We start from the raw sequence: 72,089 nt of genomic DNA, 5'->3' as shown, positions 1-72,089 counted from the left end.
AAAGGAACAAGAAATGTCAAAAAAAGAGGATATACACCAAGAGCCAAACACAGAGAAAGAAGAAATGAATCTGGCCATATCTTGTAATGCATTGACATGAATTACCACTCCTCAAACTCTCAATATAGAAGGGCATATCAAGAATAAAAAGGTAATAGTGTTGATTGATTCAAGTAGTACCCATAATTTTATTCAGTGTATGATAGCCAAGGAATTGAATTGCTTCCTATATCCATCACCAGAGTGTCAAGTAATGGTTGCAAATAGAGGAACCATAAATTTGTCTGGAAAGTGTGAAAATATCAAGATGTCCATGGGAGAATATATAATGAATAGTTAAATTATTTCCATTCCAATGGGTGGCGCTGATGTTGTAGTAGGATTCCAATGGCTACATTATTTGTGTATGATAGCTTTTCATTTCCAAAAATTTTCTTGAATTTATTTTGGGAAGGAAAGGAAGTTCAATTAAGGGGTATCATAGGGAAACCGGGAAATATAATAAGCTCTAACAACATGACAAAGCTTTTAAAGAAAGAAAAATGGGGCATAATTCCACAATTATGTTCACTAGAGGTTCCCATATCGAAATCATCTATTTATCCATATCTCCAAAAAGTTTTGGAGAATCATTCCAAGGTATTTGAGACTCCCAAAGACCTCCCACCTATTCATGATCATTATCATGCTATTCATTTGATTCCAGGAGGTGTTCCCCCAAAACATTAGTCCTTACAGATATCCATATGCCCAAAAGAGTGAAATTGAACATATGGTTGTAGAAATGCTAGAGGCTGGTATAATTCAATCTAGTTAAAGTTCTTCCTCTGCTCCAGTGGTATTGGTACACAAGAAGGATGGATCATGGCACATGTGTCCAAATTATAAGGAGCTCAACAAACTTACTATTAAAGATAAATTTCCCATTCCCGTCATTGATGAATTATTGAGTGAATTACATGGAGCAATTTACTTCACCAAGTTGGATCTTCGTTCAACATATCATCAAATCAGAATCAAGACTAAAGAAATTCCAAAAAAAACATTTGGAACTCATGAGGGTCATTATGAATTTCTGGTCCATGCCCTTTGGCCTTACCAATGCACCTTCTACATTTCAAGGTTCGATGAATTCCATTTTCAAACCCTTCCTTATAAAAATTTTACTAGTATTTTTTTATAATATACTAATCTACAAGAAGTCTTGGAAGGATGATTTTCAACATGTTGACAGGGTGCTCAAACTATTGGAGGAGGTTTCAATGGATTTTATGACAACTTTACCCAAGTCTGAAGGAAAGAGTGTCATCATGGTGGTAGTTGATAGACTTATCAAGTATGCACAATTTTGTGCATTATCTCATCCATTTAAAGCTAGTACAATTACTACTGCATTTATGGAAACAATTGAAAAGCTACATGGAAACCCAAATATTATTGTAAGAAACAAAGATCTCTTTTTCACTAGAAATTTTTGAATAGAATTATTTTCTTGTATGGGTACTCAGTTAGCTCATAGCTGATCTTATCATCCTCAACCTGATGGGAAAACATAGATAGTGAAAAAATATTTGGAAGGATATATTCCTTTCTTTGTATTTGATAAACAAACATAATGGGTCAACTAGTTGTCTCTGGCTAAATGGAGGTATAACACTTCCTTCCATATTGCAACAAAAATGAGCCCATTTATGGCACTTTATGGATATCATCCACCATCCATCACATCATATTTAAAATAAAATTCTAACGTTCAAGTAGTGGAAGATCACATCTAGCATCAACAACAAGTTCTCAAACTCTTAAAGGATAACCTCACTTTAGCGCAGAATAGAATGAAACAACACGAAGATCAACATCGCAGTGAAAGAAGTTTTGATGTAAGTGACTAGCTATGTTTATGACTACAACCATACAAACGAATGTCCCTCAAGAAAGCTAAGAATGATAATAAATCATCACCACAGTATTATGGTCCATACAAGGTGCTACAAAATATTGGTACTATAGCATACAAATTGGAGCTTTCTGCATCTTCCCAAGTGCACCCAGTTTTCCATGTTTCATGCTTAAATAATTTTTTACGTGAGAAGATCCTAGTTCAAACAATATTTCCAGAACTTACCGAGGAAGGAAAAAACATATTGGAACCTGAAGAAGTCATAGAAACAATAAATTGACAACTATGAAATTGATCAATTTTAGAGTATCTCATCAAGCGAAAGAACTTACCCTCTAAAGATTCCACATGGCAGGATGAGAATTTTATACAGAATCATCTATAACTACTCAAGCATTTAGGACAACACTTTTTGAAGGAGAGTGGCATGTTAGGTCCTATTACTACTAGTGTAACCCCTTATTGTTATTAGTTCAACCCCCTTATTGTATTATTGTGCCCATATAGTCTCCGTGTTGTTATTGTTGTGCCCCATAGAAGCCCACTGTTGTTATTGTTGTGCCCCTACAATATTATTTTTATGTAGGCTCTTATTGTATTGGGACCCCTTAGACTCCTATATATAAAAAGGAGGTCTTCTCATTTGTATCATCCAAGAATTGTTCATTTTTGTAATGTAATGGAGGTTTCCCCCTCAAAGAGGATGATTTTGAATTCGTTGATCTATATTTTCTATCCTTTTGTGAGTTGGTTTCATAACATCTTGTAACATCAAATATGAAATTAGGAAAGTATGAACAGCTAAAAGAAAGGTATAGTAAAAAAAAAAGGAGGGTCCAACTAGAGCTCAAACCCAAAATCTTCATCTTTGTCTTTGTGAAGCCAAATGAATGGTATTGCATGGAAAGGCAAGGTTGGAGAAATTCTTAGTGAATTTGAAAAAGTAAAAAGAAAATATGTGGAGTATGAAACTAGAGCTAGTAGTGAACATATGGATGGTGGATTTGGAGATGATGAAGACATAGTAGATAATCCTGCTGGCAGGAAACATTATCACAAGCACACTCAATAGATTAAATAATTGGAAGGAATTTTGAAGGAATGCCCAAATAAGGATAGGAAGTAGGGTTATACATCAACAAATTCTTGAACCTTGAAACTTTACAGGTGTAACTTCATGATTACTCCAATTACACCAAACTGTCATCTTCTACTATCGTTTTTTGAGATTTATCCTACACAAAATTCTCTCTTAGACCATGTGAATACTGCAATATTGGATTCTCTATATGGAACCCACCAAAGAGCATCATCTCCCTTTGAAGGAGAGAGAAGTAGTCCTCAAATGTTGTTATTTTGATGTGTAGGTGATACTTCAAGGCAAACGAAAAATCTAGTTCTACTTGTTCATTTTAGAGGCATGACACCACCCACATTGCAATAGGAGGCATTATTTTAGTATGCATCATCCAGAAAGCACGGAACTGGTGATGAAAAGGCATTATACATTGATTGATCAAATGAGAATATTGAAGTGTTTTTTTATATATATATATATATATATATATATATATATATATATATATATATATATATATATATATATATATATATATATATATATATATATATATATATAGATATATAAGCACATGAAATGAAAAATAAGGAAGGACCATCTATGTTATAAGCAGTGTTTGATGCCATTTTCTAGTGTTCATAAAAGGAAAAGGCATGCTTGCATTAATATTTAATTGGTTCTCATTCTTATATCTAACATCAAGAAGAAATGATATTATCTTACATAGGGAGGAAAAATAAACTAAAAAATTAGTAGAAAAATAGAACAAATGGAGCAGCATACCGTTACCATCACATTCTAGGAAAAAAATAGGATATTGAGTAGCGATGAAGGAGATGATTCTATGTTGTAAAAATAAACTCATGATGCTATAGATTAGAGAAAAAATATGAATATGTTCTAAACAACTTATACCCATCACAAAAATATCAAAGACCATGAAATCAAACTACAATTAATAAAAAGAAACAGAAATCATTAAACATAAAAGTCGACCATTATTGATGAATATTATATTAAAAAATGAGATGGAAAAGGAAATGTAACCCTGGTATTTTATTAAGATCAAATAACCTTTAGAATTTTAGATAACAAAATTATAATTAATGAGCACATGGCTTTTGTGCTTATGAACCCTATCGATCTCATATGAAAAAGGAAATAAAGGCTTCTTGATGAGATGGAAAACCCTCAAAATTCTTCCTGAACCATGCCTTGGTGGATAAAATTTGACACAACAATTAAAAATTAAAGTGGAGACACCAAAAACTCAAGAATACTTACATGTGTAGTGGAGTACCCATAGTACCCATGGAATCTCCCCATCCTTCGTGTTGTTGATCGTATGGTTTAACGAGCAGGGCGAGGATGGCTACTGAAGATGTTGAAATGAATGACTCAACTATCACACCCTCCAACTCCTATACATCATAACCTCCTATGGTGTTCATGCAACTAAATACTGTAGTGTTGTCGATAATGAAGCAGTTGATTACAAAGGAGGTGAGTTTAATGATCTGCACTATCCATCACATTATTACTTTGATGAGGAAGATTAAGGCACCCCAAGCATTGGCCTTTCTCAAGAAAATTCTTCATCCTTCTTAGATCTTACCATATTTTCCCAAGCCAGAAAAGAACTATATGGAAGATTAAAATCCTTCATCGATAGCTAATTCAATCGAAGAGAACCATCCTTCTTGATGTGTGATAATAGACCGAACCCCTTCCAAAATGATGAAAATCTTGGCTTTATTTGAGCATGGGACCTCCCTTTTACTGCAAGGTCTACAACGATAAAAAAGGAGTGTGAGAAAGGAATTGAACTAGTGCAATGAGTGTGAATAGGGTTTGGACTGAGAATTCAATATGGGGTGAGTGGGGATGGCACATAGGCCTCATGAAAGGGCCTAACATTCATAAAACCAGGTGTGTGATTTTTATATATATATTTATATTATTATATATATATATATATATATATATATATATATATGTACTAACTTTTTTAATGCTAATAAACATTAAACGATATTTGTAAAATAGAAAAGGAAGCTAGAAAGGAATCTAAGATTGATTTTAAGGTGGATTCTTCTTTCTTACTTATCGATGGTACAAGGTTTAGTATATCGATGATGAACTTGTAAGTAAGGGTAATTCTAATTTATGAGCATAGTAAAAATAAAACTTGCACCTACCATTTTGTATACATCTCTAAGTCATGTAAGATTTGTGATGTCCTATGCCAAACTAATGAGTGTGATTTCTTGTGAATATATTCAATCAATTCACAATTATGAGGAGGCAAGAGCATTAGCTCCAAGGAGCTTCATCACAATGACAACCTCCATTGGAATCACCACTTCCCTCACTAGAGATGGGTCCTATCTACCATTTCCTAGAGGAAATTAATGAAAGTTGAAGGGGTGATCTAGGAGGATCTTGTCAATCCAGCATGAGTGGAGTCTTCAGTGGTTCAAAGTTGAAATGGTCTTAAAATGATCATGGTCGATGAGGTCTTGGACTTTATCAACTTTGTCACCTGCATTCAGTTTCCGGTGTCTTCAGCTTCGACAGTGATGTTTAAGGTATAGGTTGTCTAGTGTTGATTTTCAGTTCCATCGGTGATGTTAATGGTTTATATGGTTTTCATGGTGTTCAAAGGATATGGTTTTTTACCTGGTTATCGACATGTGTGTGTCGTTAGTTCTGTCGAGGTTTGGTTGTCAAATGTGGTCCATGGGTATCATCTTATGGGTTTGTATGCCACATTGTGACAAGTGGTTGTAAAAGGGTTTTTAGAACAAAATGATGTAAATAGTAAAACCTAAACCTAAGTCCTAGCCCTAAAAAGCTAAGGAAAAAACCTAATTTAGACCTAAACCCTAATGCATAACCTACACCATGCATTAAATTGCTTTAATCCTAAGTCTAAAGGCCTCTTAGACCATAAAACGTTACAAAAACTATGTAACATTATAAACCATATTAAAACAAAACAATACATAAACCACAGTCCCTAACTGCAGGAGTTAACCACAACGGGACCACAACAACGAGGCATGTGAGCAGACAAGGTATAATCATCGAGGTCTTTGGAACCGAAAAGTTAACAAAGTTAACTGTAACCACATTGGGAGATAAACTCATCATGTCAACACAGTTCCGACAACCCGATAGTCAGGGGTATATCCGCGTCATTTGGTGGCAGTTGTAGTCAGGCAGGAAACCACGACATGTGAGCGTCAGGTTAGCCAACCATCAACTGCCATGGCCAACAGTTAGTGGAACCACCGACATTCAAACTGTGAGATCAGTCACCTCCTCACATGAGCTTTCAGCACCTCCATGCAGTTAACCTAACTGCCAGTGGATTAATTTATCCAAAGTCTAAAAGTGGGTATTCATTGTAGTTTTGGTGGTATTTTAATGCAACCACCTTGTAACCATTACCTAAGGTGTCTCTAGGTCATAATACCGAACCAAATCAAATAAATTCATGCAAATCTTGGCTTGTGAGGTTCGAATGTACCTGCAACCTTATAAATTCACCTTTTGGTCATAAAGAAATGCATGGGAGTGGTTTTTGAGTTCTTGCATGTAGTTTCTTGAGGATATAGGTAGTTTTTGTTTTTAGGGTAACACGAGCGTCTGAAGTTGAAATTGGGAACCATGACAGGCATTGGAAAGCTATTTCAGAGAGCTTTCTTGTGAAAGTTACTAGAATTTCCTGCATGCACAATCAGTCTGGTTAATTTTCTCTGTAATCAACCTCCTCAGATTCAATCCTAATAAAGCAGACGCCCATCTTGGAAGTAGACCCGGAGACGTAGTCTAATAGGGACGAACTCCGTAATTAATCTTGCTTTCTGGTATCATTGTGTTTTTGTTTCTTATTACTTCTATTTTCATCTTACTTATGTTTCAATTTTGTTGTCAATTCATTCCTTTTTTATTAGTTCTCATGGTTAAAGCACTTTAAGTTAACATTCGGTTCACTGATGGCATTAATCAATTCTACTTCAATTTAACATATGATCATTTAAGATCATATAATTTGGTATCAGAACAGGTTGCGTTTGTAAAATTTTGTCAGTGAATGTTAACCAGGTCTAAGTTGCAATGTGGAGACGGAATCCTCGAGGAGATTGATCCAAAGATTGGAAAGCAAAGAGTCGCTCATAAGTTTACCATGACAGGATCTAATGCAGGTGAAACTCCAGAAACTAAGATGAATGAGGAACAATTTCAGCAAGCATTCTTAAGTATGCAGTAGATGTTTGGATAACTTTACAAAGATAAGAAGGCAAGAGATGCAACTTCTTCTTCAAAGACATCGAAGAAGGACAGAGGTAAAGGCAAGGCTGATAAACGTCCTTCACCTCCATCATGTCCATCATCATCATCATCTTCTTCTTCTTCTAGTTTAGAATCGGAAACAAAAAAGAAAGCTAAGAAAACATCTCTTTTGAAACTTGATGTAAAATTTGAGTTACCTGTTTATGATGGCCTGAAAAGTTAGATAACTAGATTACGCAGTTAGAAGTGTATTGTCATATTCAGAACATTTCTGATGATAAAATGAAAATTCAGTTAGCTACACTTAGAATTGGGGGAACAACTTTAATATGGTGGAAAGTAAAACTAAAATAGATGTAAAGCATAAAGTTAAAGTCATCTCTTCATGGTCTAGGTTTTTAAAAGCTCTTAGGAAACAATTCTATGCTTTAGGATACATGTATAAAGTTGTTATTGATTGGCAGCACTTGAGGCAAGGTAAAGGGAAAAGTGTTTAGGAGTTTACTGAGGAGTTAAGAAAGAAAGAATTGGCACTTGGTATTTCACTAGATACACATGAAACTTTATTAAAGTACATCGGTAGTTTGCATTCATATTTGCAACATACATTATTGATGTTTAATCTTGATCGCTTTGATGAAGTGTGTGTTCAAGCCATTCATATAGAATCAGGTGGTAGACCATACAAATTTTCACTGAAATCATCCAAAGAGTTTAAAATCAAGGATTCCAATGACAGTATGGGGAAGAACAAATCGAAGAGAAATAAATTAGTGACAGCTCAGAAGGAAAGACCTACTTGTTCTCATTACCAGAGAATCGATCATGACGAATATAGTTGTTGAAAACTTGATCCAAAACTTAAGCCCAAAGTGTTCCTTAAGGAGAAGGATGAAAAGAAAGCAAATGAAACAATCCAACAAGATCTAGGCTCTGATCCAGGTGATGAAAGGAGGATAACTACCATAGTTTTGATAGGTAAAACTTATGACACTATTTCAAGTTCGAATACTATTGCATCTTCATCAAACATAAATCGTTCAAATGAGGATAAAAGAGTTGAATTATTTAACATAAGGATAACTTCTAAGCACACAAGGATAGATACAATGTTTGATAGTGGATCACAGGAAAATTTCATATCTGAATATTTAGTTAAGAAATTGGGTTTGGAGACACAAAATCCTCCAAGACCTTACCCATTAGATTCGTTGAATAAATAAACTTAGATAAAAGTCACAAAGCACTATAGATCAAAATTTTCCATTACAACTAATTACATTGATGAAGTGGAATTAGATGTGGTTCCATTATACATATGTGGAGTTCTCTTAGGAAGTCCTTATCTTTATGATCGTGATGCAGTGTTTTATAAGAGAGGGCATAAATATCACCTTAAGAAAGATGGGGTTGAATTTATTGTCAGGGAACATAAAAGTAAAACTCACTTGAATTTAATTTTTGCTAATCAGATGAAGCGATTAATAAGTTCAAATAAAAGATTTGTACTCATGTGTATAGAAGAACAACATAAGGATCTAAGGGATACTTGTTCAAGTTGTGCATCCTAGTTTAAAGATAGTTTGGTCAAGAAGGTAGAAACTTTTCCAGTTCTATGTAAAGAACCCAAACATCTTACTCATAAGCAGGGAATATAGCATGAGTTACAGTTGATGTCCAAAGCTCCTCTTCCTAATGTCAGAATGTATCGTTTCAGTCCAAGTTTGGGAGTAATAAATTACATGGATGCAGGTTAGTATTGGGGAAAGTCAATGTTACATTTTTCTTATATTGTATCACCATTTCATGCTTCAAACAATTTTGAAGCCTCTTTTCAAGTGGAGAGGAAGCTTATTTTTTTTCATATCAAAGCCTTTTCTAAAGCAGTGCCAAAGTATCCAGTACATAAAAGGGAAACTTATGCATTAGGGGAAAGTGTTAATCAATGGAGAGATCATTTAATGAATGAGGAAACATTGATTCAAACAAATCAACAACCGCTTTAGTACTTTCAGAGTCAAACTAAGTTGCAGCAGTTTTCACATTACAGTTTGATGGGTTTATTACAACAAGTTCACTTATTAATCAGGAATCAGGAAAGTATATCAAGTCAAGTAGATGGTATGATGTCAAGAATGTCTTTGAATGTTTCTATCATTTCGCAAAATAGGTTGTTAGTACATGTCAAAAGTATTGCACAATATTCTGCAGAGACTATTTTCAAATATGTTTATGAATCACTAATTCATGGTACTTCGTGGAAAGAAGTCAATTGCCATGTTCATAACAAGTTGTTTAACCATGTTGCAGATGGATGGAATAGTTCATAGATCCAAAATGTGCCATGATCAGCATCTTCATGGTCATCACCTTCAGGTGCTTGATCAAATGTATTGGTACATCATCAGGGCAAGGTGGAGAGTGAGGGAGCTCTACCCTCATCTGCTATCTGTCTAGTCAAACGTTTGTGGTCCAAAAGCTTTCAAGTGGACAGGATTGATCCAGGAGGATCTTGTCAGTCCAGCATGAGTGGAGTTTTTAGTGGTTCAAAGTTGAAATGGTCTTCTAATGATTATGGTATATGAGGTCTTGAACTTTATCAACTTCACTAGTATTCATCATCAACATTCAGTGTCTGGTGTCATCAGCTTCGAGAGTGATGTTTAAGGTTCAGGTTGTCTAGTGTTGATTTTCAGTTCTGTCGGTGATGTCAATGGTTTATATGGTTTTCAGGGTGTTCAAAGGATATAGTTTTGTACCTAGTTGTCAACATGTGGGTGTCATCGGTTCCGTTGGGGTTCAGTTGTCAAATGTGGTCCATGGTTATCATATTATGGGTTTGTATGCCACATTGTGACAAGTGGTGGTAAAAGGGTTTTTAGAAAAAAATGATGTAAAGACTAAAACCTAAACCTAAGTCCTAGCCGTAAAAAGCTAAGGAACAAACCTAATTCAGACCTAAACCCTAATACATAACCTACAACATGCATTAAAGTGCATTAATCCTAAGTCTAAAGACCTCTCAGACCATAAAACATTACAAAACCTATGTAACATTATAAACCATATTAAAAAAAAACAATACATAAATAGATGTCCCTAGCCATAGGAGTTAACCGCAGTGGGACTACAGCAACGAGGCATGTGAGTAGACAAGGTATAACCATCGGGGTCTTGGGAACCGTAGAGTTAATGCAGTTAACCGTAACTGCATCTGGAGATAAACTCCACATGTGAACACAGCTCCAATGACCGGACAGTCAGGGGCATACACACGTCATTTGGTGGAAATTGTGGTTAGGTAGGAAACCACAACATGTGAGCATCAGGTTATCCAATCGTCAATTGCCATGGCCAATAGTTAGCGGAACCACCGGCATTCAAACCATGAGCTCAGTCACCTTCTCACATGAGTTGTCAGCACCTCTACCCATTTAACCTAACCACTAGATTAATTTATCGAAAGTCTAAAAGTGGGTTTTCATTGTAGTTTTGGTGCTATTTTAATGCAACCACCTTGTAACCATTACCTAAGGTGTATCTAAGTCATAAGACCAAACCAAATCAAATACATTCATGCCATCTTGGATTTTGAGGCTTTGAATGTACCTCCAACCTTATAAATTCACCTTTTGGTCATAAAGAAAGGCATGGGAGTGGTTTTTGAGCTCTTGCATGTAGTTTCTAGAGGATATAGGCAGGTTTTGTTTTCAGGGTAACAGGAGCATCCAGAGTCGGAATTGGGGACCATGATAAGCATTGGAAAGCTAATTCAGAGAGATTTCTTGTGTCAATGACGACAAGTGCTTGTGTGCACAATCATTGTAGTTGATGTGCTGTGTAATAGACCTCCTTAGATTCAATCCTAATAAAGAAGGCGCCCATCTTGAAAGAGGACCCAGAGACGTAGTCCATCGGGGACGAAATCCATAATCAATGTTGTTGTCTGGTATCACTATGTTTTTGCTACTTATTACTTCTATTTGCATCTTACTTATGTTTCAATTCTTTCTTCAATTCATTCCTTTTTGATCAGTTCTCACGGTTAAATCACTTTAAGTTAACATTTGATTCACTGATGACATTAATCAATTCTAGTTTAGTTTAAAATATGATCATTTCAGATCAAGGGGGTGCTAAATAAATGAGTTGGAAGTAAACCACCCTCCATCTAGAGTGGAAAACCATGGTGGCTTAAGGGACTCTCATCAACAACCTCCAACAAATTTTATTAGATGTAAACTTGAGAAGGTTAAGATGCCATAGTTTGCAGGAGGTTGTTTCATTCAACAGTAAAAATATTGGATGGAAGGAATGATAATATGTTTTGCATTGAGAGAATATAATTGACACTCTAAGGCTAAAATAACATATTTTAGCTTAGAGATATCACCTTGAGCTGTTGAGGTAACCTGGAGTGACAATTGAACCTCACTCTTGACACTATCACCTGGGACTTATTTAAGGAAGATTTGGGAAGAAATACCTACCAACATAGAAGAATAGCGAGTAGGAGCCTTCCATGATTTGGTGTTGGGAAATTATATAATATAAGAATATGAGGTGATATTTATGAAATTAATTATCTCTTCCACATGGACATTGATTAGCGCTACAAAGATCATTTTTCTATTGATTAAACCTAATATAAGGGCATTGGATCAAATTTGGAAACCATCCTTTGTTTCAAAAGTTCTTGAAAATGATCCCTATGGAGTACAACACTTGGACTCGAAAGGGGGAAATAGAGCCATTTTTCCACAATAGCCAAGGTTTGTGGGGAAGGCTTCTTAGGCCTTCTCTAGGGGAGGAAATTCAAATCAAATATAAGGTATTTTTATTGTCTTGTTAAAAACAATGCATCCAATTCAACATAAATTATAAACCAAGGTAAGCTTTTTTATTTAAAGGATTTCATGCACAACATGTGTAAGAAAAAAATCATTAACTAACACTCACTACTTAATAATAGACTTCTTCTATTATGCTTCCTCAACAAGAGAACAACCCTTCATCAAATCCTAGTACTTAGTGTAAATTATTCCATACCTACAGGAATTGAAATAACTCTTCAATCAATTATGGAATTAAAGCCTCATTTTTCAAAACCACACTTGCATGAAAAGAAAAGCACTCTCCACACAGTTATGGAAACATAAATCACTCATTGAATGAAGGAAGAAATGCTCAATCACTCTTGTAGGAAGAAAATAACACTCATCACAACCATATCCCCACTTGCATAAATGAAATCACTAAGAACCACATCCAATCATAAATCAATCACCAATATATGCATCACCCAACTAGAAATTATTCAAAAAACATAAGCATTTAGGAAAGGATATGTAACTACTGTAATTACATTAATAATGTTGTGTTGGAAAAAATAAAGGATAGAATTAGTAAACTATAACAAATATATGTAACAACATTGCATAATATTAAGATCTACAAATAAATAATAACATGAATCAAGTAACAAAAAGCAATAATCATCAATATGTAGCAACAATCCAATCAACACTTTATAATAGTAGTGAATCACAAAGACATGTAACAAAAATAAATAACATTAGTAACAATATAATTTGATAAACATCTATAGTGGCCATGGCTGAGTAAAGTAACGTGCATTCATGACTCCATACAAACTTTCATGAGTAACAATAATAATAGTGTACTAGTCACACAAGAAATATGTAACAACAACCAAGTTGAATTCTAGAAGTACAATTCACAACACATAAGATAATTAAATGAAACTATGCTACCTAAGGAGTACAACAATCCCTGCTAAAGAGGATGACTCTTTCTCCTTACCAAGGAGCTAGAGAAAATATCACAGCCTACGGGTTACACAATAATTCATTAAATGAGCCAGAAACATGTAAATTATTCCATTAATTGTAAAATAAATATACAAATTCACAATCCAAGAAGAATAATTCCATCCCCCTTCACAAGGTAGGGATATCCACTTTCCATAGGTTATCCCCTTACATCTATTCTTCATAATAAATCAAACTATGAATAGTCCTCTTAATCTTTTGATTCTCATGTTATTGAAATAAGGTTAACTAAGCATTCTTAAATATCAGTTACAACATATTGTATAAATATACGTTTTCTTTTTACAATAGGCTAGTTCAACTAGTAAGTAGCTAAAAATATAGACCTCATAAACATCGTGGTCAAATTGGTCATGTTGTTTAGGATGATTTGACTCCTTTCTTTCACAGTGAACCAAGTTGACCATGTTTAGTAACATCGCACATAACAAGAGTATGAAACAACATTGTGACTTTGACAATAATGGCATATCATAGTAACAACATCTGGGTGCATCAAAGTGACAACATAATGGAATCCCGAAGCAACAACATCCTGAAAAGTCTATAGTAACATCATCCTGGTTCAGTCAAGTCATCATGTAGACATTTTCCTTAGCATTATATAAGTAAAACACCTAAAACAACTATTCTCCTTTTAAATGAAATAAAAACTTAGTGTATTAGAGTGACATAAATATTTGGCATTACCTAAATCAAAAGATGGTATATTAGGTAGAAAGCATGTGACTATTAAGGAAAAAATAGACAAAACGATAAGGAAAAAGGTGATAAAAATAAGCCAATTCATGAACCCAACATCTCCCCCAAGCTGAAGCAACTACATGTCCCCATGTAGTCCATTGATCAATTAGAATCTTCCTTAGAATGGGTATGTTGTAAATGAAGTTCTGTGAAATCATAACCATTTGCAATATCATCAGTAGCAGCTATATAAGAATTAGAAATAATTAACTCCAACCACCAAAATTTTTCATCTCCTAGCTTAAGTTGGTAGTAATGTCGATACCTCACCATCGGGAGCCATCTTAAAGGAAAGCATAGTTTAAATCAAAGCCAACTCGGCCCACATCTCCTGACATAATTAATGTACCTTGGTAATCTTAAGAGGTATTATATAGATCTAGGATAATAGTAGATATCCCTTTTCTTCATCTCATTGTCATGGGTATCCCATCTATGTTTGCTACATTCTAGAGCATCATTTTCTTTCATGTCAGTAGATTAAGATAAAAGATATAGAACATTCTTCCAAACATTGTTCATAGTATAAACCCACTTTGTTGATCCAAGAAAACCATAATAAGTCCTAGCCACTACAACTCTAATCTGTCACTCCTTTTGTTCCTAGTTTTTTATTATCATATTATGATTTGATTTTCATTTCATGTAGTTATTACCAAACGGCGTAAAGGCCCTTAATTGAATATATTAAACAGATCGTGAGAGTTTTAACTTCCTGTCCTCGTATCAAACATACTCGTGCATGTATAACTTAGATAATAAATTTTGTTCTGAAGTGTTTGTTTGAGAAAAAAATTCTAAACTGATCATGGTAGTAGTGAGCTCATAATGTTTTTCTCGTTTATTAATGTCATATGGAAAGGAACATATTGCTCATGAAGAAATATGGAATAGGAAGGGGAAGGTCCTATGTAGCTTAGAAACTCATGTAGAAGATGACATTTTTTTTTATCTTCTTATTGTAGTACCTAATCTTCAGCCTTGAGTTCCTTTAAATGGTATTTTCCCCCCTTCTCTCCTCTCTTACCTCGCCCCACCTAAACCTTTGAAATGTTAGTTCTTTTATGAAATCCTCCTAGAGATTACAAATGATATTCTTATGCTCACTAAGGGGGGTTACATCTTACTACAATTATAAATCTAACTTCATCCATTGATATATCTCAGTAACCAAAGCATCAATATCAAATTTTACATGATAAGCTTCTTCACCACTAGAATGGACTAGCTTGGATATTGTTACTTCATTAATAACAACGTCACTACCAAGGTTTTGTAGATCCACCAAGGTCCTTTCCTCTCTTGTCGACTAAACTATTTCATATACTTTTTCCTATGGATCAATTCTACTTTCTTCTTCTCTTATGCAGGTTGAACGACCATAAATAATACTTCTTGTGGGTCAGTTTGAGTTTCTTCTTCTACTTCTGCAAGCCAAACTACCTCATCTATAAGTTCTTGTGGTACAATAACTTCATTGGTATCTTTTTGTGTGTCACGTGTGATTTTTTCCTTATCATCGTGGATAGCTCAGCTGCTAGTTCTTGTGTGCTAGTAGCATCATTAGCAGGTTATTGTGTATCAACCATGATGTATTGCTCTTTAGGCTAAATTACCTGACCTACTATTCCTAGAGTAACAACAATGTCATCAACAGGTTATTATGTAGTAGTTTACATTTCTTCTTCATTACCCTACCCCTCAATCTTATGAAATCAAATAGCTTACCCTAAAAGAAAATGTCTTCCATGGATGCCACTAGCTCTTGTGGAACATTTCCATCCTAATGATCTATTTTCACCTCTACTAAAACAATCTCTAGCATTCTTATTGTTTCCTTCACATATCTTTCCTCTCTAAGGAGTTCTCCACAAACTAAACTTAAATTGTTTTCAGGTTGCTTGGTCTTTTACTTCTTAGTCTTAGATGAGGAGGATGATGTACACATCATTTTGGAAGCATCAACGAGGGCTCCCATTCGTGAGGGTGGCTCATTTCGAGATTTTTTTCAAGGTTACAAATTGTATTTTAAGTTCAACATTTTCTTTTTCTAAATTAACATTATTTTTAGAGAAACAATTAGTTTTAGGCTTTATGAGAGGAAATCTATCAAACTTCATATTTTTATGATTCTTCCTCTTAGCAACAACCTGATCCACTAGTTCCTTGGTAGCAATTGGGATTTTAGATGGTCGGGTTGATATTACTATCATAGATGATGTATTACTCCTTCTCCAAATATGACCAATGATTTATCTCTTTAGGAATCACATTTTACCCTTCACATGTTGCAGTGCCTCCTCCTCCTCAATGGATAAAGCCTCAATTCCCAAGATCCTAGATTGTTTATTGGTCAACTCAAATAGTGTATCAAAATGAAGAACCTCAATATGTATGTCAACATGGAGATTATTTATCTCTACCACATTTTTCGAACTAATAGTATCCATCTCTAGCTCAACTTCCCCAATTCCATTTCTCCCCTTCCTATATTCATTCTTTGATTCCTTCCTACTACTCTCTTGTAGTAAACTAGCTACAAGAGTCATGAATTCTAACAATACTCTCTATTGGTTTTCTAATACATCAACAACCATGAGCTTAATATATTAGAAAATTATATATTACGGAGCAATGGAACACATAAAATATTACAGAAATATAAACACAGAAAATGCATAAAACAAGAGAGACACAGATATACGTGGTTCACCCAGTTTGGGCTACATCCACGGAGAAACAACCAGTCCTTCCTTTTATATAATCCAACAAACTGAAGAGATACAACCTACAACAGATCCGTTGTTACACCCTCTTCACTCTCAATCTCCTCTCTCTTTCTCACTCAGAATATAGATGTACATAGATGCAATACAATTCCCTCATATACAGTGAGGGGTTGCCTTCTAGGGAAAAAAACCCTAAATTAAACATAACTTCTTTTGTCAGATCTCCGCCTAATGAACGGCCCAGATTGACTAGAAATTACTATACTTTTACAAGACAATTTTACATCTATTCTTAGCTTGAGGGGCACTGCCCTCGAAACCCGCTGCCGGGGGGCGCTCCACAAAGCTTGCAGCCACCCCCCCCTGGACCCCCCCTGCAGTGAATATTTTACAGGCAGCGTTGTTGCCCCATTTCGAACTGGGGTCCAATGTGGCAATACCTTTGAATACAGAAGATAATCAGGATTCACACCCAACATAATAATCCTATGGTTTATTACACGAATCTCTATATTCTTAGACTATTCGACCCTTTTGGCCGTATGTTTTAGGGACTCGAATAGGAAGTATGGGAGGTTATCTAGTTTTCCATGGCATAGGTTAGCTAGTAACATAAAATTATAGTTTAATACCACTGTGAAGAATCCTTTGCATGTAATTATTTTCCTCATGAAATAAACAACATCTAACGAGGGCATGGTAACAAATTTCTCTCTACTCCACTTCCCTAAATATTTACCTCCTCATCTCCCTCTAGAAGATTGGTTTTTTCTATTGAGACCAATACATTTCTATTGAACCATCTCATCCCCATTTGTGGAAGTATAGTCACCTTGGAAATTACCTCATCGATGACTACAATTCTCATCCACTTCACTACCAATCTTTGTTTAGTCAAATTATGATCAAAATCAAGGGTTAAAGTGTCATCAAGTGTCTGTAATTTGTGAGGATACACTAGTCACAATACATCCTAAAAAATATGATAAACTTCTGATTGGCTTTGCAACAAATCAAGTCAATGTGGTTCATCTAAAATCATGGTTCCTCTCATACTTAAATGTTTGAGTGTGATTACTATTACTGCAAGAGAAGCATGTAGTTGGGTGGGGGAAAGAAGATTGAGTTCGTAAGAACTGGAAGGTTAGTCATTTTGATACATATGCCATAAATGGAAGTAATAACAATATGGATGGGATATTTACAAAGGGTGGTGTTAGTACAAAGTCATTGTGACACATCGACAAGATGGGGAAAGGTAATAAATTGCAAAATGTTTTGAAAGGAAAACCATAAAGTAGCAGTGTTGAGTAATGATGTGACATGTTGAGTGATTATATGTGCTATGGAACTATATGGTAGTGTTATGATATACCCCCCCTGAAAAGAACTAGAGATTATCCTCGCTCAATGTGGAAGGATGATAAAATAAACATCCAATGTTCACTCAAACCATAGTTATGCGAGGAAATGAAAAGGAGCATGCCTACTTGGTGCTTACCATATGACATGATTTTTTGATAGGTATGACATGACATATATTACCACAAGAATGTTGAGATGATAGGAAAATCACAATTTTGGTAAGTTTAATTAAAAATGACATTAGTGGGTCCCTTTGATGAAGAATTGAATAATTCATCGTGGGATTAAAATAGTAACAATAACAGTAATAATGTTAGGAAAAATAAGAGCAAGTTGGAGTAACTGCATCCACAGTAAAAATAGTGACTATAGTGCCACTAGTGTAAAAAAAACTATATTAACAACGATTGGAATAACTATGTCCTTAGTAACAACAAAAAGTGTACCAAAAATAGGTGTAACAAAAATTGGAGTTACAACAAGTTAGATTCATTGTGACCAGAATAATAAAAACCAATGTAGTAGCCATTGGTGTAACAAAACCCATAGTAACAACAAGTTGGAGCAACTATGTCCTTACCAGCAACAATCAGTGTATCAATAAATGTACAATATGAAATATAAATCTAAAGGTATTCTACTAGCAAAAACACACTAAAGGTATTAAGGAAAACAAGATATGATGCAAAAAAATAAAGGTTGCCAACCCCCATCAAGCTAACTTTCAGTTGACATTTTCCTACAAATGTGCCCCAAAGAATTTTTCACCTATCTATCTATATATATATATATCTATCTATATATATATCTATATATATATATATATATATATATATATATATATATATATATATATATATATATAGATATATAGATATAGATATATATACATATATCAAAAAATAAATCATGTGGTTGCCAGCGCAGGGTGATTTTCCCATACCCTAAAAATCTTGAGACTAAACTTGAGACAATTTGAGAAAATGAATCCTTATAGAGTGTTTTATGATACAAATGAAGATGGTGTCCATTGGAAAATAAATGGGTTTTCTATCCATTTATGTTTGTCATCTTAATAGTCTCATTGTCAAAAAATATGTACCCAATGACCTAACCAACTAGTGCAAAGCTTCCTTTTGAAATCCTTGTAAATATATTTGTATAATAATTCCTAATATCCCTTTTGAAACACCTTATTTTTTATAAATCTATCATGCCACTTAGCAAAATTTTGTTGAATAATATTAGTGCATTGGATGGCATCCAAGCACATTTCATTCAATTGATTGAGTTGGTCGAAGTCATGTTTTTCTATTGCATTTAGATATAAATCCACTTCTATAGCAGCCATCAGTGTCTTTTGTAATAGCCCTAGTTAAAAATTCATGTAAAATATATAAATACCAAAGTTAATGGGACACTTATTTTGAGTTGAATGTTGGGCAAGACATCCTAAGGGGTGTTCATTTGGTTGTTTATGGCAAAGGAAATTGGCAAAGGCAATGGCTAAGGCTTTGGAAAGGCATGAGGCATTAATTAGCATTTTATTTATAAAAATAAAGAAAATTAGGAGAAAAATAAGGTGAACAGTCACAGGTTTCATGTGAGGAGGAAAATGAAGGAAAATAATGGAAAATGAAGAAAGTAGAGGCCTCATTAATAAAAAGGCTTTTGAGAATCAGTTGGAAAGCTCTTAGTCAGTGTTAAGATTTTTCTATGGTTATGCATGGGATCAAGAAAGGAAAATAAGGCAAGAGGAAGCAAAATAGAAAGAAAGGAAGAGTAGGATCAAGAAGCTACAACATGATTCATTCCAGGTATCGATTTTCATGTGTATTTTCCTTGCTAGATTTGGCATGCATGGTATTGCATGTGCTTCTCTTATATCATGGCATGGGTTTTTCTAGGTGTAACAATGTTTTCAACCTAGCCTTTCCATTTTCGGATAGCCATGGTGTGATGGGGTTCTCATGTTTTGGTTGAGTTGGATTGTCATATGGATTCAAAGTTGAGTGAGGTGGATCTCTGAATGATAGAGAACATGGCTTAGTGGTCCCTGAATTGGACTGTGGATCACGATAAATCCATTTGTCTACTGACCCCTAATCTAGACTGTGGGTTGTTGTAAATTCAATATGTTTTTGCCTCGATGGGCCTAGGAATCCTTGCCGGTGAATCACAAGATATATGATAAATTGAAGAGGTGGTTTTCTCTCCATTGCACCTAGTAATCTAGGGTTTTGGATATGCGGTATATCCCATAGAGTCAGTCTCAGTTTAGGGCCTAGTGATCCAGGTTTGAATTGTGGTAAAGCATGAGAGACTAGGAGACAGGAAAATTTCTCTCGGTGTAGATGGAGAACTCTAGTGGCATCCATGCTTGTTTGGCCTAGGGTGGATATCATGATAAATCCTTTTATGGTGTGTTAATTTCATTACCCTAGTGATCCGGGATGGATTACAGTAAAGCCTAGTTTCTACTGATAAGAGTGAGGTGGTTTAGCCTCCGTATGCCCTGGTTGGTTCTTTGGTTAGTGTTGTAGGCTTTAACCCCATATAGAAATTACTTGCATACAAATTCTAAAACATAGAAAATAAAAAATGCAAGATAATAACACATAAAACACATATACATAGAGATTTTCCCCTGAATCCCAAAACCGAGACTACTAGCTTGATTTCTCATTATATTCCTTTCAATGTTATAATACATATTTATACATGCCAAAGCATCCAATACCATGGAACGAAACCCATCGTGTCCAAAACCATGGATTGAAAACCATCGCGTCCAAAAACATGTGTGAAAATCATGCACAAAACCATAGGTGGGTCTGACCAACCTAACATATGTTCCATAAAGTGGGGTTACCTGCACCCCTCAAACCCCCTGTGACCCCTCGCTACGCAATCGGCGCAACGAAGGGGGTGGCTCCAGCCCTCTTCTAATCCCTCGGTTAACTACGTGGAATAGTCGTGGAAAGAATATAACACAACCCAACATTCTCCGACTTGTTGTTTTCTTTCCACAGGTGGCCACAAGAGAGATTAGTCATTTATCCAGCCCTGCAACGCCCATTGTTTCTCTACACTAAGAGAACTTCTCAGAGCTCATAGATTTTGTCAATGCATTTGTAGTATTCTTCAAAGTGTCCACCTTTGCCAGCAACACCTTTTTGTCTTCTATCATATCCCTCACAAAGTGATACTGAACATCAATGTGCTTTATCTTTGAATGATATGCAGGGTTCTTTGCTAAGAAAATTGCACTTTAGTTGTCACAGTCCATCGTTATAGCTCCCTGTACTAACCCCATACTTGAACACAATCTCTACAACCAAACTGCTTCCTTGCTTGCATGAGTTGCTACCATGTATTCTGCCTCTCTAGTTGATAGTGCCACTACAAATTGTTTCTTACTCATCCAACTGACTGCACCTCCATATAGGTTAAACACATACCCACTTGTAGATATTCTCTGATCGAGATCTCTAGCCTAGTCTACATCAACAAAGCCACAGATATCCAACACTCTATCCAATCCTAGTCTTCCTTTGTAGCACAAACCATAATCACTAGTGCCACACAAATACCTAAAAACCCGCTTCACTATTTTCCAGTGCTCCTTCCCTGGTTTTGACATAAACCTTCTCAATACTCCCACTCCATGTGTAATGTCTGGTCTAGTACAGACCATTGCATACATTAGGCTACCGACTGCACTTGCATATGGAACACGGGACATGTCCTCTTCCTCTTCTTGTGTCTTGGGACACTATTCAATAGATAACTTTACACCTACATGAATAGGAACCTTCACCGGTTTACTATCCTGCATAATAAACCTCTGCAATATTGTCTTGACATACTTACTCTGGCTTAACCAGAGCTTCGTCTTTGTCCGATCTCTTTTAATTTCCATGTCCAAAATATAGTTTGCAGCACCAAGATCTTTAATGTCAAATTTGGAGGACAAATGGGTCTTCAAATCCTGGATAATTTCTTTGTCATTTCCAACTAGCAACATATCGTCCACATACAAGGCCAAATAAATAACACGGTCACCAATTAATTTAAAATACACACAATGATCTGCTTTACCTCTGGTGAAGCCAAGTCCCCGTATAAATGTATCAAATTTCTGATACCACATCCTTGGTAACTATTTTAACCCATACAGAGACTTCTTTAACTTGCATACCAGTTCTTTCTTAACCTTCACCACAAAGCCTTTAGGTTGCTTCATGTAGATTTCCTCTTCCATATCCCCGTGAAGAAATGTTGTCTTCACATCCATCTGTTCTACCTCAAACTCAAAAGCAACAACAACAGATAAAAGTAATCTAATAGAAGTTACCTTGGCAACAAGAGAAAAGGTATGACCAAAATCTATTCCCAACACCTGGGAATAACCTTTTGCTACCAACTAAGCTTTGTATTTCTCCACCTTTCCTTCTGCATTTGTCTTCTGCTTGAACACCCATTTGCTTCCAATGGGTTTCCTTCCAGACGAAAACTCCACTAGATCCCAAGCCTCATTTTTGTGCAAAGATGCCATTTCATCAACCATGGCCTCTTTCCAGAGTTTTCCATCCTCTGAATCTACTGCTTCCTTCATAGTTATCGGATCATCATCAGTAATAGACAAAGAAAAATTTGAACAAAAAGTAGAAGGACTATACCTTTCTGGATGCATTCTTTCTCAAATTGATCTTCTTACACCCAAAGTTTGTGGCTCTTCATCTTCTGATTCCTCTTCTGCTGTAGATTATGATTTTTCCTCCTTCAGATCAAACTCTATCTTCTCAGGTTCCTTTGGTTGGACTTCATGTTTAATAACATCTTTCACCACTCTGAACACCACATCTCAGTTGTACACAACCTTCCTTGTTACTGTGTTACAAAGCTTATAACCCTTTAAACCATTCTTATACCCAATAAAGATGCACTTTTCAGATTTACTATCCAACTTGGTTCATTTCTCCTTTGGAACATGTACATATGCATCACATCCAAATACCCTCAGACGTGAATGAGAGGGTTTATTACCAGTCCATACCTCTTGTGGAGTCTTATCCTCCAACACTGATGAAGGTGATCTGTTGACCAGGTAACATGCTGTCTCCACCGTCTCTGCCCGGAATTCCTGTGCTAACACGGCACCATTGAGCATGCTTCTTGCCCTTTCCATCAACGTATTGTTCATTCTTTCTGCAACTCCATTTTGTTGAGGTGTATATGGATTAGTCTTCTACCATGCTATACCACACTTCTCACAGAATTCTTCAAATTACTTACTACAAAACTCTCCACTGTTATTTTTCCTCAACACCTTTATCTTCTTCTCTGTCTCGTTTTCCACTAGAGCCTTAAATTCTTTACCTGTCAAAGACTTCAGATTTCTTCTTAAGGAAATATATCCATGTATTCCTTGAGAAGTCATCTATAGATGATACAAAGTACATAGACTTACCTAGTGATGTAACCTTCACCAGTCCAAACAAATCACTGTACACAAGCTCTAATATCTGTTTCACCCTCTTACTACCAAAGGGGAAGCTCACCCGATTCTGCTTCCCATATACACAATTTTCACAAAAATCAAAATCCAGAGAGCTATTACTCATACCTTATCCCATACCTTTACCATGAAGTATTCGAAGGCCCTTCTCTCCAATATGTCCAAGCCTTTAATGCCACAACATGGTCTTCTATCTAGAGACCACTAGATTTTTTGCTCCACTTCCAGCAACCACAGAACTGTTGCTCCCATCAACAACCATGCTACCTTGCAACTTATACAGAGTTCCAATCCGAACTCCCCGCATCAATACTAGTCCTCCCCGAACCATCTTGCAGGTATCCTTCTCAAACACTATTTTTTACACCTGCATCATCCATCTTTCTTACAGAAATCAGATTTCTAGCCAATGCAGGAATATGTAGAACACTCAGAAGTGTTTTAACCCTTCCACCTTGCAACTTCAACTTTACTTTTCCGCGACCAACAATTCTAGCCTTAATATGATCCCATAAGAAGACATCACCACCATCGTATTTCTCATACTCGCAGAACCACTCTCTATGGGGAGTGAAGTGAAAGGATGCATCTGAGTCAATCAACCATGCCTCATGATATACATGTGTACTTGAAGAGGCTAAGTACACATCCCCACCTTCATCTGAGGTGGTTTTTGCCTCTGTATAAGGAGCATCATCAGATCCCTTTCCTTTATCAGGAGCTTTAGATTTACAATCCATTTTGTAGTGCCCTTCCTTTCCGCATTTCCAACACACCACCTTTGTAGGTTTTCCTAGAGATTTAGATCTCCCTCTATATTTAGATCTCCCACTTGATGACTTATTTTTGTTCCTGTTCTGGGACCGTCCTCGTACAGACAAGGCATCACCATTCTGGCTCTCCATATTTTTCCATCTCATCTCTTTTGACAGCAAGGATGAGACTATTTCATCAAACTGCAAGGCAGTTGCGTTGCTACCTATTGCAATAACTAGACTATCCTACGAATCTTGTAGAGAACACAACAAACTAATGCACTTATCTTCATCTGAAATTTTGATATCAACAGATGATAATTGACTTACCACAGTATTAAATGCATTCAGATGCTCTGTCACCGAGTCTCCATCTTTCATCCTCAGGTTATACAACTTTTTCTGTAGGAACAGTTTATTCACCAGAGACTTAGATTGGTACAAAGTCCCTAACATGTCCCACAAAGCCTTCACTGTAGCTTCCCTTGATACATTTAGCAATACTGAATTTGAGACACATAATCGTATTGTCCTATTTTCCTTTCAATCCAACATGTTCCATTCTTCATCAGAAACTCCCGTTGGTTTAGTAACTGGATCTACTACAATCCACTGATCTTTATCCACCAAAAAATCCTCCATATTGAGTTTCCACAACTCAAAACTCTGACCATTAAATTTCTCGATTTCTATCTTTCCACTGCTCACCATCTTCATTCACCACTAGAATCGATCCCATAGATCTCCCACTGAACAGGGTCTACCATATGCCCGAGAAAAACCCCTCAGCAACAAAGGCGTCCCTTTGAAGCCAAAACAACTCTGATACCAAATATAGGTTTTAACCCCGTATAGAAATTACTTGCATACGAATTCTAAAACACAGAAAATAAACAATGTGAGAGAATAACACATGAAACACATATACATAGAGATTTTCCCCTGGATCCCAAAACAGGGACTACCAGCTTGATTTTTCATTATATTCCTTTCAATGTTATAATACATATTTATACATGCTGAAGCATTTAATACCATGGACCGAAAACCATCACATCCAAAACCATGGACCAAAAACCATCGCGTCCAAAAACATGTGCGAAAATCATGCATAAAACCATAGGTGGGTCCGCCCAACCTAACATATGTTCCAAAACCAAAATTTTCCAGGGTGCTACCCCGGACCCCATAGAGTGGGGTTACCTGCACCCCTCAAACCCCCTGTGAACCCCCCCCCCGCTACGCAGTCGGTGCAACGAAGTGGGGGGCTCGACCTCCCTTCTAACCCCCTAGTTAATTACATGGGATATTCATGGAAATAATATAGCACAACCAAACAAGTGTCCCACATGCATCCTTGGAATATGGTGTGGCACTGAATGGATGAAGAGATATTTGGTTCAACAATTCTATAGTTGGGTGGAATGTGGAAGTCCCATCCCGGGTTTGGTTTTTGCATAATTAATGAAAGGTTATTTCTTGATACATTTCTATAAGTATTTTGATGGATTATATGTGATCTATATGGTTGTACTTTCATGAGTATCTATGTTGTTATTATGTTGGTTATATGTGTGTTTTATGACAACAACTATGTATGGCTTTCAACATGTTTTTAATTGCAAAAGAATGGAAAATGTATCGATGGTCTAATAGATGGTAATGAAAAAAATGTCATGAGGGAACAATGGTTCTTAGCAATTCTCATATAAGTAAAATACCCCTTGTTACAGGGAAAAGTGTCTATGCAGAACTGCTAATCCCACTAAGGCTAGTGGCTACCTTAGAAACAAACAAAGTAAAGACTACTTTCGTTTTCCTTTATGAGAGATAGATGAGAGAAGAATAAAGGAGACCAACCTTTGTCTTGTGCTTGTCTCCTTGCTCGATTCCTCTCTCTTCTGATAGTCCTTCGCTACTTGTTTCCTTGTATACCCAGCTTCACAGAGTACCTGTAGAATCAAAGCAGCACAATACTATACGAGAACATGGATCTATTATCATAAAAAATCTAGGATCAGATGTAAATTGACCATACAAATGCATAAAACATAAATCACACAAGAGTATGGAGGAAAACTTGAATAGCTTTATTGATAATCAAGAAAGAGACAAGAGAGTTACAACCAGTTGTTTTGACCCAACATCATCCTCTCAGCAAGAAGCCCTTCTTCACCTCATGAAAAGCTTAGATCACCCAACACTATGATGTTGCCTCAAGAAACCAATAGCAATTCCTTACAAGATGCAAATTCCAGCCTCTGGATCTCTGGAATGAGGGATCCATATATAGATGTTTGTAAGGGAGATGAGTCAGCTTGTGATTTGATTAGTGTCTTCCCTCTAATAGTTCTTGCTTCCACTTGGAGATTGATGATCTCTTACTAATCCGTGGTCGAATTCAGAAAGGCAAGTGTCACAGGAGAAGTTTCTGGAAGATTCCATGCTTCTCCACCTCGCGGATTGACATTGCCATTTGTCTCTTCTCGCCCATCGCACCCCATATAAGGGCTTTTTGAAATGCAACGCACCTACTGTGTGTATTTAGGTGAGATGCAACGCACTTTCCCTATGGAGCAGGTGAAATGATCTAGTTTTGACCAGTTCTGAGTAGTTTTTCATGGAGAACTTCTGGGAGAAGCAGTAATCAGTTGACCTTGTTCATTTAGGGGTTGGAACAACACTTTTAGGGACTTAGGAGCCCTTGGTTTATGGACATTTATTCTTGGGGTTGCAGTGCCCAAAAATGTCTATAACAGTTGCTCCCTAAAGCATGAGGTCGTTAATCTTTTTGATGTCGGGTGAAATGCTTTATCATGAGGATTCGAAGTTCTTTCAACCTGGGAGGAGACCTGTAATAAGATACAATACAATACATTATCTTCATAATATTTTCATGATCTAACTGAGGTGGGCATTCCCATGCTCAGCTTTATAAATTCTTTTTCATGTACATGAGACAGACAATCGTCTGAGTGTAGACTGATGATTTTGGTAGAGCCATCATCCCATAGATTGGATGATTATCTGTGCAGCAATGATGTACATTTGATGTCTCTATTTCCTGAATATATATCGCAGCCCGGATGGATGAAACTAGATCTGGGGTCTTCAATCTCGTTCGATCTTCACTCAAAGTACAAGTCGATCCATGTGAGAGATGTTCTGGAGTCGAACATGGAAAGACATCGCCTGATTACCAGCCAATGATGTAAACTATTAACAGGCGTGAGAGGAATCACCGATAATGATGATGACCCTCAAGGTACTACAGTACAATTCACGTGGTGTGAATAGAGGACTTGGTGTTGAACACCACGCAAAATCTTTCGGTCGAAGGCCATTGATGTAAACCTGTCGCTGGAAGTGAGAAACTTGCCATTGAGGCATGCAAGCTTCAAAGTATTGAGAGGGGTGTTCCTAGATCAACTTCTTGGATAATGAGTTGATGTCGACAAGAAGTGATCTGTCATAGGAGGGCCTTAATGAATCCCACATCAATGACATGGAACGGAGCAAATGATTTTAATGGAGGTGAAAACGATCTGGTGATATAAGGTTCAGGGTGGCGGTCATGAAAGAATGGAGCGTAAATGTATTGTAGCGGGTGAGACACAGGTGAATTCTCTGAGTGACTTCTCTTGAACATATCGGTGACACTGACATGATGGATTGGTAGCATTAACCCCAAATGTGGATGGTGTGATGTGACCATGGTGATGTGACTGGTGAATGAAACAACCCAACCCGACTTGGATGCGGAGTGAAAGTGTCATGTTCAAGAGCGACTTGCTACCAACAAAGTTTTTCATGTTTTCTTCCCAATTTTTCCCCAGTCATTGCTGACCAGTACCTCTTTATTTTTGTCAAGCTTGAGGAGGATAACATATGCTTGTTCTATACTTTGCCCTTCGGGCAAACCCATCGCTATGTTTTAATGAGCCTAGCGATAGTGAAACTCGTTCTTGTCTGCTATGGACGAGTTTTTCGCTATTAGGTTTTAACGAGTTTAACGACAAAGATAACTCGGTCCTTTTCAATTTTAGAGAGTCTGAAAAGGGACGTAAAGGAAACTCCAAAAATCCTTTTTCGTCAACTAATCCCTTAGGTCCGAAAAAATATAAAACAATACAGAAGGGATGAATTTTCAGTACTTTTAACGAGCCGAACAAAACAAGCGCTTGATCGTTTTGTGTAATAATCCCTCAGGTCCAAAAAGATTAAAATCTAGAGGAGGGATAGCACTTCCGGTCACTTTAACGAGCTGGAGAGGCCAATGGCTCAGCAATCTTTTCATATTTTACGAGTCAGTTGAAAAGAGCTTAAAGGAGACTATTTTTTGAGGAACGAGTGATAAATTCGGGTAGCAGCTGATTCCAGGTAAGGTTTGGAATTTCCCAATCACGACAATGTTACAAGGATGGCTAATAGACTCACTCTTTGTAGTTGTTCCTCAAAATGGGTAAACAATCAAGTGGAGGTGAATGATCGGCCAATACAAAGTGGAGGTGATGATGAGAACACGACCAAGGCTTTAAAGGCTAAAGTACTACATTCATGATGGTTATTTACTAGGAATTAGCTCATTTTTTAATGAGCTTAAACGTGGGGAGAAACATTTGCTCATGAATTATGTTTATTTTTTAACGAGCTTGAACTATGTGCTAAAACTGCTCGAGGCGGGTTTATTTTCTAACGAGCTTTAACCTTGCGGTAACACTGCTCGTGATAAGTTTGCATGCCCCCAGCATAATAACGCAAATCGAGGTGCATGCCCCCCAAGCTTCATTGCATTCATCTCAGTGGTTGGAATGAAGGTTTACCTTCAAGATCTTCGAAAGACTCGACTTTGATTTTACGAGATCGTAATCAAAGATTTGATTTGGAAAGGGAGTCGTTTCATTTTTTAATGAGGTTGACACAGTAAAAGAACTATCCTCATGACTCCTTGTTTCATTTTTTAATGAGGTCAACATGAGATAAGAACCGTCCTCGGAATCCACCGTATTTACATTATTTGATAGAAAATCAAAAACTGATGGATGATTAAGGTTGCTGGAATAATCTTCGTGGTAATCTTCCCATGGTGCCTCTCCTAACATCATTGATTAAATGATCCCTTTGTCTGTAGAATGTACATACGACCAACGATCTGAAGAGGTACCATATTCCTTAGACCTACCTATCCAAACACTTGATGAGCATTGATTTGGGTTTTCCCCCCAGGCCAAGAAAATTGATTGCTACAATATTTCTAAAATGGCGATGATCCATGCTGACAAAATGTTTAGGAATCTTCTGAATCCATTAGATATAGAAGATTTCATATTGCAGGTTTCCACTATGGCCACTTCTGTCAAATTACTTGGAGGCGGTAGGGTAAAAGTACCCATTAAGGTAGGGTCTTTTAGGAGACCTACTCCGATATTTTGAAGTGAATGATTGCTTCCATAGATCATTGGAATGCTTCCCATAACTTGTGAACTGTTGGGGAGAAATGTTTGTTGGTCGACGATTGTAATTCCTCCTTGAAAGGGAAATGCAATCTTCCTAAAGTAGGTCGACACAACTGCTGCCATGGCATATATCCAGGGCCTTCCCAGTAGGATGTTGTAATCGAGGTTTCTGTCGATTACTTCAACATCAATTTCTACTGTTTTGCCCCCTAGTTCAACTTGCAAGTTACTTAAAATCCCGTATGGAGTGTATGATCGTCCATCAAATGCTTTTAACACCGTTGATGATTGCGACAAGGGTGTTGAGCCTAAATTTTTCCAGCAATTCATCGACATAATACATGTAGATGCCCCCTCATCAATAATTGTTCGATGAACAGTTTTGTTGAGGGCTTTCACTTGAATAAGGAAAGCTAGTTGAGCTGGTAACTGAGGGTCATATCCTTTATGATCAAAGGCCACAAGATTGGAATCCATTGGGTCAATCCCACCTATTGCTGATAATAAAGCTTGCTTTTGGGAGGGGCAATTTTGCGGTACCTCAAGTGTCGACATAGCGGACGACGATTGGGCCAGGTCCTCTACTATATTATAATTCTTTGCTACTTTGGCACGAGGATTAAATGTCGATTTGTGTACTACTCCCTTTGGCGGCTTTATCGTTAGCTCAGGAATGATGGGTGGCACAACTTCGGTTGAAGTTGTTGTCAAACTACTTAGTTGATCAGTACCCTTGTTGTTCGACAGCTGTGGATTCCCGTAATCTTTATTCCTTGTCAAAGCATCATTTTGCTGCTTTGAGATAGTCAACATAAGCACTTGGGATTGGGAAGAATTTTGATTAGCAACCAATTTGGTTCCCGGGTTTGGAAACGGATCAGTCAATACTGCTGAGGTTTTTGAACTCTTAAAGAGTTTCTTAACTTCAGCTTTATGTGGACAATCTCTCGTCCAATGATCCTCATCACATATCTGACACCCCGCAGGGGGTTTCCTTTTCCCAGAAGGGTTTGCAGAAGGTTTTTCAGGAGATGACTCATCCTACTTCTTTTTTCTCCCTTTCTTTTTCTTCTTTCCCCCTGGTTGCTTCAGTTGTTTGCCCTTGTCGGTCGACACGGCATTCACCTCCGAGGCAAGAAGTTCTTCATTTGCATTTTGATCAGAAATCTTACGGGCTTTCTTAGATGTAGACTTTGTCGATTTCGTGCTTGTCGTACCTATCACGCTATCGCCGGCATGAGAGTCTTTGTTTGATTTAGTAGGGGGAGGAACAGAAAATTCCGGTCTAGGAGCATCAAGTATTTTATCGTAGAGCGTGCCATACTGAGTATAGATCAAGTCTAGATATTGTGCATGAGCAATAACTTGCTCTTCAGTGACAACTCCTCCCTTTGCCACATCTTCTGTGATAGAAGGTAATAATGACTTAATAAACCATTCAACTAGCAGCTGATTAGGAACATATGTTTTTACCATTCTGCGACGACGTCGCCACTCATGAATATGATCAGATATGTGAGTGGCCGTTGTCTGTTTGAAATTGGTAAGAAGCTCTGTTCCTGTTTCGTACCTTATGGGTAACTGAAAATGGGTTAAAAAAGTTGTGGCTAGGGTACTGAAGTTATCAAACAAAGCTCTAGGTAATTCGATATACCATTTTGCTGCCAGACCAGTTAACGTTCTCTGAAAAAGGCGAAGCCTAATCAAATCATCGTTTAGGGTGTTTGATGAACACCACAGATGAAATGTTATCACATGATTCGATGGGTCTTCACCCAGATTTCCATTAAATTTAGGAATATCTGATGGAAGTTTATGCGGAATTGCTGGCCACCAAGGGGCATAAGCAATTGGATCATTCGTCAGCCGGTTTAGATCTGGTAATTCTAGAGTTGCTACAAAGGGCAACTATTGATTCAGGTTAGGCGAAGCATACCCAGGATAAGATGGAATCGCCTGAGCAGTGGGTCTTTGCATACCAGCATAATGTATTTGATGCTGGTAACTTTGAAAAGGTTGATGGGCATAACCATTATAATATGGTTGTTGATAACCGCTTTGGAAATGCGGTTGCCCATTACTTACAAAGACTTGTTTCTCAGGTCCTTGATATGATTGCTGGAATGACGGTTGTTGAGATTGAATCAGCCATGGTTGTTGGACCATTTGCTGTTGCCCAATACTGGATGATTGACCAAGATGAGGAGTCATAGTACTTGTTTGAGTCTGAGTCGCTCCAGATAAGGAGGCACTAACCTGAGGTTGTGATTGAGTCATTGAGACAAGAGGCTGTTGTATTGCAACCTGAGAAAATTGGGGTTGACATACAACAGGTAGCGCTTGTACTTGCGACGCAGTCACCATAGCAGGTATAGTGGGAATATTCGACACAGGGTGGACTGGTTGCATTGAATATACAACCCTTGGTTGTTGAGGCAGTATTGGTACCCAACCACTGGATGTAATTCCAGTTTGACCTGAACTTTGTTGTAAACTCCCATATGGTTGTTCTCCGGGAGGGAACAATGAAAAGGCATACTGCCCTCCATATGGTGGCAATCCAGTACTTAAAGGGTAGATTAGCCTTTGAAGACACATAGGATCAATTTGATGAGTTTCAACATAAGAAATACCAGATGATAATCTGGATGAAGAAATAGGAACTGACCATGTTGTCGAAACAGTCCCTGATTGGACTCTAGCTTGTTGTTGATAACTTGCCGAGACAGATGGTATACCGGCGAACATCGTTGGAGTAGCAGCAGGAGGCTCTGTCGCTGCTGCGTCGGACAACAGAGTCCTTGATGTCGACGGTTGTTCAGACATATCTAGTCTATCCAAAATATTTTGTAGCGATTTCGATTGACTTTCTTCCACGGTTGCGGATTACTCGATCAACTAAAAATCAAGGGGAAGTATGTTTCCGAATTGGATGAATTTTAGATGCTTTGACACAACTTGTTTTTTCAATTTTAAAGAGTCGAGAAAAAACAAAAGATGACTCTAGTCACCTTCGATTTTTAATGAGCCTGAAGTGACAAGTTCTCAGATGGACCTTTTCCGTTAAGGAGTCTGAAAAGGAATGAAAGGGACTGCTATGGAAATCTAGGTAGAGGGATTACCAAACCAATCGCAAAACTGCAGAATACTTTTTACGGTACGGCAGTCAATCTTCTCGAATGCTGTCTTCAGTGCATTGCGATCGATAGGGCGACAGACACGGCTTCCTATGGATAAAGGATTAAGCCTATTGTGGTCTCCCAAAATATACTCGACGGTACGTGGGAGCACAAGTCCGTACTGGCACTTATCGTCTCAAAGTGGAGGAATCACCCAACCAACAGTGAAAACAACAGTTACCACGCTTTACGATGCTGGAATACGTCTCTAGCCTAGACTTCTAGATGTTGTGCGTTAGGCTCCAAAGCGTTGTTAGATTCATTAAATTTATTTTATAGTTGATCTTGCTTAATAAATTTTCCTTTCAGGTTCACCCCATGATGTAGATGTACAATTCCTAAAATGCAATCTAAGATGATAAACAGTCGTTTTATCTTCTTTGTGCAATGAAAATCCTAGCTACTAAGGAAAGAGAGATGGCGTTCTTTCAGCAAAGAGCATATAGCACACACTATATGCATTGTCCTAAATCAAACCAATCAAACAGTCTAAATGCAAATGCACATGCATATATTTGTTTTCAGCCTTCTTAATATGTGAATGATAAAAGAAAGCTAATGCGTAAATCTGAATTTTTTTTCAAAGCGACATATTAACAAGTTTCTTTTTCAAAATCAAAATGAAGACAATGACAACACTTTGCGATTTGGAAATGAAAACTTGCTTTCGAAACTAGGAAAAACTACTAATTTAGACCAAATACAATAGTAACAGGGCAATCGACTATCAAGAGCAATCAGACTCTCTTCTATGACTGAAAACGACACTTGCGACACTTTCAAATCAAGAAACGACAGTACATTTACGTTACTTTTTTGTAAAGGAGAACTGAAAATGACTCAAAAAATACATAAAAACATTTACAGTTCTTTTGCACAATGGAGGCGGAATATCAGCAAGGAAAGGGGTTTAAAACAGAGGTGTACTGACTACAGGCAGCAAAACTCCTGAATAGATCTGGAAAGAATGAGCACAGAAACCAAAATTTAGGAACAAGGCCTTGTCTGATCAGCGCACCTGTAACACAGTGAAACTAAAATGCAACGCACCTGCTACACTCGGGAAGTGCGCTGAATTTGAGATTCACAGAACAAACAGTGCGCTGGACCAGGGACGAGACTTTGATTGGGTTCTGGGTCATAGTTTGCAGTTCAGTTCAGGGATTTTGGGCGACCAAGTGGTAATCAGTAAATCAATCACAGGGGTAGATCTAAGGAGGTTACTAGAGCCACCACAAGGGTAATTAGAGAGTTTGTAAATCAATTGTTTAATTCATAAACAAAACCTGGAGATTGACTAAAGTGGCATTTATCTACTTTGCATTTGCATAGCAAATGCAGTTCGAAAGCTACCTGGCTCAACTTCAGGCTCCGTCTGTAAGTTTATAAAGTAAACAAATGTAGATAAACAAACAACCTAGTCGCTCCCCAGTGGAGTCGCCATTTTGTTACAGGGAAAAGTGTCTATGCAGAACTGCTAATCCCACTAAGGCTAGTGGCTACCTTAGAAACAAACAAAGTAAAGACTACTTTCGCTTTCCTTTATGAGAGATAGATGAGAGAAGAATAAAGGAGACCAACCTTTGTCTTGCGCTTGTCTCCTTGCTTCATTCCTCTCTCTTCTGATAGTCCTTTGGTACTTGCTTCCTTGTATACCCAGCTTCACAGAGTACCTGTAGAATCAAAGTAGCACAATACTATACGAGAACATGGATCTATTATCATAAACAATCTAGGATCAGATGTAAATTGACCATACAAATGCATAAAATATAAATCACACAAGAGTATGGAAGAAAACTTGAATAGCTTTATTGATAATCAAGAAAGAACCAAGAGAGTTACAACCAATTGTTCTGACCCAGCATCATCCTCTCAGCAAGAAGCCCTTCTTCACCTCATGAAAAGCTTAGATCACCCAACACTATGATGTTGCTTCAAGAAACCAACAACAATTCCTTACAAGATGCAAAATTCTAGCCTCTGGATCTCTGGAATGAGGGATCCATATATAGATGTCTGTATGGGAGATGAGTCAGCTTGTGATTTGATTAGTGTCTTCCCTCTGATAGTTCTTGCTTCCACTTGGAGATTGATGATCTCTTACTCATCCCTGGTCGAATTCAGAGAGGCAAGTGTCACAGGAGAAGTTTCTGGAACATTCCATGCTTCTCCACCTCGCGGATTGACACTACCATTTGTCTCTTCTCGCCCATCGCACCCCATAGAAGGGCTTTTTGAAATGCAACGCACCTACTGTGTGTATTTAGGTGAGATGCAATGCACTTTGCCTATGGAGCGGTGAAATGATCCAGTTTTGACCAGTTCTGGGTAGTTTTTCATGGAGAACTTCTGGGAGAAGCTGTAATCAGTTGACCTTGTTCATTTAGGAGTTGGAACAACACTTTTAGGGACTTAGGAGCCCTTGGTTTATGGACATTTATGCTTGGGGTTGCAGTGCCCAAAAATGTCTATAACACCCCTATGTTTAATTTTTCCGGTTACATTTGTAGATTACATTCTTCTGAAATGTTTGATGGAATGCCTATCATGGCTAGTAGGGGTATGATTATGATCTTGTTTCACTTATTTATTTTCCATCATTATTTCCATGTTCTTTTACTACTCTTAAGTTATCATTCCATTATGAGTAGTGACCTAGGCTCTGGGCTTGAAAAGGTGGCTCAAACCCAGGGGACGCTAGCATAACACTGGCAAATTGGGTCTCTAGATGCTTGTAGGTAAGATTCTCAGAGTGATTTTGGCCTTCTAGATTTTTTCATGTCTATAGCATCAGAGTGATTGAGGCTGAACATGTCCAGAACATCAGTGGGACCTAGGGAGAGGATGTCTAAGTGGCTGACATGTCTCTTGAGGGTTTTGTTACTGATGTGGATAGGTTGGCTGATGTGTTCCATCCATTCCACGTCGTTAAGGTCATATAGGAGGTCGAATCCAATCATAGTAGCATCTCGTCACATGTTTATCCTCGTTGCCAGGTTACTTGGGTTGATGTGTGAGGAGGGTGTTACAAAGTGGTATTGGATCATGGTTCACCCAATGGACTGGATGGGTAGTGTGTGTTGGTCATTCATGCATGTAAGTTGCATGTGTGTCTGTTACACTTGCATTCCATGTTCTTGTTTCATTTGCATGATTTCGATCATGGTTGTAGTGATGTCGTCATGTGAAAATGGATGTTTTTATTATGGAATGCATCGTCATGAGTATGTGACTAGTTACATGTTGTTATATGTTGCTTGATTACATCCTTGTATGGTAGGTTGCATTCTTGTATGTTTGATTACATGTGTCCATCTTTCATGTGGTTACAAGAATTTATTGCTTATGCTAAACTACATGCGTTCAAGTGTAGGTGTAGTTGATTATGCATTGCTTATGCATGTTGATGATTGTATGGGGCCATATGTATAGTGGCGTGATGTGGTTTTTGTTTTCATGCATGAGATCATGGTTTGTGTGGTTGATATAGTTATGCATTGATGACTGGACTCTAGTTAGAATGATGTGTATATGGTTTGGTACTCATGTGTTATATGTCTATATGCATTTGTTATGCATGTATCATCTTGGTTATAGTTATACATAGATAGTAGGTCAAACATGTCTTGTGAAGTCATGGTATGTAATTTAGGTCATCAGAGTGATATTGGTTGTTATGATCCTAATGTGTTGGATGAGATAGAGCAAGAGATGTAGATCATCATAATGAGGTTGCATCATTGGAATTTGGGGTAAGAGTAGATCGTCATACAAATATTGTAGATTTGTCATGTAGGTATGTAAGTTAAGGATTGTTATATGCATTAGGGTTATATACATTAGGTTTATGTACATATCTTTTGATGTTATTGTTACATACATGATAGATGCTAGTTGATTAGTGTAGTCATATTCACATGTGTCGGATAGTCATAAATGATGGTAACATGTGGTTGTATGCATTTCTATTGTTGTTTTATGTTAAATAACTTGATGATTAGGTTATATGTTTTTGATGAGCATGATATATATCTTCTTGTTCTTACATTTTATTAAACTGATGATTAGGGTTATTTCACTAAGATCTTGATGTTGTAATTTGGATTGGTCATATGCATGATGGTTATGCTCATTGCATTGAATATATTGATGTTATATTTATTGCGTTAACCTGGTTTGACCTATGTAGATGGCTATGTTTGTGATATTCGGGTATGAGCCAACATATTTGTGATGTGGTGTCATACTAATCTCGAGTGATTGTACATATGTGATTGTTATGCATGAACGACAAATGATTATGAGCTTGTGATGTGAACATGTTAGTTAGTTACGGTTATGGATATCATGATTCATGTTTCAGTCAATATGTTTTGAAGTTGTGTCATGCTAACCTAGGTTGATTGTGTAGACAGGATAGCCTCCTATGAAATGCATTAAGGTATGAGTTTGCTTATGCAGTATATTGGGTGCTTCATTGTTAATTATGTCATCTATTTGGTGTTTGAGTGTTTGGTGCCTATTATGCCATCTAGTTGATTTATCTCACATGGTGTGTTTATAGCTTGCTTGAATGTTTGATCAATTGCATGAATAAATGATCTTGTTTTAAGATTACTATACTAATACATCTGTTGAGACAACAGATATGTACTTCTGTGTAAGTAGTTGATAGTTGTAGCATTATGTCTAATGACTATGAGTTAACTATGGATTATGACATGATTTTTAGTCCTACTAAATGTTGATTTCAAATTTCTATATATGATTTTCTTGATATTTGTAACAAGTGGTTGACATCTGTTAGCATTTGTTGGAAGCATGTTGGTATTAGCCTCACAAGGTAATAGTTGATGTGTTTATATCACTAACAGTCTGGTTATGTGACATTGCATAGTAACACTCAACTGAGCAAGGTAAAATGGTAAAGGAAATGAATTGGGCAATAATTCATTGGCTATGTTTGGAAAACCCTACTTCATGACGAATGAGTGCCCTACATGCAGGAAGTCTTCTTAACCTTGATTTTGTCCGACATTATGTGGATACATGCTATATTCATTAACATTTACTTGACAGGTATATTAGCTAGTCTTTTTTTGCAGGTGGACCTGTCAAAGCATTGGAGTCCCTTGAGAGATGGTGTGGATGTGTTTAGTTGCAAGCAAGGGGCTTGACACAAAGAGATGAGGAAAATGGTGTATTGTTTTGTTTATTTATGCAGTAACAATTATGTGTTAATGATAGCATGATGCAGGGAGTTGCATGGCAAGAGAGGTTGTAATGAAATCTTGAAGAAGCGTGAAGTCAAGCTTTCCTTGGGAACCATGGGGATTGAGTCATGGTGTCTATTGTTAGTCTTATGCTTTTGGTATTTTGCGATTGTTGCACTTGATTTATGATTTTGATTATGTCTAGTGCATAGCTATATCACTTTGTTGTAGTGTCATATTTGTTTTAGTTCTCGTGGTATTCTTGTTGTTGTTTCGATTCTTCCGTTCTATTGTTTCAGTCTTTGGAATTGGTTGGGAAAGAGGAAAGTCAATGGAGCTCGGTGAGATCTGTGTGGCAGCTAACTAGTAATATAACACTCAGATGAAGCTTTGCTCATGAGTGAGCATAGCACAAGGTAATACTATGACAATCGTTTGGACTAGCTAGGTCCATTGTAGTAAATGGATGGTGGCAGTAAAGTCATGAGAAAGGTAACCAAAAAGGTATGTAAATAGATCTGAGGTGTCAGATGCCTTGGCTATGTTGGAAATAAGTATTATTAATGTTGCGCATGTGCTACATGAATAAAGGAATTTCTCTTAAACCTTGACCTTGATATCTGGTAATTATGTTATGATCATGATTATGTTCGTGTTTATATATGTATACATGTAGGTGTGTATGTATGTCATGTTTGACAGGATCATCATGGATCATGATTATTAACGCTAACATTTATGTGTATATATATGTATATATGGATATTGTTGTCTAATAGGATCATGATTTTTTATGCTAATGTTTACATGTATGTATGTATGTATCCATGTATATATGTCACTCTCTGATAGATCATCAAGAATCATTCTTGTGGCGGAATGATATCTTATGCAGGCGAATGGCATGAAGAAGTTCTTGACTGTTAGGAATCAAGTTGGAAGAGTAGTCATGACAAATATATGAGGTCAGTATCATGTGAATGTGAATTTATATTGTATGCTTGTATTATGCCTATGCATATGTTATGGACAAGTTATACTAACGGATATATCAGCAACATGAAAGTAGTGTGGTTTGCGAAATTCTAGGATAGGCATGGATAAGACATTGGAAGAAAAGTTTCTTGGTAAGGATAGTGTGGGTTTGGATGTGTGGTGCTATTGTTGTGCATATGGTGCTCTGTAGTTTTTGGATATGCAATACTATGTACATGTGGTGTTGTGTGCATATTGTACATGTAGCTCTATGTACATATGGTTTTGGGCCAATGATTGTACATGTGGTGTTGTGTATATGTTGTACAAGTGGTATTGTGTGTAGGTGCTATGTACATGTCATGCATGTGGCATTGTGTACATATGGTGTCACATACATGTCGTGTGTGGGGTACTATCTACATTTTGTATTGTCTACACATTGTACAGTGGCATAACGTACATGTGACATTATGTACACATTGTGCACCTGGTGTTATGTACATGTGATGTCATGAACACATTATGCATGTGGTTGCGGTGTATAGGTGGTATTGTGTACATGTGGTACATATGGTACTAGTGTAGATGCATTTATTGCATGGTTTCGTATGACGCATGTAGTTCTATGTGTGTGATGCACACTATGTGTATGTGTACATGGTTGAGGAGAAGACATTGGGTATTTTTCAGGTGTGGCAACTGATCCAGAGTGCGTACGGAATAAAAACAAAGGTAGAAGCTAAGGACTGACTGAAGGAGAAGTATCATTATTTTATTCCAGTTCTATTATGCATGAGATTTATGATTTCGGTTTATGATGATTACATGTGATCTATGATTCTGCTTTATGATGGTTATATGTAGCTTATGATTTTGATCTATGATTCTTGTGTTTGAGCTGACCTGATGTGATATGTTTATACATTATGATTTCATCAAGGATTCTAGTTTGACTTGTTGTGACAGGAAGTAAGTATGACTGCAAATATACCTTATTGACAAGCTACCAATGAGGTATGGTTTGAATTTATTTCAATTTATGTGAATTGAATGGAAATTATGTGCTTAGAACAGGAGTGCATGAACATTCCTGATCGGGTGGTTGAAATCGATAGCAAGAATTGGTAGCAACAATAAAAGAAATCAAAACATGCAACAATATTTTTGTATATCACTTCAGAGCAAGTCCATTGTGGGACACTGGTACCCAATAGTGTCCATTGATTTCCATGATCATGCTACGACTGGTATGATGGTTTTGAAGTAGGTATATTCCTTGGTTTTGTATCTTCCATTGCAAGGAACCCTTGCTAATGGATGTATCGCCCACGATAGGGGATGTTGGGGAAATTGGAAGATGAGTGACTACACGGAAGGGGGTGACCAGATTTCCTAAGGCACTATGTAACAAAGAAGGGAAGATCATAGATATATTGATTTTGGTCATTAGAATTTCCAAATGGAATCAGATGCACACTAGGATTGATCCTGGGAACAATGAGCCAGTAACTATTCATTGAGGGGCCAAGTGGCACAGGATTATAGTGTTGGAAATAGGATATAGTTTTGACTATGACAATGGATTCTGGACTTCTTGGGAAGGAGGTGAATCCTAGTATTACATTTGAGGTTGAGGTGTGATCCTCTAGATTACCTTGTTGATTGATAAGGGCAACATATCGTTTTATTTGTCGATTTAGAAAATGTGCATATGTGTATATGTGATTATTGTAAATACCGTAATGAGTTTTGTTATGAAGCTCCAGTATGTAGTATGGTTTTCATCTGGTCATGTTATGATGTTTTTTTTTTAGCAGGTCCTTCATTGTAAATACTATAACAAGCTATGTTATAATTCTCAATGGGAAGTATGTTTTGTTTTTAGTAGTCATGTTGGTTATAGGTTTCGTTGAACACCAAGGATGGTGTTCTCTAAAGGGGCAGGGTTCTATAGTAGTCTTGGTTAAAAACTCGTGTAAAATATGTAAATACCATGGATGATGTGACATTTATTCCAAGCTTAATGTTGGGCAGGACATCCTAGGGGGTGTTCATTTGGTTTTTTATGGCTAAGGAAATTAGCAAAGGTAATGGCTAAGGCTTTGGAGAGGCACGCCGAATTAACTAATATTTATTTATAAAAATAAAGGAAATTAGGATAAAATTAAGATGAAAGGTCACAGGTTTCATGTGAGGAGCAAAATGAAGGAAAGTAATAGAAAATGAAGAAAATAGAGACCTAATTAATAACAAGGCTTCTGATGATCAATTGGAAAGCCCTTAGTTAGCGTTAATCCTTTTCTATGGCTATGCATGGGATCAAGAAAGGAAAATAAGGCAAGAGGAAGCAAAATAGCAACCAAGGAAGAGCACGATCAAGCAACTACAACAGTATTCCTCGCAAGTATCGATTTGCATGTTTATTTTCCTTGCTATATTTAGCATGCATGGTATTGCATGTGGTTATTTTCTATCATGGCATGGATTTTTCTAGGTGTAATAGTGTTTTCAGCCTAGCCTTTCCATTTCTGGATAGCCATGGTGTGATGGGGTTTTCATGTTTTGGTTCAACTAGATTTTTGGATGGATTCAAAGCTGAGTGAGGTGGATCTCAGAATGAGATAGCACGTGGCCTAGTGGTCTCTAAACCAAACTATGGATCATGAAAAAACCACTAGCCTAGTGATCCCTGAGCCAAACTGTGGGTCACGGTAAAGATAGGATTGCGTTGCCTCAGTGGGACTAGGAATCCTTGGTAGTGAATGGCAGGATATACGGTAAATCTAAGACATCATTTTCTCTCCATTCGGCCTAGCAATATTGGGTTTGGGATATATGGTAAAGCTTGGAGAGTGCATCTTGGTTTAGGGCCAAGTGATGCGGGTTTCGATTGCGATAAAGCCTGAGAGACCCTGAGACAGGAAAAATAATCACATTGTAGGTGGAGAACTTCGGTCGCATCCATGCTTGTTTGGCCTATTGATCGGGTGGACATCACAATAAATCCAGTTAAGATGTGTTCATTGCATTGACCTAGTTATCAGGGATGGATTACGGTAAAGCCTGGTTTGTATTGATGAGGGTGAAGTCATTTAGCCTTAGTATACCCTGGTTGGTTCTTTGGTTGGAGTCCCACATTCATGCTTGCAATATGGCACGGGGGTGAATGGTTGAAGAGAGATTTGTCTTAGCCATTCTATGGTCTGGTGGAATGTGGAAGTCCCATCTTGGGTTTGGTTTTTGGATCATTAATGAAAGGTTGTTTATATTTTTATTTCTATGAGTATTTTAATGGATTATATGTGGTCTATATGGTTGTATTTTAAAGAGTATTTCTCTTGCTATTATGTTGGTTATATGCATGTTTTATGAAAACAACTATGTATAGCTCTCAGCATGTTTTTATTTGTCAATGAATGGATAATGTATCTATGGTATAATAGACGATAATCGAGTAAATGACATTAGGGAACAATGTTTCTTAGTGATTCTCATATAAGTATAAGGTCCCTATGTTTAATTTTGTTGGTTACACGTGTAGATGACAAGCTTGAGACATGTTTGACGAAATGCCTGTCATGGCTAGTAGGGGTCTGATTAAGGTATTGTTTAAATTTTATTCTTTTGTGTCATTGTTTCCCTGTTATTTTACTTCTCCTAAGTTATCATTCCATTCTCGGCAATGACCTGGGCTCTGGGCCTGGAAATGTGGCTCAAATCTCGAGGACACTGACATAACACTGGCAAATTGGGTCTTTGGATGCTAGCAGGTAAGCCTGTGAGAGTGATTTTGGGTTTTTGGGCATTGTCATGTCTATAGCACGAGAGTAACTGAGGCATAAGATGTCTAGAACATCAGTGGGACCGATAGACAGTATGTCTGAGTGGCTGCCATGTCTCATGAGGGTTCTGTTGTTGATGTGGATAGGTTGGTTGATGTGTTGTGTCATTTCCACTTTCTTCTAGTCACATAGGAGATCTAATCCAATTATAGTAGCCTCTCGTCAAATGTTTACCCTGGTTGGCAGGTTAGTTGTGTAGATGTGTGAGGAGGGTGTTACATCTTCACTTTGAACTCAATATGAAAACTAGGATCCCTACCATACACAATATCATATGAAGAAAAACCTATGGTGTTCCTCCATGTAGTTATATAAGAAAAAAATTCCTCTAGAAGTCACTAAACCTTGGTGACTAGCCATGATCTTAGTAAGGATAACTTCCATTACTCTTTTGGTGCCCTACACCTGGTAATTAGCTTGTGGGAGTTAAGGTAAGGTGATCCTATGGTGAATCTTGTACTTCTTAGTAAGCTTTTCAATTAGTTGGGAAGTAAATAATGGACCTCCATTCATAACTATCTCTCTTGGCACTACAAAATAAAAAATGATGACTTCAAACACAAAGTATGAGACATATTGCTTGGTCTCTTTGGTCATTCCTTTGGCCTTGAGCCACTTGGTCACATAGTCTATACAAACCAAAATGTAGGACTTCTGATGGGATGGAAGACTGATAGGCCCCACAAACTCAAGAGCCAACTTCTAAAAGGGTTTGACGGGCAACTGAGTTGGCAATGTTATTTCATCTAAATAAAATAGCTTTCCCACCCATTGGCAATTATCGCACCCTTGTACATACTTATTTGCATCATGGAATAATGAAGGCCAAAAATATCCGATGTGAAGCACTTTATACCCTATGTTTTTATCAAAAAAGTGTCCACTACAAGGCTCATAATCACAAGCCTTCAAAATGGCATAGACTTCATATTCTCTTACACAATTTTGGAATTCATTATCTAGACGAGTGGAAAGAGACAATCATCTACCAAAGTGTATCAAAAAATATATTAAATGAACTTTTACTTTTCCCTAAGAGAGAGGTGGTTCAAGGGCTTTCGTATAATAATATAATTAATGGTATTTTTGTACCACCACAAGTGAGTGAATATTGTAAAAACATGTTGATCAATAAAAAGAGTCTTTAAATATAGGTGCATTGTCACTATTTTGGTAACCCAAGAAAGGAAGTTTGCAATGACATTATTCTTCCTAGGTTTATCCATAATAGTGAAATCAAAATCTTGTAACAAAAGTAACCACCTAGTAAAGCGACCTTTAGTAACAAGTTTATTCATTAGAAGTTTTATGGAAGAGTGGTCAGCATGTAGAAAAACTTGATAACCTATAATATAATGCCATAATTTATTAACAACATGCACAACAATAAGAAATTATTTTTTACTAATCATGTAATTTAGTTTTGCGTGTGTTAAATGATTGCTAATGTAATAAACACCATATGACTTTTATTCCTCTTTTTATCCTACCACAACCCCAATATCAGTGTCATAGGCATCTATAGATATATGGAATGGTAAGGTCCAATATGTTCCTCATAAGATAGGGTCTACAAATATGGACTATTTTAGAGCTACAAAGTCATTTTCACACTTGTGAGATGATATAAATTCCTGATATTTTAAAAGTAGTAGAAAAATAGGAGATACAAGTTTAGGAATTTTTTCAATAAAATAACAGTAATAATATGCATTCCATGGGAAGATATGTACATATTTTTTTTATTACGTAGCAGAAATTTTTAAGATTACCTCAATTTTCACTAGTTCAACTTGTATCCATGCAGATAAAGACAATAGTCATGTACAACTCCTTTGGTCATCATCATATGGAATTTGTCCATGATTAAGGTTAAATGAGATTTATTGCAACATTTAAATAATTTCTTAATATTGGGAAATTTTTTTTTCAAGTATATCACTATATGACGTATCATACTCCATATAAATCACAAAATAATCATTAAAAAAAATATGAGAATATTCCAAGTACAACTCGTTGAAATGTCGTAGTTGTAATTCAAAGTCCAAAAGATAGGAATCCATATGAAAATGTACCTTAGGGGGAAGTAAAGGAAGTCTTATTAGAGTCCTCAAGAGTTATTTGGATTCTTTTGTACCAACTGAAGCCATTAAGGAACTAGAATTTAGTTGTATGGATAGATGATCAAGGACATGGTCAATAGTTTTCTTATGGAAAGTGGTATTTTTCACTGGCTTTATTTAGCTCTCTATAATCAAAACACAATATCCACTTACCATTCTTTTTTGAAACAGTTAACATTGGAGAAACCTACTAGTTGTCCAATATCAGATAAATGAAATTAGAAATTAATATCTTTTGGAGTTCTTCTTTGACAATGTCCCTTAAAGATGTCTTCATTATACACTATGATTGGTGAACATGGTCAGACTCATTTTTAAATAAATGTGGTGGGTACACAAATAATGTGGAAACCCATTTATTTTCATGTATTCCCATGCAAAATCCTCTTTTTTTCTCTCGCAGTAGCTGAAATAATCATTATGTTCTTAAGGGATAAATTTCTTATTTGTATTGAATTTTCTTCCAGGCTCAATTACAATTGGGATACTCTTGTTTTTCAGTGCAGTAGGTATCAATTAGTAAATATGATTATCCTAATTATATTCTTCCATTATATAGCTAAGGAACTAAAGTTTGGGATGAGTCACAAGTAAGGGATCATTCATAAAATAACTAATAACATCGTCCCATGTGTCATCCTTGAAGAATTGAGCCTTAAAAATGGTGATGAGTGGTTGTACAACATCGTCTTCTAGTTCAAATTCAACTAAAAAATGGTTTTTATAGTCCATACTTGGTTTGGCAGGAAGATAGAGGATAATGTTGTTTATGTTGTTTCCATCATAAATGTTCATAATGTCTAATAGACAACTAATGAGTGCATCAACAAAAGCTAACCAAGACCAAAATTATTGGGTGTCCTCGTAAGCATGTCTTAAGATGAAACACCAAGAAGTCAGTTGGATACTCCAAGGAGTATAGGGAAGTGAAAACATCCTCTGGGATTCCTTCTTCTAACATTTTCAATTAATCAACTAGCTCAAGCATGGTGGGGTTTGGCCTTAGATAGGTCAATCCAACAAGCTTGAGGTTTTATTTGGTTATCACATTCATCACAACACCCACACTTACTAACAAATTTGGGATGGTTTTTTTTCCAATATGGACAATCTTTATTGGATTCCCAAGGTCATCGTATTTGGTAGGTGGTATTTTACCATCAATTAATTATAATAGCTTTCCTACCACTTGAACAATGGGAGGTTCTTGGGATTTCCTACAAGTAATTTAAGGACAAAGTTCCCTCACTATCTTTTCACAAAATTCGTTTAATCACTTGCAACAATGGAGTTCTCATGCATATATTTTTCAACTCCTTTGCAATATAAGATTTAGATTGTGGACCGATCTTAGCTATCGCCATTTTCTCTAGGTAAGGTAGATTCATAGTAGTTCCAACAATAATAGCAACATTTTATACTACAAGGGTTCCATCATACAAGTATTTTAGCATGGGTTTTATCAATGGTAATAACATCACCAATCACAATAATTTTAACATGTTGTTCCTCTAATGTTTCTTAATTTGAAACTTATTTCTAAGGTGAGTTCTCTTCTTTATGTTCTATAATGATAGGGGAAGTTCTTGAATACAATACTATGCCCAATATCAAGTGTATATCATTACATTCAATAAGGGATATGAAATAACTGGGAAAGCTATGATCTTCAATCTGCTTTATCTGCTTATTGTTTTTATTTCGGTTGGGCTACATAACTACCTTGTGTCGTAGGGCAAGATTACTTGGTGGTGTATTGGATGCGAGTTATAGTTTTTTCTATTGTATAGACATCTATGTTGGAATAGGGAAATTCCATATGGATATGGCTTCTTCCCATCCATATAGCTATGGTAATGACTACCTCTTAGAAGAGGACCATTGTAACCATGATGTGGGGTATATGATTAAAGGAGGGATAGGAAACCACCACAAGATTATGGGATACTATATTTTCTATGAAACCTGTTAATATTTATACATGCTAGTCCATGTATCCAAAGATAATAATGGTTCTGAAGTTTTACCCATTGGTTGGGTTTTCCATGGCCTCTTGGAGCCAACAAAATAGGTTGACATAATCTCCTCACATGATTCTTTGAATACTTTTTTTGGCCCTGGTAGGGTGGTTAATCCGTTGTTGAATTTATCTACTCACAAATATCACAAACTTCCACATTGTTGAGAAAACACTCTTAGAGGGGTTGTTTTTTCCTATAGTTGTAGCAGAATATTGACAATGCCTTTTCAACATCATATTTCTTCTATTTCGACCGCAAAGAATCAAATTGAGAAGAGAAAGAGGCGAAAATATTTGTTTCAAAATTTTCAAATAAATGATGAATTTTTTCTCTATTACGGTCTAACCCTAACTGCTTTATTTATGTAATAAGCCCAAGATTCATAAATAGATTCATAGTTAGTTGAGTCAATAAAGCCCGTAAGCGGTTATCTACCTTAATAATAATTTTAAGTTGTGTACCCACATTATAGAAAATAGACCACAAGTAATTATAAATGAGTCATAGATAATAAATAAAGTGGTTAACACATATTATGCAAGGGACCACTAGTATTTAGGGTTTTGGATTTCATAAAGCTATAAATAGTCTTAGATAGCAAGCGAAGAATTATCAAGTCTTATTGTAATTGATCTCTTATCTATTAGAGGTTTGCCCCTTAAAGAGGAAAGTGAACATTGTAATATACATCCAAAAAATAAAATATATTTGTAGCATGTCTCAATTTGAGTGATATTTCTATATTTTGGCAATACTATTTAGTATTTCTGGAATTCTGTTATTCTGGTTGGTCAACTGCATAACGAGTGGTATCAAAGCACTTTTAAGGGCCAGTTGTACCTCCAATTTTCACAGAAAATATTTTAGGCTAGAGATCTATTATGACACCTTTAAACCATGGGATCTATCATTTAGTGCATAAACCTATGGATTTGGGGAGGCATGCATGAAGGAACTAAAAGAGGTGGTGACACTTGTTGGACTCCCTTGTAACCCCTGTGCGTACCCCTTCAAGTCGTAACACATTAGACAAAACTGTACACAAACTGCACTTTTGCGTACCCTTAGGTATATCAAAAGCCCACCTAACCTGAAACCTAACATTAGATAACTTGTCAGCCATATTTTTTCTATAGTACATTGAGAACAAGACTCGGGGATATTACTCGCATATACAATAGGGTAGTTAGGTAGTACGACGAAGGGTACGGTCTATCCTCCTTAGTTAGTGCTCTTAAAGATTGGGTAAATTACTATTATTGGACCCATGTGTATATTGTGATCTGTAGGACCTAACATTCCTTTGTGACCATAGCCCCCTCAGCTATCTGAAGATTTCCCCCTACATTTTGTCCATATCAGATCCAACAGTTGGGGTTCAGCTACCACTATATAGATCATATCCATAAGTTTGGGTTCTGCCACCATAGTACTGATTAGAGTCAACAATTGGGGTTTTTACAGCATAGGTAAGACTCTTTTCATTGTGACGGTTTTGGCCACCATATTCGAGATCTCATTGTCACAACACATTTTGCAATGTTAAGAAATTGTGGTTTTGGTTACTGTAGTCTAGGCTAGATTTTCGCAAGATATTTGGTAGTATCAAGCATTTTGGATTTTGGCCACCACAATATTGATCACCTGGGAGTAAAAATATTTTAAGAGTAAAAGAAAAACAATCTGGAGCCATCACAGGATGCTTGTAAGAGACCTAGCTCATAATATTCTAGACAACGAGTTGATCAGAGTGGTACCATTCACCTATAAGCACCCGATTTTCATGCGGTCCAATTTTTTTCTCGACGTGGCTTCAAGTGACCCACATCACTAGAATCCTGAGCTTTCCTCTTTCCAACCATACTACTCTTAAGTAAATTCAAAATTTTACTAGAGCTAATGTATGTACAGTACCAAGTCTCAAGTTATGGCTACAAAGAAGGAAATGAAGAGAGTCGAAGCCCTCAAGAAAAAATTTCATAGCTTCCAAGCATCCATTGTCAAACTCAAAGATGCCTTGTCTACTGTGCAGATGCCTCGCAGACCCATAAGGGAAGAACATAGTGTTGATGCAAATGTAGAAGGAGAATATGGCCATCACATTCATTTCCATGGGGGTCACCAATATTTGAGTCACTAGACACCTAAGCTAGACATCTACAAATTTGATGTTTCTAACTCGACAATATCGGTTGCAGAAATGGAAAAATATTTCTACCTTAACAATATCTATGAAGATGAGACTAAACTCATGTGGGAGATCTTTACTTGTACCAAGAGAAATGGTAGTGGTGGTAGTGACATCATAAATTCTATCCAAGGAGGCCAACTTGGAACATGTTTTGAAAGGCCATTTGTGACCACTTTGATCGTGAATCTCACTTTGTCGATCATCCCACTAAGCTCAAGAAAATGGTTATTGTACGAGACTACATTGCAGCCTTTGAACAATTGGCCATCTGTATTGACGAGCTAGGAGATATCTTCTTGGAACGTTTCATCAGTGGCTTAAAGGAATCCATCGAAGCCCATGTCAGAACACATCACCCACCTACTTAGTTGAGACCATGCAACAAGACCATAGAGGTAGAAGTAACCTTAAATGCCAAATCCAATCATCCAAATTTAGTCGCACTGGCACATCCCACCTTGACTACAGGCCCCGCCAAAACACTTAAGGTTCAAAAAGTGTTGCCAGGAGAAATGGATGAAAGAAGGAAACAAGAACTTTGTTACTATTATGATGACAAAAAATCCTTGGGACATAAATGCAAGGAACCAAAATTGTTTCAAATTGATGCTACTGAAAATCGCTCCACTGATGAAGATACATCCATTGAAGTGATTGAGAAGGAAGAGGGTGAATCCCTAAAAACACTAGACACTAATACTTCAGCTATGCTAGAGGAGCCTTTTATTTCAATCCATGCCCTGGCCAAAATTTCTTCTCCCCTGACTATCAAAATCCCAAGTTTTATTAAACATTCACGAGTAGTGGTGTTGATTGATAGTGACAGCATGCATAACTTTGTCCACAAAAGAGTAGCAGAAGCATTTCATTGTGTTTTAAGGGCGGTATCTAATTTCCAGGTCCTTACTATTGATGGGCGACCATGAAATGTGAATGCCACAATGTAAGTATTAAGATTCAAATGGGGGATTATCACGTCAAAGCCCAAATGTTTGCCATTGAAATGGGTAGTTGTGACATTGTCCTTGGTGTTGAATGGATCTACACAGTGAGCCCTATGACAATGGAATTCAAGGATTTATATATGAGCTTTAAGTAGAATCAACACACTCATACACTACGGGCACTCCAGGTATGTACACCTACTATCATTAGCTCGCATCAAATGGAGACGATTTCAAAAAAGGACCATCATGTGATAGTAACACAATGTAATTCATCATGCCATTGAATCCACTCCTCCTCCCATTCATCCTGATATGTAACAGGTATTAGATTTCCACCTAAGGATTTCCCACACTCGGGGGGTGAACATGATCATAACATCCCTTTGATCCTAGGTACCAAGCCATGAAATTTCCTCACCCATCAATATCCTTTTAACCAAAAGTTTAAAAAAATAATCAAGGAAATCCTTAAAGCTAGTGTTATTACTGCCAGTACTAGCCCTTATTCATCTCTGGTGGTCATGGTTCTAAAGAAAGATAGTGGTTGGCCCATGTGTATAGAATTTAATTCCCCTAAAAAGCTCACTATCAAGGATAAATTTCCTATCCTAGTAGTTGATTATCTACTTGATGAATTGCATGGTGCCAAAAATTTTACCAAGTTACACCTCTAATCAAGCTATCACCAAATACGGATGAAGGAAGTTGAAATTCCCAAGACAACCTTCTAAACTCATAAAAACCATTATGAATTCTTGGTCATTACATTTGGTTGTTGTAATGACCCATCCACTTTTCATAGCCTCATGAACAACCTTTTGAAATCTTGTCGCGTAAAATTTGTCCTGGTCTTTTTTGATGGCATTATCATTCTCAACGCATTGACTAGGTATTGCAACTACAACAAGATCATAAAATGTTTGTGAAACTATCCAAGCATTCCTTTGGCATGGAAGAACTAGAGTATTTGGGACACATTCTGGGCCCTAAAGGAGTGAGTGTTGATCCAAAAAAGATTCAGGCAATACAAGAGTGTCCCGAACCCAAAACCTTGAAGACTTTGGGGGGATTCTTGGGTCTCATAGGCTACTAACATAATTTTTTTCCGCAATTATGGATCCATTTCCTGACCCCTAACTAATATTCAAAAGAAAAGTCCATTTATTTGGAAAGACGCAACTCAGTAGGACTTTTTGGCTATCAAATAGGCAATGTGCTCCACTTTAGTATTCTCCCTACCAAACTTTACGAAACCTTTTATGATTGAATGTGATGCTTCAAGAATGGGCATTGGTGTAGTATTAAAGCAGGAAGGTAGATCATTAGCTTTTAAGAGTCCAAAACTCAGCGGAAAGAATTTGGGTCAATGTACATATGAGAAAGAAATCATGGCCATCTAACTTGCAGTAGACACTTGATGACCATACTTATTGGGGCATCATTTCTAAATCCACACTGACCATCATAGCCTAAAATATTTCCTTGAGAAAATTTATCATCACCACAATAGAATAAATGGCTCGCAAAAATATTGGGATATGATTGTGAGATAATTTACAAGAAGTGGTGTGACAATGTAGTGGTCGATGCCTTATCATGCTAATTCGACGATGAGGGCACCCTTTTATACCTCTGTCTACCCATACCAGATTGGATTGAAGAATCCCATCATGAATAGTTCTCCCACCGCTTTGGGTTCTAACTCATTAATAGATTAAGATCATACCATGATTGCTCAGAGGACTACTCTTGTAAGGATGAGGTTCTTCGCTAAAAGGATCAAGTAGTGTTATCCTTGACCTCCACTAGAGGGTGGTTTAATGCTATGTTAAATCCCTTGTTATTTTAATATGTAGACCCAGTGGTTTCGTAAACTTAGAAGAAAAAAAAAATATATGGGACCTCAGATGAAACTATTGTAGAAAGTTTTTTTTAGGATGGAAAGAAAGAAAGGAAATGCATATTACACATAACTTCTAAGTTTAAAGAAACTAAAAAGTTTTTTATTCAAGATGCAACAAGCAACAGAAGGGGATTCGGATGAGCGCTCTGCGATTAGGGTTCGAAGCAGACCCTCGACGCCATTGAGATAAGGACAAGAGTTGCAGACTGCAAGGTTCAGGCATCAGCGTCTGACACAGTCCTTTAGGGGATCCTTGGCGCACATGGACCCTCCCCAGGGGGGGGCCTCAAAGCCCTCCCCACTGACAAAAATGACGCTGTCAAGAACAGAGGATACCCTAATCTTTGGATCAATCCGCGCAGGCCAGGAAACGATACAACAGCAGAATAAACTGAAAGAAACAACAACACCGACTGACAAGATTGGAGCAGCACCAGAAGGAAAAGATCAGACAGAGGAACAATCCAAGGTCACCTCAAAAACCTGCAAGCCAATAGCAGAGGAAAGACCCAAGATAGAACTGCCAAGTCAGAAAATCAATGAGAGAATACAGTACATGACAGATCATGCACTCATAGGAAAGTTTATAGGAATGTGGCCAACAGAAAAAGCGCTGCATGGATGGATCTCAGCAAAATGGAAACCCAAAGGTGACATTACCTTACAGTTAGGACCGAAGGGTTTTTTTACAGTCATATTCTTCTGCCTAGAAGACAAGTTCAGAATCTTAGATCAAGGCCCATACTTCTTCAACTCAGCAGGCTTGTACCTGAGAGAATGGATAGCAAGATTCAATCCGGACAAGGAAGACCTCACCTGGGCCCCTGTCTGGATCAGAATGTATTCTCTTCCGGAGGAATATTGGGATGAAGGAATACTCAAGGACATCGGAAATGGGCTGGGGGAATATATAAAAGCAGCAGAAGAAACAAAGCTGAGAAGATACACTTCATATGCACGCATCTGTGTCTTCATGCGACTAGACAAAGCGCTTCCGGATTCGGTAAGTCTCTCCCATGACGACTATGAATGGATTCAACCTCTAGATTATGAACATGTTCCGTTTCGATGTCGTAAATGCCATGCTCTGGGACATTTATTTAGGGATTGCCCTCAAAATAACAAAACCCCTACTTCTGATCCCTCTGACTCCACAGCCCATGAGGGCTTTACCAAAGTTCAAAACCGGAAAAGAGCCCACAAAAAACCTGCTCCAGGCAGGAAGCTTCAGCAAGATCCTGCATCTTTTCCCTCCACAAGCAATAGTTTTAAGATTCTGACTCAAATCCCAGAAGATCCACCCTCAAGCTCTAAGCCAAACTCATCTCCGCTCTCCAAGTCAGATCTGAACATCCCCTCCAGCTCTGCCCCTATATCAACCTTCTCCGCTGACAAAAATGCTTCACCCATGGATACCCAAACTGAGAACGCAGGGAAAACAAACGACATGGAAGTTGATAGATCTGTGAAACATCTTATCATCTATGAAGAAAAAGATGATAAAAGAAGTCAACCGCAAATAATGGAGGAAGAACCTGAAAACTTTGACATGGAAGGATTGGACTTACTTGAACTCGAGCAGGCCTGCAAAAAAAAAAAATATGATCAAATCCCAGAGATGCAGCTCAATAAACTGGAAGTAGTTCTCTCGAAGGTATATCAGCAGAAGCAACTAGGAATCCAACCAAGCAGTTCATGGGATGGTAGCCTTCCCCCAAAAGACTTCAAAAAGAGGGGAAGAAGAACGGAATTACAGAGAACCATTGAAGTGGGGAAAATCCTGGTGGATTCAGGAAGGTATGCAAAATTGACGAAGTACTACAAATCTTCCCTCAATAGTGAACAATGAAGCTAACTTCATGGAATTTACGAGGGCTCAATAGCCCAGGGAAACTCAGATCTCTAAAAAACATGATAAAATTGGAGAAACCGCAAATGTGTTTTCTTCAGGAAACTAAATGCAATAGCAGCACGCTAGGGAGCATCCTCTCCAGAGCTTGGCCAGGATGCCAATCAGTAGCAGTGGACGCAGAAGGAGCATCAGGGGGACTAGCTATAGTGTGGAACCCAAAACTGATCCTTCTCCATGACTTTCATGCCTCCCACAATATCATTCAAGCTACATTTCACATCACAGGAACCAACATTCATGGCAACCTAACTAATGTTTACTTTCCTCAGGAAGCTGGAAACAAAATAGCCCTCCTCAACACAATCGAGGCACTAAGCTTAAGCAGAACGCACCCTCTATGGATCATAGGCGGGGATTTCAATATGATCACCAAGCTCGAGGAAAAACGAGGAGGAAGAGTAAGGCTAGATCAGGAGAATGCCCACTTCAAAGATTTTATACAAAACAACTCTCTTATAGACTTACAATTCTGCAATGGCACACACACATGGAGCAATCGCAGAGCAGGAAAATATCAGATCGCCTCAAAGCTAGACAGATTTTTAATCTCAGACAATTCGGTTCATCTAGGAGGGGATATAGCAACTGCCATTTTACCCTACTCAGGATCTGACCACTGGCCCATCTCACTCCAATGGCAGAGGCCCGGTAACTCAATCAAGCGACCCTTTCGCTTTGAAGAATGTTGGCTTCAACACCATGCATTCAAGGACTTCGTCAAATTAAAATGGAGTACTTTCTACCCACCGGAAGGATCCAAAATGTATCAGTTTCAACAGAAACTCAAATACCTAAAAGCCCAAATTAAGAAATGGAATCATGAAACATTTGGAAATATTTTCAAGGAGCAGCAAAATCTGAACAAGGAAATGGAAGAACTGCAGCAACAAATTATCACCAAGGGACATACTACATGGACCTTAGAACAGGAGCAACGTATAAATTCAAAATTGGAAGAAAGGAGAAAGCAAGAGGAAATACTTTGGAGGCAAAAGTCCAGAATAAGATGGTTAAAAGAGGGGGAAAGGAATACCAAATTCTTCCATAGAACCATTGTCCAAAGACGAATGCACAATAACATATCATTCATACAGAATCAGGAAGGGGCAAGATTGGAAAAGCATGAAGAAATAGAGGAGGAATTTCTTCAACACTTCAAACAAGTGCACAAAGAGCCTGAGACAAATAGGAATCCAGCCATTGATAAGATAATAAAAAAAATCCCAAAAATCATTACAGAGGAGCATAATGAGATCCTCCTACGTCCTATTCTCCCTCAGGAAGTGGATGCAGCAATGCACCAGCTCAAAGCAGGCAAAGCACCAGGACCTGATGGCTTTTCAACCACCTTCTATCATCAGTTCTGGGAAATCTTAAAAGAGGAAGTCTGGCAAGTTGTAGAGGAATCCAGAGCTCTTCACTGGCTCTTACCCTCTCTCAACGCAACCTTCATTGCGCTCATCCCAAAGGAGGAGAACGCTAACACACCGAACAAGTTCCGCCCTATAGCACTGTGCAACGTCCTCTACAAGGTCATTTCAAAAGTAATAGCAAACAGACTAAAGCCTCTTCTGCCTTTGCTGATATCACCGGAACAGTCTGGATACGTGGAAGGGAGGCAGATCCTCGATGGAATCATCCTTACGCATGAAGTCATTCACTCCCTAAAGCATCACAAACAGGCAGGTATGATTCTAAAGCTTGACCTCTCAAAAGCATTTGATAAAATAAGTTGGACCTACATGAAAAAGATGTTAAATGCTTATGGCTTCTCGCCCATGTGGGTGAGATGGATCATGAGTCTTATATCATCCACTTTCTTCTCCATACTTGTGAATGGCATTCCCTCTAAACCTTTCAGTCCTTCTAGAGGAATCTGACAGGGCGATCCTCTTTCCCCCTTTCTGTTCGTTCTAATGGCTGAAGGATTAGGTAGACATATCAAATCTGCGCAAGTTTCCCATCAGCTTAAAGGGATTTCCATTCATGGCACCCCAGCCATTACTCATCAACAGTTTGTTGATGACAACATGCTCTTTGGCTACCCTTCAGTTCAGGAAGCCTCCCTCTTCAAATCCATTCTCAATGACTTCTCTGCCGCCTCGGGCACATGTGTTAATAATGCCAAATCCCAAATCTACTTCTTTCATACCTCTCCTGTAGTGCAGAGAGCTATAGCCCGCATTCTGGACTTCCCCATTGACACCCTTCCATCCAAATATCTAGGAGCCCCTCTCATATGTTCAGCCATTAAACATTCCTCATGGCGCACCTTAATTGAGAAGTTGGATTCTCGTCTCAATCTCTGGACTCATCGATCTCTAAACATTGCTAGCAGGGTGGTGCTTATAAAGGCTGTGCTCCAGGCTATGCCGCTCTACCTGTTTTCAATACTAGCAGCGCCCAAATGGGTTTTAAAAAGAATAAAGGATCTTCAAAGGAACTTCCTATGGGGCAGCACTGCCACTAACAGAAAATGGGCCCTGGTAAACTGGACAACTGTATGCATGCCCAAAGAAAAGGGAGGCATTGGACTACGAGACCCCAATCAAAGCAATGCGATAATGTGTGCCAAACTATGGTGGCAGTGGCTCACTAACACAGACAAACCATGGGCCACCATCTGGACAACCAAATATGCAAATAATAGACCACAAAAGGAGCTAATCAGGCTTATACCTAATGCAAAAGGCTCACTCATATGGAATGCGGCCAAGCAGCATCACAGGTTAATACAACAACACAGTTTCTGGGAAGTAAGAGATGGCGAATCTGCACGATTCTGGATGGATGCTTGGAACCAAATGCCGAAGCTTAGCAGCATCCTAGATCCTTTACCATCATGCATAGGGGAGGAGCAGCAGAGGCAAACTATCAGACACTACTGGACCCAGGAGAAGGAGCAAGGATACAGGCAATGGATACCAAATGACAGGTTACCAAGAAACATGGATAGCTCCTTCAAGGAAAGATTGGAATGTGAACTCAAAAATCGATGCATCAGGTATTCAGAAGGCAACGAAATCCTAAGATGGGGGTACGTGCCAAAAGGTACCTTCACAACCTCAGAAGTCTATAAATTAATCAACTCCAACCAGTCTCCCATCGATCTAATCTGGGGAAAAATATGGGACGCAGGTATCTGGCCTAAGGTATCAACATTTCTATGGCTAGTAGGGCATCAGAGAATTCTAACTTGGGACAAGCTAAGGAGAAGAAATTATCATGGCCCCTCAATGTGTGTCAACTGCAAAAGCCAGGAGGAAACATTGCAGCACTTGTTCTACACTTGCGCAATGGCCAATCAGTTGTGGGAAAAAATTAGTTTCAGATGTCAGAGAAAATGCAGAGTGGCAGAGAATATCATCAATACCCTGCGTCAATGGCAAAAGAAACCTTACAAGAGTGAAATTCTCAATTATTTATGGAAAATAATCCCAGGACAGCTCGTTTGGGGAATATGGAAAGAAAGGAACAAGCGCATTTTCAAAGACCAGAGTTCTTCGTTAGAACAAATATGGAACAGACTATGCATAAACCTCAAAGAATCTCTGCTAACTCACACCTGGAATCAGGAGGACCTCCCCTCAGACGACAGGGAGAGAACTATTATGGAAAATTGGAATATACAACTCCCTAATGCCTCTCTAAACAATGCTCCCTCAAGAACCAACAATACAAAAAAAGATTCCTGGAATGCACCTCTAAAGCCCTCTATCAAGCTCAACTTTGACGGAGCATCCAAGGGCAACCCTGGAAAAGCAGGATATGGTGGAATATTCAGAAATTATGCAGGGAAGCCTCAACTGATCTACTTTGGGAACATTGGATGGGATACCAATAACTCTGCGGAAATGGAGGGCCTATGGCAAGGCCTCCAATTAGCCAGAACACACAATTACCTTCCCCTGGAGGTAGAAGGAGATTCTTTGATTCTCATCAATATGGTTCAACAACTCCTTAATGGCTCACATGCCAGCAAGATTACAACGAGCTAGAGATTGGCAGCCAGATTAGAAGCAATTGAACTTGAGCTTCTTAACAATAGAGCAATAATATTCAGTCATGTCAAGAGGGATGGCAACAAAGTTGCCGATCTCCTAGCTAATGTGGGGGTCGACAGCAACCAAGCCTTACTCACAGGACCAACAAACATAATTCTGAATAAGGATAAATTACAGGAATGCAACCAGATGGTGTAGGAAGAAGCTACACCCCCGGGTGCGGGTGCTCTACATGTTATTTAATACGATGGGATGGTGGACAGTGAAGCAGGGGAGGCACATGTCCAGCATCCGTGAAGGACGACGCTCCAGGTGGGCAGATGGGAACTCAAGTATGGCAGGAGTGAAGGTTGAAAGGGTTATCAGTTACGGCATTCATCAGAGGGTTGGCTCCACACGCGCTGAGAAGAATTCGTCTGCAACTGTTTTGATGGCGATGTTAATGGTGGGAGTAGACCGAGGGAGAGAAGCTTGGTTATATAGATGCCCAGGCTGTAGCGAACTGCTACTTTGCCTCCTCATGTTTAGAATTATTCTGGGTATCGGCTCTGCTGAAGTTCTTGGTGGATCTGGCTGTAGCGACTGCTGTAAACGAATTGGGTACAAGGAGAAGAAGTCTTTCACAGCTGAGGGAGGTTGTTGTGGAGGGAACCGTAGAGGGATTCTAGCAGATACACAGGCCGGAAGTGGAACTCCAGATTATGCAGGTAATTTTCTTAAGGTAACTTGGGGTTTACAGCCTGCGTTGGTCTTTTTTCATCTGGTTGTCTTTAATCTGGAGCTAGCAATGACTAGACCCCGCCAGCGTCTGTTAAGTAGGAGAGGCTCCGGTAGGGGCAATCCTTCTCTCCCCTCTGTTGGGAAGGGCTCCAAGGAGCAGGCTTTCGTCCCTCTGACACCTGAGAATATCATCAAACCAAGTCAATTTCTTAATCCCAGCTCTCCTGGGTCTACGGGTTCGCCATCGTTCGGCTCTGCCACTTTTACTTTCAATTGTAGTCTCAGTTGTCCCCAAATTACAGCTCATGTTTCAGTTCTTTTTCTGGAATAATCTCAAGAAGAAGGAGAACCCAGTTTCTTTTTGCCTCCTTCCACTGAGCCCCCTGCTACAATGCGCCAAGGGATTCCAAAGCCTGCCAGCACATAGGCTCAGACGGAAGGGTCAGAAGATATGGAAAGTGATGATGGAGGATGCAGAATCGTTGAAGAGCCCCCTGAGGATGAAGGAGGCTGCAAGATCGTTGAAGAGCCTCCATGATGCTCAACCCAATTCCCACTTCCTATTCAGTTTTGGCTCTGTCTGTCAGCGTATCTGTATTTGTTCACGTGTCAGATCTACTGTAATGTTCCATGTTCCAGTGGTTTGTTTATGTACCAGTGTCAAGTTCATGTGTCATGTGTCATGTGTCATGTATCGATACAATGATCAGGCTCCAAAAGTTTCATACTGATTCCCCTGCGCGGGATATCCATTTTCAGTTTTACAGTTCTAGACTAGAATGTCATTCGGCCTTTATCTCAGGCACGATGCTCATTAGGCCTCACACGATGTAACAATATCTTTTTTTTTTGTAAATAATAGTTTAATTTTACTTAGCAAAAAAAAAAAAACAAGCAACAGAAGGGGCTCCTAACATAGGAGGTCATGTTTTTCCTTCCTCATAGTATTTTCCCCAAGAAGAGAAACTAAAGAGCAGTAGTTTGTGATGTGTATATAGAAATAGAAGATGCTCCTAACTTAGGAGGTCCTGGTTTTCCTTCCTCACAGTTCTACTCCAACAAAATTACCATTGCATCAAATCATAAACTAGAATTCAAGAAACAATTCAAGAAACAATTAAATCTCCACATAAATTTAATCTAGGAAAGCATATAAGAAAGTAAATCTTGTTTCAGTTCAGTCTAGCACATCGATAAGAGTCTCTTGTTCAAGAGTCTTGGTTGTCCTTCTCACATAAAAACTAGCTACTGAAAGGAAATCAATATTCACATAACAAAACGCATTTGCAGAAAGTAAATCACACTTGCATGAATGGAAATAACAGAAATTAAACTATGTTATAGATGTATGCGAATTCTTGTTTATGGGGATCCGTCCATTCCTCAATGAACAAACATGAAAAACTATCACTCCTTAACAATCAAGCAACATTCATAACTCATAATTGCAAGAAAATAATATTATTCATGTTGAATGAACAATCATAAACCTGATGCTAGTGAATAACTAACAATTCTTGGCTTCCTTTGAAGGATGCTCCTCTTATTTATACATGAATTAGGGATATCTGGTCAATAAATGTACATCCATTAAATATCTACTAGATCCATACTTGTCTCAACTCATCCCTAAATACTAGATACAAATACTATGACACATCAAGATCTCCATGATGTTTCTCCTTGGAATATGGTCCACCTCTTGAGTTGAAATTCGAATTTGATCTTGGGAGGCCAAGTAAGACCAATCTAGAACCTCCAAATAAGCCTACACATGTCACGAAACTCATAACACATATATAGATATATGAAACATGTTAATTTCCTAGTTTTAATCATAAATTCACTTTATATAAATAAAATAAATAAATTTCAAAAACAAGGATCCTAACCCATATAATTATGAAGATGGTTACTTGATGTAGGGTTTTAGGCTATATAGTTATGAAATGAGGGCTAAATGGTTATGAAATGATGGAAATATGCATGAAGATGGAAGACAATTTTGAGACTCAACGTACCCCCCAACTAAAGTTGTTGCATGTCATCATGCAACTATTGCATTGATTCATTTTTCCATAAGTTTAACTTATTGAAATGCTTTTCTTCTTTATGAGCTTTTGACTTGTATTGATCCTCTTCAATCTTTGCATCATAATATTATCTTTTGCAAAGTGTAATATATTTGATTGCAACATATATTTTTGATGGTTGGTTCTTGTGTGACAACCAAATTTTTTTTAGCATTGGTTCTTGTGTAACAATGCTTTCTATTTTTTTCTTGTATCAAAGTTCATGAAAACATTGAGAATTTTCTTTTCAAATCCTATAATAACTATAAATGAACTGATAATTTGCAAAGCATATAATATTTTTGGAATCATACTACAACAATCGTTGATTAGGAAGAATATGCGAGTTGGAATGAATTGAAAATGTGTGATGGTATATAAAATGAATTGATGTCCCTCTCCCCCAACTAAGAGAGGGAGTGAAGAATTTTCAAAAATTATTATTTTAGCATTTTAAGGAATTGCATGTCTAAAAATTAGAAAACAACATACCCTCTCTTACCTTCAATGTGGATGAGTTGTGTTTACTGAAGAGTGTGGCTGCTGATGTTGGATCATGGACTATGTAAACAAAGGAATTTGATCTGCTTCTTTTTTCTCTTTGTGTTGATGACAAGTTTGTGATATTTATTTTTGTTGTTACAAATTGATTCTTGCAGCAAACTATTGAAATGATGTAGTCTTCAGTCATTACAAAACCTAATGGTACAATTCTAGTCATGTGAATAAATGTGTTCATGTTGAGCATGAAGAGAATTCATTGGATTATCCACCATTAATTAATGTGATTAAGCAATGCGAGGAAAGCTCACCATTAATGTCAATGAGTGCCAAGATACGTAAGTACATCTTACAGAGTGTGAATTGATCAGCTGATGTCGATGCATTTGCAAGACCAAACGATCAAGGGAAATTGATGTATTCCCATGATTTCCAGTGAAAGAACTTGTCATTAATGCATACAAGCCTCAAGGTACTAATAATGACTCTACTTTTTATCCCAGATAAGGTGCTGAGTTTGATGGGTCAAGACTTGTTGAAAGGTGTTCCTTAAGGAATCCCACATCAGTCAACACGAGTTCGTACAAATTGATTGGTATGACTATAGATAAAATATGTCACGGTCAAGCAGTTTTTATGGTAAGGAAAACAAGTCAATGTAGAGAGATGGATGGTTTACTCGTGATGCAAAAAGATGAACTAAAAAGAAGGAAAAAATGTATGCGACTCAGAAAAGTGGCTATGTGTGAACTCGGGATGGATAAGATAATGAATCTGTGGAATTTAACATGGATGACTAATGATCTTTAAAGGAGAAATGTGGGTAAACATATCATGATGCAAAAGGTTTTTTGTGTAGCGGAAAATGTCACGGTATTTATAATGAAGAATTAGCTCCTCTAAGCTTTCAATGATGCATGTTTTATTGTGATTTCTAGAGATCACAGTTGCATGAACTTGAATCGTCTGCACACCTATAAAATCTTAATACAAATCCCGCATGAAAAATGTGAGAGCTTTTTGAAAGACATAAAATGCAATAATGAGTATGAATGCTAGCAACCAAATAAAATAAAATGATTTTTTTTTACTTGTTTCCTTTGCACGCAAGTTCCTTTGAAGTAACTCCAAGAAACCAATTAGCATAAATCTCTTCCAAGAAGTATGAAATGTCCATTTGCGAAATATTTTTGTTTGTTTTTTTTTTAATTGTTTCGATTTTTATTTGTTTTTATTTTATTATTATTATTTTTATTTTTATTGTTTACACAACCCATTAGTAAACATGAAATGAAAACAATCTATCAAATGAGTAAAATGTTGGTCGAGTCAGCAAGAAAGAGTGTCTAAACAAAACAGTTATGGAATTTTATACTCCCACAGCTAAACTTGTTGCATGTCCCCATGCAACATTGCATGACTTCATTGTGGCATAATGCGAAAATAACCGGATATATTTTACCACTGCCATACTCAGCGAGAATGAGATCCAACAGAATCGAAGAGTGAACGGATAAAACATACCTAAATTCTTTTGGAAGGTGAAGCTCTACTTTGTGACCAATTTTCTCCTCGCATAACTATTGTATTACACCTCCGGTTGTCTTGGGACTGATTTTCACCATCGTCGCCTCTGTGCAGCATTAAGTAGTGTAAAATGCGGGTCTCTCAGATTCATAGAACTAGAATTTTCATTCGAATTTTTTGGGGAACTTTAGTGAGAAGTAGAGAGACATCTCTAATTCCCAATTCATGGACTGTAAATCATGTGAAGGTCTGCATTCAAAAATGGTGTGATTGTGTGGCATCAAACTGTATGCACAAAACTGCTTCCTCCATATTGGATGTTCGAAATTTTGCAAGATCATAATATCCTTTCCTCATTCTTAATTGCCCTAGAAGTATCAACATAGGATGATAAGACTTGGAGGCTTCATCTTCAGTTTCAAAAATTTCAGTTTCCTTACATTGTACTCCAAACCATCAGCCCATCGTAATTATAATGATGATTATCATAAATCACTGCATTTCTCCTATTTCAGATGTTTGTTAGCTGAAACCTAATCTCAAAGAAAACGTTAGGATTCAAAAGATAAACCGACACATAGTTAAGTGAAACTCTATTGTCAGTGGGCGACATCTTCTTTGTGGCAATTTTCCAGTGAACGATGTGAAAAGCTCATGTAGGCAACTGCAATTTCTCACACCTTCTCTAACTATGGATATAATAATAATAATAAAATCTCCATATAGAGTTGTCTAGACAAGACCAGACATCCAAGGTATCCATCGTAATTGTAGATCCAATTAAAGAGATAAAGCACTCTATAAGCTCCCAAAAGGAAGACATAGTTCCCATAGGCATGACCAGAAAATGATGTCGAAAGGTGTCTTGATCTTTGTCGTATGTATGATGAACAACCTTATGATACCTCATATACCACACAATAGTGAATGATGTCACCATGAAAATAATCTTCATAATCGTATTGTAGAATGAAATATAGTTTGTGAAGATGTCCAGATACCACGTAGCAAAGGTAAGAACATAAAGTTCTTGTGTCTTAAGAGGAATTCCAGCACGTGATTTCATAGAATGTATCTTGAGGAGCAAGACCATAATGCTAATAAAATGGGTCATGTCCCCTGCTAACCTGAACACGTTCATTTTTATTTATTTCAATTGTTTACACATAGCAATATGTCCTTCCGCGATTTGAGGCAGTTAAGGAATTCACGATGTGGACAATTTTTCCGATGATACTAATTTTACATCAATACAACTGCCTACACCTGCTTAGCAAATTGTTGTTGAGCAAAATCGAATGGTTTTGTATGCCGCTGATGTTTGTTCAATGTAGGGCCCAAGAACTTCAAAACAAAACACAGTGCCAATCTTTACAAATCTGGTGAATACGAAGCTTCTATTCAACGCCAGATAATTCTCTTATTTGCCATGTACAATAGTTTGATTTATGTTATACAACTTAGAAAAACCAGAATTCTTTGATCATGGAGAATATCCTGGCGCTATCTCTTCGAACATAAGCCCATTTTTTCTCTCACACATATTGATTTTTGAGGATTTTTCTCCCCTATTGGCCTCATTCACTTCTAAATATATCATTCCAATGAATTAGATTTTTGAATGAATGGTGGACTGGGCAGTCGAGATCCTGGGGAGAGAGATGATACTAAATCGCATGAAAATAGGATAGCTTTTAATTCAAATAGAAAGGTCGATTTTCCTGATGGATTTTTGAGGATTTTATCCCCAAATTTTGTTTTTTTTATTTTCACTTCTCTTCCTTTGACAACTGTAATGCCAAGCCAAACATCTTCTTTCCATTTTCTCTAGAAAACTAGACAGATCAAGTTTCCGTGAGTGACATTGGAGACAACGCAGGGAAAATGAAAAGCATGAAAACATTCTTTTGTAAAGATCACATGCCCATCGTAGAAATTAATCGTCTCCATTGATATGCAGCTCTTCTTGGCATATCTTCCCAATGGCTTGCCTTAGTGTAATGTGTCAGGACCTTACCATGCCTTATGTCACACCCTTGTTTTTTTAAGTTGAGCATTTGGTGACTACATCCAAGAAACTAATCACTACGGGTCTTCAAGAACATATCGTTGAAGTGGAATACCAGGACCAAACCTTGAGAGCAGGGCAATGAATAGGCAAGAATATTTCACAATAGTCTCTCGGCCTTCAAATCTCATTGCCAGACAAATTCTGTGGTGGCATATGTACAAATTTTATGGCGTAATGTTTTTGAACCCTTCTCCATCAGGTACTAAAATCCCTGGGAATAATTTTATCACCCAAATTAGTGATATCGGTGCACTTTTAGTGGGCAGGTTGACTGGAAAACCTTGCAGAGCCAACGAAATATGAACATTTTCTCGTTCTGATCAAGGAACAACCTGTCACAGCTCTCTTTTTCAGTCGTAGTGGAAAAAATGCATGTTTGCTTTTTTAATTTTTATTTATTTATTTATTTTGTATCGTATTAAAAACTACAATTTATAATTTAAAAAAGAAATTAAATTCTATTCCTATTTTTTTTAATTATCCTAATAATTTTTTTTAATTTTTATGTTGTTTTAAATATAAAATGTTTAAAAAGAAATTGAATTTTATTCTAATTTTTTTTAATTTTGATGTTGTATCAAAATTAAAATCTTTAAAAAGAATTTAAATTTTATTCCAACTCTAAAACAATCTAGAAAAAATTATTGATTTAGGATGAAGAAAATTCTTTTTTTTTAGCAAATGGAGACAAATTGATTTGCTGGTGAAATTGATTAAGAATATTGCAAATGCTTGATTTATTCATTCCTAAAAATGTTTATAGATATCCTACTTTATGATCCTCGACATCGTGTAAAGGAGGAGGAGGAGAGAATACTTATTCGAAACATATAGCATCCTACCTACTCTATGCTAATTGGAAATTACAAATCATTACGTGTAATTCAATTTCTAGTGCAACCATTTGCGCAATAATAATAAAAATACATTCATTTCCAATTTCACGAATTTAAAACGAAAATATACAAGAATTATTGAATTTAATTGTTGTGACTGTCATTTAGTGAAATCAAAACAAAAACAAAATTGATCTAACCTGGTATTTGCTTGAAACCATCGAAACCATCTTTCGATAAGGCTTGCATGGCCATGCACTCTAATTAAAATCATGCTACAACTTCTCTTTGTCCTCCTCAGTCTTCTGTTCGAGTAATTGTTCCTCATCATATGTACAGGATTCTTCGAATGTTGATTCATTATTTTCTTCTAGAGGAGTATTTAAGATTTTAGCTGTTGTCAAGATCTCTTCTTCGCAAGAAGAGGAGATCCTAACTCTTTCTAGGATCTGAGTGAGTTGTTCCAAACCTATACTCATCGTTCTTACAGATATACATATGGATTAGTTGGAAAGGGGTTCTTACAGTACCGCAAACTTAAAATCTGAAAAACTTAAAGGTTGTTGGAATTGGATTTTTATTGTGTTTTTATTTTATTTTTTTTAGTAAATGGGGGTTTTTTATTTGTCGATGTTTTGTTTTATTTCTATGTTTTCTATATGAAAATGCAAGTTAAACTTAAATTAAAATTCCTAAACGCAGTTAAACCTAAATGAAAATGACCCTAGATGAAAAATGCTTCCTAAACAATCCTCCTAACTAGCTTACGTCAAAGTTTTCTTCCTTGGCAACAACGCCAAAAATGTATGGTGGTTTAATGTTAACGTTAAATCCCTTTTTATTTTAATATCTCAACCCGAGGCTTTCACAAACTTAGAAGCAAACCAAAATATATGGGACCTCAGATGAAACTGTTGTAGAAATTTTGTTTAGGATGGAAAGAAAGAAAGGAAATGCATATTCCAAATAACTTATAAGTTTATAGAAACTAAAAATTTTCTGATTCATGATGCAGCAAGCAAGAGAAGAAGCTCCTAACTTAGGAGGTCATGGTTTTCCTTCCTCACAGTACTATCCCCAAGAAGAGAAACTAAAGAGCAGCGGTTTCTATTATGTAGATAGCAAGAGAAGAGGCTCCTAACTTAAGATATCCTGGTTGTCCTTCCTCATAGTTCTACTCAAACAACATTACCATTGCATCAAATTCTAAACTGGAATTAAGAAAACAATTCAAGAAACAATTAAATCTTCAAATAAATTTAATCTAATAAAGCATATAAGATTGTAAATCTTGTTTCAGTTCAGTCTAGCGCATGGAGAAGAGTATCTTGTTCAAGAGTCATGTTTGTCCTTCTCACATAAGAACTAGCTACTAAAAGGAGATCAATATTCACATAACAAAACACAATTGCAGAAAGTAAATCACACCTGCATGAAAGGAAATAACAAAAATTAAACTATGTGACAGATGTATGTGAATTTTGGTTGATGGGGATCCGTCCATTCCTCAATGAACACACATGAAAAACTATCACTCCTTAAGAATCAAGCAACATTCATAACTCATAATTGCAAGAAAATAATATTATTCATGTTGAAGGAAAAATCATAAATCTAATGCTACTGAATAATTGACAACTCTTGGCTTCCTTTGAATCATGATCAACTTATTTATACATGAATTAGGGATATCTACTCAATAAATGTAGATCACTTAAGCATCTACTAGATCCATACTTGTCTCAACTCATCCCTAAATACTAGATACAAATCCTATGATACATCAAGATCTCCATGATCCTTCTCCTTGGAATATGGTCCACTCTTGAGTTGAAATTCGAATTTTATCTTGGGAGGCCAAGTAATACCCATCTAGAACCCCCAAATAAGCCTATGCATGTCACAAAACTCATAAAAGATATATAGATATATGAAACCATGTTAATTTCCTGGTTTTTAATCATAAATTCACTTTATATACATAAAGTAAATAAGTTTGGAAAACAAGGATCCTAACCCATACAATTATGAAGATGGTTACTTAATGTACAGTTTTAGGCTAGATAGTTATTAAATGAGGGCTAAATGGTTATGAAATGATGGAAATATGGATGAAGATGGAAGACAATTTCAAGACTCAATACCCCTTTGAATAGTTCTCCCACCCCTTTTTGTCCTAGCTCATTAATAGATTAAGACCATACCCTGATTTCTAAGAGGATGACTCTTGGAAGAATGAGGTTCTTCACTTCAAGGATAAGGTAGTGTTATCCTCGACCTCCACCCTCAAAACTCGAACCTTGGAAGAATTACACTCATCTCTAGTTGCAGGACATTTAGGCTTTCAGAAGACTTATGCATGAGCATGGCGATTTTTCTTTTGGACCGGAATGAAGAATAACATTCCTAATTTTGTAGTTGAATGTGATGTATGCTAGTGCAACAAAGGGGAAACGATCAAGCTACCAAGAAACTTACAACCATTGCCACTCGGCCCTTCCATCTAGACAAATGTTTCCATGGATTTCATTACAGGTATCCCAAAGTCAAGAAAAAAATCAATTGTCATGTTGGTTGTTGATATACTTTCCAAATATTCTTATTTTTGCACTCTACCACAGTTATTTACCCCAACATTGGTAGCTCAAATTTTCATGGACCAAATCTTCAAACTACATGGGATACCGAATTCTATTGTGTTTGATCCAGACCTCACTTTCACCAGAAACAAGAAATTTTCAAGCTACAGGGCATGCAACTCCAACTGAGTACAACTTATCATCCCCAAGCCAGTGGTCAAACAAAATATGGTAAAACAAAAGAAGTTAACAAAAATTTGGAGACCTATCTGCGATGCTTCACTTCATACAAGCAACAATAATGGGTATAGTGGTTGTCTTTAGTTGAATGGTGGTATAATATTAACTATCATGAAGCCACCAAGATGATGTCATATGAGGCAGTGTATGAACAACTCCCACATTCACTAGATTCTTATATACCGTGATGTTCCAAAGTATAGGTAGTTTATCAACTCCTGTAGATTGTGTCACAATGATCACTCATCTTAAATATAATATACATCAAGCTCAAAATAGAATGAAGCAACCTGTTGACCAACATTGTTTAGAGAAGTCAGTTCAACTAGGTGATGAGGTGTTCCTACGACTCCAACCTTATAGGAATACCTCTCTCAAAGAAAATAGATACCATAAACTAGCACCAAATCTATATGGGCCTTATCAGGTACTTGAGCGTAGAGGAGCAGTCGCTTAAAAACTAGCCCTGCCGACTACTTCAAAAATCCACCTAGTCTTCCATGTATCATGCCTCAAGAAATTTGTGGGGAACAACTGCAGGGTTTGAACAAGTCTGCTAGAATTGGATGAGAAAGGTTGACTTTCGCTCTAACCCGAATTAGTCGCTTAAAAACTAGCCCTACCGACTACTTCAAAAATTGACCTAGTCTTCCATGTATCATGCCTCAAGAAATTTTTGGGGAACAACTACAGGGTTTGAACAAGTCCGCTAGAATTGGATGAGGAAGGTTCACTTTTGCTCTAATGTGAATAAGTCTTCGATCAGGTAATTCCTCATCAAGTGGAAAGACACCTCTCCAAAAGATATGACATGGGAACCATCCACTCTTCTTTAGCAGTTTCCGCAGCTTCAACCTTGAGGGCAAGGCAACTTTGATGGGGGATGCCATGTTAGGTTCATTTATTTATGTAATAATCCTATGGGTCTAGTTAGAGCCATAGATAGTTAGTTGAGTCAATCAATCTCATAAGTGGTTATCTGCATTAATAATAATTGTAAGTGGTTGACCTGCATTATATAAATGGGACCCAAACTAGTTATAAACTGTCCATAGTTAATAAATAAAGTGGTTAACCCATATTATGCAAGGGACTACTAGTAGTTATGTTTTGGATGTCATAAAGCTATAAATAGTCTTAGATAGCAAGGGAAGAATCATCGAGCCTTATTGTAATTGAGATTTTCCCTGTGTTCTGGAAATATTGTTTTGTATTTCTATAATTTTGTTATTCTCATAGTTCAAGTGCATAACATTCTCTCATTAATCCATGATTGGCTAATTTATGTACCCTAATAGAAGCATCTTACGCTATTGTCTTGTTATTTTATGATCCTCTCGATCTCCTCAAGCATAATGTAACTACGAAATCATACAAATCCTTTGATATATTTCCCTTTAGCATGAGGTTTAGCATATGAATGCAATTATTCCTCATTGCCCAAATCATAATTCTCTTCAAATTACTTTATCCAAATCACTATGTCTAAACCTATATAAATTATATTGAAGGTGCTCAATATAATCTTCGATGCTCTCATCCTCCTTATAGGATACTCTAAAGAAGTACCACCTTTGGTATCTGGTCCTACACTAATATTGATATTTTTCATGAACGGTTTTCTTCATGCCATTCCAAGAAAAAATAAATCACCACCAAGTCCCATTAACCATCTCAACATAGCTCCCTTTAAGGTAGTAGGGAACAAGTCCATTATTTGGTCATATGGTGTGTATTCATAGCTCTAGCACAAAATTTCAAATTTGAATATAAACATATCTAAGCCTTCACTAGTCCTACAATGAAAATTTGGGAAGGATTATAGAGGAATTTTGTTCATTTTATCTTGTCTTGAAAGGATCTCGATAGGAAATTCCAAAATGGTGACTAATACCATCTACGATTAGGATTTTCCACAAAATTCAAATTTTCTACAAAACTACTTCATTCACTCATTATTTACAAACAAGTTTCCCTAGTTCTAAAGGGCCCTCTATTGGATGCTCAGGATTCGTTACAACTCTTGGCATGTTTGGAAAAATGTTACCAAGGGGCGACTCGTTTTCTAGACTTGAATCTTGGTGCTCAAAATTATGACCATTTATATCTCCCTATCCTTCTGACAAATCCTGGAATTGACCTCTTATAGCTAATTTAGACCATTCAAACATCCTCAGACTTATCTCTAAGGCAAAAGGATCATGGGATTACATCTCCTAAATTTTTTCTCCCAAGATAGATGACCCTTGACATTATATTCTTTGAGAAATTGTTCTAAAAGTGGATGGATTTTGGCATCCTATTTTCTAAGAATCTGCTCATGTGGAAGATGACTCAATATTTTGTTGGCATTATGGTGCATGTGTTGTACTTAATGGCAACCCACTCGTAGAAGAAACAACTCACTTATATATAACTAGATGAATCTACAGAAGAGATATCATATGTGACATAATACATGGGATGCAGGACAGCTCAAAGGAATCAGATGACAGTTATCAGTATGACAAGTTAGCTTTGCCATCAAGTCCAAAGGGGTAGATTGTTGGCATTATAATACAAGTGTTGTCCTTGATGGCAAATCACACAGATGACAGATCATATTGCAGTAGATCAGTAGCAAAGATTTGATGATCAGACTACAAGGAATGATGAAAGATGAGTATATATGGAGGTTTAGAGTACATACGCAGGTTCACTATATACCAAGTAGGGTATACAAGCAGGTTATACGCAGGTTCACTATGTACCAAGTCACGTATATACGCAGGTTCGCTATATACCAAGTAGGGTATACACGCAGATTATACACGCAGCTTCACTAATACAAAGGCGTGTATACACGTGGGATTGCCGACCAAAAGTTGCGTATGCGTATGCACGCACTTTCATGCACAGAAAAGCACGTAGATGTGGGAAATCTTATTTTTGGGTCCATGGTATTTAGACCTATGGTTTTGGTACTTGTATTGCATCTGAAGTGTTGAACCCAGGTATTGGGTCCCTAGTATTGGTTCTCAATGGTTTTGGACCATGGTATTGAGTAAGGCCTAAGACTATAAAAGGAGAATAAGATCATTAGGAAAGGCATTCATAAAGTCTTGAATATCTGATGAAGGATGAGATTCAGTATGCAGGTTATGGTTTCATGATGCATTGCTTGATCTGAGCTAAGGAGGAATCTCACCGGTTGATGGAGAACAAGATCTAAGGATAGATCGGGATCAAATGGTTTGAAATGAACTATCTCTATATGGTTGATTATACTTATTCTAGATCTGTATACTGACACTTGTAATGTTTTGACCTGGGTATAACTTGAGTTTGAAATAGCTGCAAGTCATGACTGAATATTTATTGACAGGGTTTCAGTGTTACAGTGATTCAGAAATTGATGATGCTAGTATTGATTGTTCTGTGCTTCAATGATATTGATGGGTCCAGTATGAAAATTGGATGAAACGTGGCCTTCAGATTATAGTGTTATGCTTCAGGAGTATCCAGTCTAAAAATGTATGAAAT

General features: G+C 37.2%; 1 protein-coding gene and 1 pseudogene across 1 annotated transcript; one reads left to right on the top strand and one right to left on the bottom strand.

Annotated features, from left to right (window-relative positions):
* Nucleotides 1-52,415: 52,415 nt before the first annotated feature.
* Nucleotides 52,416-58,015, top strand: LOC149201844 (uncharacterized). Its single transcript, XM_089401384.1, has 3 exons — nt 52,416-53,902; nt 54,076-55,703; nt 55,944-58,015. Exons 1-3 carry the CDS (start codon nt 52,416-52,418, stop codon nt 58,013-58,015), a joined length of 5,187 nt encoding a protein of 1,728 aa, XP_089257510.1.
* Nucleotides 58,016-63,493: 5,478 nt separating this feature from the next.
* Nucleotides 63,494-63,982, bottom strand: LOC149201843 (ER lumen protein-retaining receptor B pseudogene; annotated as a pseudogene).
* Between the last annotated feature and the right edge of the window lie 8,107 nt (nt 63,983-72,089).

The sequence above is a fragment of the Pinus tabuliformis genome, chromosome 2_1 (assembly GCF_031772625.1).
Source record: "Pinus tabuliformis cultivar Carrire ecotype Pingquan chromosome 2_1, CPIR1, whole genome shotgun sequence".
NCBI lineage: Eukaryota > Viridiplantae > Streptophyta > Pinopsida > Pinales > Pinaceae > Pinus > Pinus tabuliformis.
Note: the sequence above shows the minus strand (reverse complement) of the source record. Positions and strands in the feature narration are given on the sequence as shown.

Bases quoted from the DNA above. Each gene is read 5' to 3' on its own strand.
- LOC149201844 (XM_089401384.1), top strand. From the start codon at position 52,416: ATGACGCTGTCAAGAACAGAGGATACCCTAATCTTTGGATCAATCCGC. The intron at 53,903-54,075 runs GTATGCAAAATT...ATGCAATAGCAG, and splicing joins ATCCTGGTGGATTCAGGAAG to CACGCTAGGGAGCATCCTCT. The intron at 55,704-55,943 runs GTATGATTCTAA...TAATGGCTGAAG, and splicing joins AAAGCATCACAAACAGGCAG to GATTAGGTAGACATATCAAA.